This window comes from Calliphora vicina, chromosome 5 (genome assembly GCF_958450345.1).
Source record: "Calliphora vicina chromosome 5, idCalVici1.1, whole genome shotgun sequence".
In the NCBI taxonomy this organism is placed as follows: Eukaryota; Metazoa; Arthropoda; class Insecta; order Diptera; family Calliphoridae; genus Calliphora; species Calliphora vicina.
In genome coordinates, this window is record NC_088784.1 from 92,896,947 (window position 1) to 92,949,079 (window position 52,133).

The window sequence follows — 52,133 nt, forward strand, 5'->3', positions numbered from 1 at the left end:
AAATATTTTATTACAAAAACCGAACTTTTTGATAATTTTCAACTCTAATGTGTAAATTTAATATTTTAACTCACTGTATTAAATATTTACTTAAATCAATTCAATTATAATTTAATTAACACTTTGACAATTCGATCAGTTTTCAGTTGATGATGATGATGTTCAAAATTTGTTTGTGAATTTGGTTTTCATCTCAATCTCATTACGATTTTTATCCAAAAGCAATCAAGTTATGTTTAAGCGAAATAAATAATAAAAAAAAAACTAAAATTAAACGGTTGTAGTAATTAAAAGTGAAATATTTTTCCGGGAATTCTCCATAAATCGTTAAAATGTTACAACCCTTAAGTAACGAAGAGATCAAAGCTCCAAAAATGCTGGGCGTTAGGCATTTACAATGTCTGCTGTTATTTTGGGGACTGGCAGTGGGTTATGCAATGAGAATTAATTTATCGGTGTCTATAATAGCAATGACCGATCCAATGGAGGAAAAACCATTTGCGCAGGTGAGAAGTAATGGTGAATATAGTAAAGAGTGAACAAATTAAATGCAATATTAGGACAAAACGCAATAATAATTTTGTTGAAACAAATAGTTATTTGATTGACTGTCTGGTAAAATACTAAGATATAAGGATTGTCGTGAAACTTTTTAAAATTTCTGAAAACTGTGTATTGTTATGTGACTTTCAGGGTGCTAAAAACAAACACGAAGTTCAGTAGACAAATCTAAATGTATGATTTTGTTAGTCAAACAATGTTTTAAATAACAAATATTGATGCGAATATAAATAAACTGTATTTCAGTTTGCTTTAAATTAAATTAATAACTATTGTCGCAAATTTGCCACATGTAGTAATTATCACCTAATTACTGCTAAGAATTTTGATATTTATATTTCAAATACAATTTGGAATAATGAAAAATAATATGAATTAATATGACAATGATGTTTGCAAAAATTTTAATCAATAATCTTCTGCTTGAACTAAATCTGAAGCATGAAAATAGTTATTGTATTTAAAAAATACTTTTTTTAATTTAGAATGATCTATTTTCGGAGAACTACTAAAGTTAATTTTTGAATTTTGAATATAATAAATATAAATATAAAACAGTCTGGGTGATTAATCCTCTAATAGCGTCGCAGATTTTCAAATTCCATAAGAATTCCGATGGTTTAAAGGTAAATAACAAGCAACTGTAATGTAAACAAATCAGAATTCTCTATTTGACTGGTATCATTATTAAAAAAATGTTGATGTTGTTGTAGTACATCAATCTATTTATACGAAAAACTTTAATTATTTTTTTACGAAGTAGTTTGTTCTAAATTACATGCGTTCCATATTTTGAAAGCCAATGAAGTTCATAAAATTGGAGACGAAACAAATTTTCATAATTATTAGACTGCTCAAGAAACAATTGAGCAACCAATAGAGCGTGACATATACCAACACTGTCAATGTAAAGGTTTTTTTGACCCAGATAAAAATTACGAAAGGGTTAACTGTCAAACGAACTGTCACACCGGGCTTAGTTTTTGATGCTTGAACGCATAATTATCCTAATTTACTTTGAAAATCAGTCATTGATTCCTGCAACATATAGATGACTTCGTGATTTCTATGGCACACATTATCCAACAGAGCAAGCCATCCGCCGAACTTTGGATAAATTTCATACCACATACTCTCTAAATCAGTAGCCCAGCTACAATTTTTTGGAAATTTTAATCAAATTCTAGTCATTTCTGATACTTTAGCGCAATTAAAATGCTGGAATATGCGATCATTTTCTAATCATAAATGATTCTTTTTGAGTAGTTTTTGAGTCGAATCACTTTTTAATCATTAATCATTTTCGAATAATTTTTTAAGCGTGCTACTTATTAATCAGTTTTAGGTCATCACAACTAGTCGAAAAAGACTCAGTTTGGTGATTAGTCATTCAACAATCTTCCAAATGCTAGCTGGGAGTAGGCGAATAGAGGGATTTTTATTTGTGTGCATTAGGGTGGCCCTTAATAAATGAAAGTTGGATTTTGGCCAGTCTCACCCCCAGTTTGGTGAACATTAGTAAAAAATCATCCTAAAAAAATTTTAGGAAAATTTTTGAGATGCATTTACAAGAGGAAAAAGCATTATTTCTAGTTTTTGTAAAAATTTTGCCATTCAAAAATTACTTTTGCAATTTAATTTAAAAGAATGGAAATGTGTACGTAATTATAGTTCTAATAAGACATAAAAAACAGAAATTCGTTAAAAAATGTCAAAGTTATTAAAAATTCCCCAGGCCATTAATGTGTCTCAAGCCACTAGAACAAGAAATGTAGGAACAAAATTAACATATTTTGAGATATACTAAAATAAAAGCCTATTTTTACTTAAAATATATCCATATTTACTTGTGTATTAGTTTTTGTCTTCTTAAGATACCGTTAACCTATTCGCAGGTATAGCCAAACAAAATAAATTTTTTTAACGGCAGTTTCAAAACTCCATTTTCAAATTTTTAAACATTTTGTTAAACAAATTTCAGAATTTATTGATCATCTCATTGGGATTTATTAAGAATACAATAGGGAATAAAAATGTGAAAAAATTATGAAAATATCTCTTATAGTTTTTCCGTACCTCCAATTTAAATTTTGAAATTTTCAAGAAAAATCAATTATTTGGCAATTTTTAGGCCAATGAGCTCTATTTCCTTAATGTTATGAATTTTAAGTAAAACCTATTCAGAATATTATAGTCTAGTTAATTCTAAATATACTCTGAATGTTTTAATAAAATTGGAAAACATTAAACCTTAAATCGTGAAGGTCAAAGGTAAAATTTTTCAATGTTTGGAATTTCTAATTTCAAGATAGCGAAATTTTATTTATTTTTGAGCCGATTTTGATGAAACCTAAGAAAAATATAACATGAAGTCTAGTATTTATAATAACAGTACAAAAATGGAAATTAACCCTTAATGGCACTTGGAGTTAAAATGAACCCCAAATGTAAAAAACAGAAAATATCTATATATATAAAAGAGTAACGTTACTGAATGACTGACTGATTCATCATCCCACAGCCCAAACGACTGAAGCTAGAATCATGAAATGTTAACTGTGGGTTCGTCCCTCCCCAAAACGATCCACTAAGAAGTGATTTTTGGAAATTCGAACGTTTAGGGGGTAAATTCGGTATATCTTAAAAACTAATAAAGATACAAAAAAAAATTTAAATTTTTACTCCTTAAAAAGTAAGCTGACAGGTGTTTCGTACTTTTTCTAAATTCGAACCTTTTAGGAGAGAAAACGGGTAAAAACTTTATTTTGGTACTTTTTTGGCACCCTATGTATCTTTTAAACCAATAAACATAGAAACAAAATTTAGATCGTATTCTTTACTTATCAAAAAATAAAGATTACCAGTTTGGTACTTTTTGGAAATTCGAACCCTTAAGGGATACAAATTGTGTTTATTTTTGGTACTTTTTCATAAAATATGTTTTTCTATAATTTGACATAGACATACGAATATTTTATTTTTAGCTTTATTTGAATAAAATTTTACCACTGCAATGGAGATAAAAAAGATACCAAAAAGGGGATAACATCGGGAAAATACATTTTATTTGAAATTATTAAGTCAATTTTGATTATTTTTTTAACATTGGTTCCTGGATTCACACAAAAATTAACTAACAGGTTGTTATTTGGGCCAAATCCGGGAAAACGGTTTAGTACTTTTTTTAATACATATTTTTTCTTGGGCAGATTAACACAGATTTTAATCTTTTGAGACATGTCTGTTAAATTTTAAACTTATTTCAAGGAGGAAAAGGGAAATTGGTACTTTTCTCCTAATGGTACTTTTTTAATATTTTAAATTATTTCACTTATCGACTGGTACTTTTTCTTTATTCGAATGGTACTTTTTGTAATTTCTTCACCAAAGAACCTAGAAACATGAAATAAAGGATAAATGGACCCGACTGAATGGTAAACCACAAATAGGGGCTTTTTGGTACTTTTTCTATATTCTAATGGTGTTATTTGAATTTTCTTTAATAATGGAAATAGAAAAAATAAATAAATCATTTTTTAATGCTACTATACATATCTGTGAACTTTTGACAAAACAACTTAAGTGGAATTTTCAGGAGAGCGCAAAAACTGTTGAATTTATCGATCAATATTTTATTATTTGTCCTTGAAGAACTTTATAATTTGTCTCAAAGAATTATACAAAGGATAAATAATAAAACAATTATCGATAAATTCAAGAGTTTTTGCGAATTACATTGTTTTGCAAAATACAAATCAACAACAACTCCAAATAAGTTGATTTGTTTTTTTATGATATCTCAGAAACTAATATTCGTAAGAAGAAGCAGGTCAGTGTAAACGGAGCTTTTTGTAAAGTTAGTTTTATTATTAAAAAAAACTAAGATATTTTCTTATCTCGACTTAAGATGTTTTGTCCAAACTCCACAGATATATTCTTGATCGTTATAGATAGCGGAGTCGATATAGCTATGTCCGTTTGTCCGTCTGCATGTTAAAATCAACTTTCCGTAGCACCAAAATATCGGGAATTCTCCCGGCTCAGTTAATATTTAAAATCGAGACAATCGTCCCGCAAATGGCTCAGATATAAGGAATAACCAGGACAACCTCGATTTTACCTATTTTTTATCTATATTGGGATTACTAAGTCATTAATATAGACAATATGGATACCCAATAATAAATATTTCAAAAACCTTTGCAATGGCGTATATAATGCCAAAGTAAGTCGGACCTAAAATGGGACAAAATCAGGAAAAATATTTTTTGCCCCGAATTTTTTTTCAAATTTGTTATAAAATTTTTTCCACTAATAAATTTAAAGAAAAATTAAAAAGAAATTAAAAAAAAAAATTTAAATTTTTTCCAAAATAAATTAAAAAAAATTAAATTTTGTTTACCTAAAAATATTTAAAATTTTTATTTTAAAATATAATTTGGTGAAGTTGTATATAAGATTCTGCACTGCCGAATATACAGCTGCGGTCGAAATAATAGTACCACGACATTCATATTGTTATATTAAAATATTACGTAAAAACTGTTAAATTAATTTTTGTTGTTTTTGTATTAATTTATGCTTTCAAACATTAAAAATAATTTTGAAAATTATAAGCAAATTTTAAAGAAAAACAACATAATATATAACTACTTACGAAATTCATCAGTCAAAAAAATAGCACCAAGATAGAAATCGATTAAAATAAACAAAAATTAACCAGGACAAAATTTAATTTACTTTTTTGGCAAAAAAGAGACCGACCACCCATAAAGATTCTAAAATTTTTAAAATTTTGTATCCAACATGTATGCCAAATATAGTTTTTCATTCCCCAAAATAAATTCTTAAATATTTTTGGTTTCCTTTTACCCTTTTTGTGACTCTTGGCCATCTAGTTTTAATAAAATTATGTTTGGGGATATCGCATCCTGTGCCATGACATTGACCTTTTAGCTTGAAACCCAAATTTATATCAATTTATCATTCCATAGATCATTCCTAGGGTCATAATTTCTTTGATTTATATCTGAGTATGATTTTATCAAACATTTGATCATATAATATTGAATTATTTATTCCACATATTCAATATATTCTTCGAATGTTATAGTAGAAAAACCACGATCAACTTATAATTTTAAAATCTGTGTGTTTTTAAGAAAAGATGAATATATTATCTTAAATTTTAGTTGAAATTGGATTCGGAGGACATTCTATAGAAGTCTGACATCAAACAATATAATTTGTTTAATTATTTGACCAAGAAGTTTTTTGGTACTTGAATGTTGAAAAATGGTAATGCGACTTTGGAAATTTTACCTTTAATAGAGGATGTTATATTGTTATTGATAAAACTTTTCTAGGATTTAAATAACTTAAATTTTGTTTTTGTAATGGTCAGCGCATTAATTGCAACACTAGTCGCCACATTTGACTACCGTGCAGAACATAAATGCCTGATTTTCGAAACGGTGGGCCAAGAGTGTTATGATTAAAAGCGATAAGCGGTTTCGCAACCTGAAACTTATATTTTTATTTCAACGCAATGTTTTTTAAAACTATTTCTAAATATCTATAAATAGTGTTTTTCTGAATTAAGCTAATTGTATGTTCAGAAATCATAATTTTTGAAACTAGAGCTCACATACACCAGTTTTTTTGTTACTAAAAAATTTGAAAAGTAAAATTAATTTTTTTGTTTCAAATTTTATTCATTTCGATATAAATTAATTCAAATTATAATATTATGGCGATTTTTTAAATCGAGAACATAAATATTCTATATTTTTTCGACAATTTCTTACGATGGTGCTATTATTTTGACTGCACAAAATCTGGATACCATATAATTGATTGAAAGGTTAATTTTTCTTAAAGAAAACTTTACTCATAGAAGAAATAGAGATTAATTAACGATATACTATAAATATTTAATTAAAATTACTATGAAAATAAAAATATTTTCCATGTTGATTGCTTTAATGTTCTGTGGTGCTATTATTTTGACCGGCACTTAGCTCTCTTACCAGTTTTGATTAAAATTTACTTTTTTGTGTTATTTTTTTACAATTTTAAGTACTATGGGGCTTAAAAAAAACGTTTTATAACAGTTCACAGTTGGGCCTATAGCAAATTTTGTAGTAAGAAATATGTAACTTAAAAACTACTGGGCAGATTCCTTTGAAATAATTTTCTACATAAAATAGAAAACATTTCTTTACTATCTTATGCATTATGTATTAAGCCCTCTAAAAATTGATTTATATTAAAAAAAGTTAATTTGTATTTATATTTTTTATTTTGCAGATTTTCGATTGGTCAGAGAACATCAAATCTTTGCTGTTGAGCAGTTTTTTCTGCGGCTACGTATGCACACAAATACCCGCTGGTCCCTGGGCCCGGAAGTGGGGAGCTAAAAACTTGTTCTTTTACGCCATTTTAATAAGTTCAATTTTATGTCTCTTCACTCCATATTTAGTGGAAATTGGTGATTGGCCTTTACTGTTTGCCGTGCGCATATTAAAGGGTCTAGCCCAAGGTGTACTCTTTCCCTGCACTCATACTGTGCTGTCAAAATGGTCTCCTGCTCATGAGCGGGCCTCCCTGTGTACTTTCGCCTATGCTGGCACATTTTTCGGTGCCATTCTAATGTTCGGTAGTAGTGGCTGGATAGTGCCCTCTCCATTGGGTTGGACCGGTACATTTTATTTATCCGGTCTGTTGGGTGTCATCTGGTGTATTGTCTGGTATATTTGGGGTGCCAATTCACCCGATCATTACAAGGGCATAACAAATGCTGAAAAATCCATGATTTACAATTCCATGGGCTCTAATCAAAATAATGATTGTGAAGTGGTGAGAAATTTGAAAACCCCCTGGTCGAAAATTGTATGTTCTCTACCATGCTGGGTATTGATGATTGATCATTGTGCTCACAACTGGGGCTTTTGGACTTTATTAACACAGCTGCCTGCGTATATGAAATATGTTTTGGGCATGGACATCAAGAGTAATGCTCTCTATTCGTCTTTACCCTATGCCATAATGTTGTTGCTGAGTTTTCTGTTTTGCTTTGTAGCAAATTTCATAAATAAACATCGTATTTTATCTACGAATTATAGTCGTAAATTATTTAATACTATTGGCCAGGGTGTACCAATGATGGCACTGGTGGCTTTGGGTTTTTGCGATAGCAACAATATATTCATGGCTGTTGTTCTGATTGCCTTAACAGTGGGTTTTAATGCTGCCTCATTTTTGGGCTTTCAGGTGAATCATATAGATTTATCACCCAATTTCGCGGGAGTTTTGATGGGCATTACAAATTGTGCGGCTAATGTAATGAGTATTTTAGCTCCTCTGGTTAAAGGTTTTCTGGTGCAGGATGAGGTAAGATGTTATATTGATTATTATATAATAAAATCTTAATAATTTTTCTTATTTTAGACAAATGTCTTTGAATGGCGCCTTGTGTTTATTATAGCTGGTGGTTTTTATGGCATAGCTAATTTATTGTTTGTAATATTTGGCCAAACTAAGATTCAGCCATGGAATGATCCATTGCCTCAGCCAGCTGAAATGCAACTAATTCGACAACATGCAAATACCGATGCGGATGGAAAAGAGAAGCAGTAAATTTTAATATTTATAATTATTCAGTATTTTTATTATGTTGTCTTGTCTTGTTTTTGATAATTTTAAATGTGAGAATCTTAAATTAATGTATAAAGTGAATTAGTATATATAAAGAAAAAAATAAATTAAATAAAAAAAATATTAATTAAAATCTGATTTAGTTGCAAGAGAAATACTAAAGTTTCTCCCACACTGCACATTGAAATTGCCACACAAGAAACTTCTTGGGAAATTTTGTTCGTTTTCTTTATCCGTATTGTTCTTGAACATTACCTCGTCCATCGGTCACATAAAAAACTTGATCCGGAAGCTGTGAAAAATCTGCCAGTTCATAACTTTCATCCTTCAGACAACAAGTGTATTTATAAAATTATGCATTAATTTTTTCGCTCGTTTTTTTGCTTCTAAGATCATTACCGAATTGCGATATGAAACTTTCTGTAATTTATACGACTTCATCCCAGCATTAGCTTTGGTTGTGCGCACAAACAAATCAGATCATTTAACTTTACGAGCTGCTTTTCTGATAGAAGTGTTCTGTGCTCTTCGAAAGTGTTGTTTCGACCTGTTTTGCGAATATCTTTTAGACCTTTTTTTCTTCCTAATCCAAGCTTCCATACAATGTTCAAGTCTTCCTTATACTGTTTAGGATTAGTAGAAAAATATTGGTGCCATAGCTAGGGGTAATGGCTTTGGAAACAGATTTTCAGATTTTTTTTCCATATTTTTTTACCCTACACATCCATAGTGGGGAGGGTATTATGCGTTTGTGCAGATGTTTGTAACGCCCAAAAATATTAGTCTAACACCCACCTTAAAGTATACCGATCGACTTAGAATCACTTTCTGAGTCGATTAAGCGATGTCCGTCCGTCCGTCCGTCTGGTCGGCTGGCTGTCCATGTAAACCTTGTGCGCAGAGTACAGGTCGCAATTTTGAAGATATTTCGATCAAATTTGGTACATATTATTTTTTCGGCTCAAGGACCAAGCCTATTGAAACTGGCTGAAATCGGTCCACTATTTCACCTAGCCCCCATACAAATGTCCTCCCGAAATTGGACTTTATCGATCATAAATGTTTAATTTATATATATGGGGCATTTCATGTCAAGTGAACCAACTTTTGAAATCGATGTCTTCCGATCGGGATGAAAGGTTAGCTCTATTGGATAGTAACTCAGACACAATTTTTCAACAACATCGGTCGAGAACTCTCTGAGTTATAGGGGGTAAAATTTTGACAATTTGGTCAAACAGGGGTTTTTTCTTATCCATGTAACTTATTACCTATTGTTCTTAGCAAAATGTGTCCCCAATAGTATAGATATCTATTTCTTCGATCTTTCGAAAAAAAATATTTAAAAAAAAAAATAAAAAATTTTTAATATTTTTTTCCCGAAATCAAAAACTTTTTTGATTTTTTTTTAAAATGGTTCCTTTTTTTTTTTTTTTTTTTTTTCTTAAAATAAAGTTTAGATATTTTCCTTGAACACCTACTTGGTCGCTTAGTGGGATGCGAGTGGGATATCTATCAAAATAAATATTTTGTAACTCAAAACATAAAATTTTTGACTTTTTTTGCAAAATCAAAAACTTTGTTGACTTTTTTTTTTCAAAATGGACCCTTTTTTAATCTTTTTTTTTAGGTCAAACAAAAGCTTAGATATTATCCTTGAAGACCCTTTTGGTCGCTTAGTGGGATGCGAGTGGGATATCTATCAAAATAAATATTTTTTAACTCAAGACTTACAATTTTTGACTTTTTTTTTTGCAAATACGATTTTTTTTCCAAATGGGCCCTTTTTTTAATTTTTTTTTTGTAGTCAAAAGAAAGCTTAGGTCCATTCCTTTAAGATATTTTTAGTCCCTTAGTGGGATGCGAGTGGGATATCTATCAAAATAAATATTTTGTAACGCAAGACATACAATTTTTTAATTTTTTTTTGCAAAATCAAAATTTTTTTCCAATATGGGCCCTTTTTTAATTTTTTTTTTTGCTCAAAAGAAAGCCTAGGTCCATTCCTTTAAGATATTTTTAGTCCCTTAGTGGGATGCGAGTGGGATATCTATCAAAATAAATATTTTGTAACAATTTTTTAATTTTTTTTTGCAAAATCGAAATTTTTTTCCAATATGGGACTTTTTTTTAAAAATTTTTTTTTGCTCAAAAGAAAGCTTAGGTCTTTTCCTTTAAGACCTATTTTGTCACTTAGGAAGATGTGAGTAGGATATCTATTAAAATAAAAATGTTGTAACTCAAGACATTCAATTATTGACTTTTTTTTTGCAAATTCGAATTTTTTTTCAAAATGGGCCCTTTTTTAAAAATTTTTTTTTAGTCAAAAGAAAGCTTAGGTCCATTCCTTTAAGATATTTTAGGACCCTTAGTGGGATACGAGTGGGATATCTATCAAAATAAATATTTTGTAACTCAAGATATACAATTTTTGATTTTTTGGCAAAATCAAAAACTTTTTTGACTTTTTTTTAAAATGCGCCCTTTTTGTAATTTTTTTTTTTGCTATAAAGAAAGCTTAGGCCTATTCCTTTAAGATGGTTTTGATCGCTTAGTGGGATGCGATTGGGATATATATCAAAATAAATGTTTTGTAACTCAAGACATACAATTTTTGTGTTAAAACATTTATTTTGATAGATATCCCACTCGCATCCCACTAAGGGACTAAAAATATCTTAAAGGAATGGACCTAGGCTTTCTTTTGAGCAAAAAAAAAAATTAAAAAAGGGCCCATATTGGAAAAAAATTTTGATTTTGCAAAAAAAAATTAAAAAATTGTATGTCTTGCGTTACAAAATATTTATTTTGATAGATATCCCACTCGCATCCCACTAAGCGACCAAGTAGGTGTTCAAGGAAAATATCTAAACTTTATTTTAAGAAAAAAAAAAAAAAAAAAAAAAAAAAAAGAAAAAATTTTAAAAAAAAGTCAAAAAAGTTTTTGATTTCGGAAAAAAATATTAAAAATTTTTTATTTTTTTTTTTTTAATATTTTTTTTTCGAAAGATCGAAGAAATAGCTATCTATACTATTTGGGACACTTTTTGCTAAGAACAATAGGTAATAAGTTACATGGATAAGAAAAAACCCCTGTTTGACCAAATTGTCAAAATTTTACCCCCTATAACTCAGAGAGTTCTCGACCGATGTTGTTGAAAAATTGTGTCTGAGTTACTATCCAATAGAGCTAACCTTGGTGCAAATTTCATCCCGATCGGAAGACATCGATTTCAAAAGTTGGTTCACTTGACATGAAATGCCCCATATATAAATTTAAATAAATTAAATGTTAAATTTAAATGTTTAATTTATATATGTATCTCCACAAATTCCGCTCCGAATAAGTTTTATATACACAAAATTCATGTCACCAAATTTTGTTACGATCGGTCCATAATTAGTCATAGCTCCCATATAGACCCGCTTCCGGAAATCACTTTAACGTGCATAAATCGCTTAAAAATGTTGGTATACACACAAAATTGAACATAGTTAACTTTCATAGTTAACTTTCATTTTGAACCCGAATTTTTTTTTTTTTTAAAAAAAAATTGAAAAATCAAAAAAAAAATTTTTTAAATTTAAAAAAAAAAAATTTTAAATTTAAAAAAAAAAAGTTTTAAATTTAAAAAAATTTTTTTTTTTTAAATTTAAAAAAAAAAATTGAAAATAACAATCGAAAATTTTTTTTTTTTAAAAAATCAAAAAACAACTGGAAAAAAAATATTTAAAATTTTGAAGTATAATTTGGTGAAGGGTATATAAGATTCGGCATAGCCGAATATAGCACTCTTACTTGTTATAGTTTCTTTAGTTTGACGTTTTGACAATTTGAAAATTTATTTTCTACTGAGTGTACCTTATATTGTTGTATCATGATAAAAACTACAAAATTTGTTTGACAGTTTTCGAAATATAAATAATAAATTAATTAGAAATTAAACAAAAATTGTGTACACACACTTAAAAGTAAAATATTAATTAAAATAAATAAAAGTTATCACAACATAGCGCAGTAACACTCGGTCTTATGACGGTAAGTAAGCCATTCGTGGTTAATTTATGAAATATGAATTTCACTTTTTTCACTGCATTTTTTTACAGACGATAGACTAACACAAAATTGGTCAATTTTTGACCTGGGGTAAGGAAGACTTGATCGTACTCCTTCTTGTAAATAATAAATCATCCAGTTCTTCATTAAAGCAGATCGTTATACATACTTCAAGTGCTTCTTCATGTTTTAATGAATGTTAAAGGGGGGTCAGACGGCATGTATTGCTTGTGTTTTGTGCCATGTATTGGGACATTTTGCCATATGTAAACATATACATACCGTGTGATCCATATGAAACTTTGTGTATGTAAAATACATGTGTATTACTCGTGACATTTTTGGCAATTAGAGCATGTTCTATTTTCGTGTGTATAAAAGTGTTGTATTTAGAAATACAGTGCAAAATAAAAAAAAACAAAACAAAAAAGAGTAAAGAAAAATCATAACAAAATAAATTTCATTGCATTAAATATATTTATTGTGATTTAAAAATGTTTAAATAAATATATTGTTAAAAACAACAAACATATAAACTAATAGAGGTTATGTCACATGCAATTACATATGTACGTTTGAACGTGGAAATTATGAATCGTATGTATAATGTGAATTTTGACATACACATGGAATTCCATATGTATCGAATACATGTCCCAATACACAAGCAATACATGTCGTCTGACCCCCCTATTAGGTAAATGTCTGACTGGTTCTCAATAGATGAATGAACGATTAACGGTAAGGAAATTGTGAATTTGCTATAATCCAACTTTTTGTTACAATCATTCACTTATTTAATGATTTAATTATTTTGTAAATTCTATTTAGCATTATCATCAATTATTTCTTTCGTAAAGATCAATATCGTTATGGTACGTCCCATTTGTCGTCAAGCCTCAATGTTGATACGTGGTATAAACTGAATTATTTGGTAATATGTGTACCGGTGCTACATGGATAGCTTTTGAAAATATATATTTTGTTATCAAATTTTTCTGAATTACGACAAAAAGACGAATTTGAACGTCTGTTCATCTCACAGGAATAGTATTTTATAAATTATTGTATATAATTATTTATATTAATGAATGTTACAGAAATTTCAATAAATAAATTATAACATATATTTAGTAATAATAAAAAATATATTTTTTTTCATTGGGCCATTCTAATGTAAGTATATAAAAATTGCAGTAGTCAGAATCGTATTATGTGATAGTACACGCAACCGACAAAATTCGATTTGCGCCACATTCGGTTGTGAATACGAATCTGTTTTCTCTGTGTAGACAATTAATTGACAGACCCACAAAAGTATATATATCCCAGGTCCTTATAAAATTCTATGACGATCTAGCAACATTTGTCCCTAGTCCCCATACAAGGTCCCCCTCAAAAAATGTCTTGATCATTCATAATTGTCTTATAATAATTCATATCGTGATGAAATTGGACATAAACAAGTTTTATATAAACCTAAATCTTTCTACCAACATTTATGAACATCGGTCAATAATTGACAAGAATCGTTACACTCTTACTTATTTATATAGAATTAATTTTTTTTCAGGATTGAAATTCCTAAATCTCTTAATGTTAATTAGGATCATTTCAATAGTCGGTAATGCTAATTTCGATCTGGCTTAAGTGATTAACAAAATTTACAAAAAATATGAAATATATTTAGAAATGATTTAAAGAAGACACAATTAAAAAACTTTTATAAAGTTCTTCTTATAAAAACTGAAAAGTTCGTTTTATTATTTTTTTTTTAATTTTTTTTTAATACATACAATTACAACTAAACTTAAACAAAAATTTGTTAAATATTTTACAAACTACAATTACAATTCAGGCTCAACAATATCAACACAACTAAACATGTTACTGGAGTTATTTAATTATTTCACTAACAATGAAAGTTCACATAAACAGTTCTTAACAAATTACTAATAAACAATTAAAAATTACGACCTGATTAAGTAATAAAAATATTTAGTATCTAAATAGTTAAAACATACAATATACAAACTAATAACAATTAAACTAATGCTGAGACTCTACAAACGTAGAGTTACGCTTTTTCGCCAGTTGCTCTTTTTCAGGATCATTCCAAGATTGTACTTCCGTTTTGCCAAATAAGATGAAACATAAATTGCCAATGAAGTAGAAACCGGCAGCAATGAAGAAAATAATACGCCATTGATTGGCGTCTTTCTGCAAGGGGAAGGAAAATAAAAATAAAGAAAATTATAATGGATTTGAGATTAAGGGGATTGAGTGTTTCAAAACTTACCTCATTGGTTACTATGAAGCCCACAATCAGGGGAGCAATTATGCTCATTATATTAGCAGCACAATTAGTTATACCCATGAGTATGCCAGCAAAGTTGGGTGATAAATCAATGTGATTAACCTGGAAACCCAAATAGGTGGCACCATTTATGCCCACCGTTATGGTGAGTAAAACAATGGCCAAATTCGTTTGATCGGCACCCACATAACCCAGGCCGATTAATGAGATCATGGGTATCCAATGGCCTATGGAATTGAATAGCTTACGACTAACTGACAATGGTATGCATTTACGTTTACTGAGCACTGATTGTATGGCTGAGAACACAAAACTCAATAGAAACATGGCGGCATAGGGTAACGATGAAAGCAGGGCATTACTCTTGATGTCCATATTAAGAATATTTTTCATATACGAAGGAATTTCCGTTAACAAAGTCCAAAAGCCCCAATTGTGGGTGCAATGTGTGAGGGTGAGTACCATGAAAGGCACCGAGGTAAAGAATTTGATCCAGGGTGCTTTGGGCATAGGTTTATTTTCATCCTCCTCATCTTTAGAGCCCAACGAAGTTTCAATAAGTTTCTTTTCTTCAGCGGAAATATTTTTGTAATCACCGGGTGAACTGGCACCCCAGAAAAACCAGGCAGCTGACCATACCAAACCCACACCACCGGATACATAGAATATGCTAGGCCAGCCCATGGAAGATGAAGCCATGACACCACTAGCAGCCAACATCACGACTGTGCCAAATTGTGTACCCGAATAGCAGTAGGTGGTCAGAGAGCCTCTCTCCTCTACGGGAGACCATTTCGAGAGAATTGTATGGGTGGAGGGGAAAAGAAAACCTTGACTTAAGCCCTGTATAACTCTCAGAGCGCACACTAATTGCCAGTCTCCAAGTCTAGCACAAATGGGTGTCAGGACAGTCAATAGCGAGCACACAAATACACCTGTCAGTAACATAACTTTGCCACCAAATTTGCGAGCCAATTGGCCAGCTGGCACTTGAGTGATTACATAGCCCCAGAAGAAGCTGCTCAAGAGTAACGATTTATTTTTCTCGCTCCAGTTAAATGCCTGTAAAGAAAAGTTTTTGATTAATAACATATTTTAGAGCACAAATTTCAGGTTAGCTTACATCAAAATCTGGATTTGTTTCCTTATCCGTCATGGCCACTATAGCCACTGATAGATTTACTCTCAGTGCATAAGCCACCGACAAGCCACAGAAGAGTAAAAAACATTGCAAATGTCTAATGCCAAATATGGATGCTGTAAAAAAGAAGAGAAAAAAGTTTTAAAATGAGTTAATTAAACTGCAATAATATAATTTTAACTGCATTAAACTAACTTAAACTAAATTTTACTCAATTGTAATCAGTAACTACAAGTAAATTACACAACGTCATATAACAGATAACAATTGAGTTCAAATGTGGTATTCACCTCAAGATGAAGTAGTTTAAAAATACATTTTGATTTAAGTTTCAATATTTGTATTGTGTTATTTATTTGCGATTTGCTAATTCACGAATATCTCTACTAAATATGATCTCAATATTAATTTCTATTAAGAATTCATCAAGCATAACACTGTTATACACAAGTTTTGTAAATTTTTCTTTTATTTAGCTTTGTAAAAATAGAATCTTAATCAATTCATTAAATGAAATGTTTGAATCAAATGCAAATAAAGTTTATTCAAATAATCCCTTTCTATATGTTATTAAAAAATTTCGTCTCTTCTTTAATTTAAAATTATAATTAACTAGGCGAGGTTTGTGAGATCTCAGCTAAATTTGTGATTTCATAAAAAATGAAAAGTTGCGCAGGTTGCACACTGGGACCAGGTTACACATTGTTCTATAACTCCCAATTTAAGCTCCACAGTGTCCAGTAGTATAAATGCGATTTACACAATATTTGAAGAATGTCAATATAATATTGGATGTATGACTTAAAAATGCGGGATTTACAATAGATCTTTTGAATGACATTTTTTGAAGGGTACTTATCTGTCATTTATTCTCACTAAGTTATTGAACATTGAAGTTTTGCTTTATTTCTTTAATTTTAAACAAGTAAGACCATATAATACCCTACACCAAGTAAATGAGCAAAAACATTTTTCTTTTAAAACATCAATAATTTATATTCGTGGGTGATTTTCGGAAGTGGGCCTCATATGGGAGCTATGACCAATTATGGGCCGATCACCCTGAAATTAGGTCGTGTGATTTATGTCTATATTAAAGTTAAGTATGTTGAATTTTGTGTGTGTACCAACATTTTTAAGCGATTTATGCACGTTAAAGTGGTCTATATGGGAGCTATGACTAATTATGGACCGATCGTAACAAAATTTGGTGACATGAATTTTGTGTATATAAAACTTATTTGGAGTGGAATTTGTGGAGATACATACATATATAAATTAAACATTTATGACCGATAAAGTCCAATTTCGGGAGGACATTTGTATGGGGGCTAGGTGAAATAGTGGACCGATTTCAGCCAGTTTCAATAGGCTTGAGCCGAAAAAATGATATGTACCAAAATTCATCGAAATATCTTCAAAATTGCGACCTGTACTCTGCACACAAGGTTTACATGGACAGCCAGCCAGCCAGCCGACCAGACGGACGGACATCGTTTAATCGACTCAGAAAGGGATTCTAAGTCGATCGGTATACTTTAAGGTGGGTGTTAGACTAATATTTTTGGGCGTTACAAACATCTGCACAAACGCATTATACCCTCCCCACTATGGTGGTGTAGGGTATAAAAAGGTGTCGCTGAAGCACACCAATTTGGGTATCATACGAATTGAAGCTTACCAAAGATTATGGGGCATGTGGTCCATCTGTTTCAACGTGCGAGAAATGGTTTGTGCGGTTCAGAAGTGGTGATTTTGACATGGAATAGAAAGATCGACTAGGTCAGCCAAAAAAGCTTGAAGACAAAGAATTGGAGGCATTACTCCGTGAAGATTGTTATCCAACTGAACAAGAGCTTGCAAAATCATTGGGAGCTACTCGAGCAGAATTTTAAAATGTTTGCAAGCAGGATGATCCATGCAAAAGCAAGGAAATTAGGTAACGTCTGAATTAAAGCTGAGAGACCTTGACATTTTCATGTCCGAAATTATGCTTGAATGCTATATAAGAAAATCATTATTGAACCGAAGCTTAAGAGATCGATTGTGAAGCATGGCCAACCAGCCGAATCAAACCCCAATATCTATGGCTGTAAGGTATTTCTCTCGATTTGGTTTCTGCAAAGGTGTCCTATCTATTATGAGCTGATTTATTTGAAGCGAGTATTGGCCGAAAAACCCGCAGAATAGGCAGACAGAAATAAAACCGTAATATTATATCATGACATCGCTCGGACTATTAAAACCTTTTTAAAATGAATTTGATTGGGAAGTTTTGCATCCCCCTTTTATAATCGAAACCCACTCACTCTTGGATACGCTTCACTTTGGAACAGAGTATCCTATATTGGCTTGATTCTTCCTCAAAAGATTAGCAATTCTTTTGGCTGGGAATACATACATATGTTGCCAGAAATATGGCAAAAGGTCATTGCTAAAAATGGCCAATATTTGAATAGATTTTCATTGTCTCCAAATTAAAGCTACAAATTTGAAAAAAATACCTCATATTTAACTGATACACCCAATACTCGTATAATTGTAAGAAGGTAAATAAGAAATTTGAAGACTCTCACGAATAACTATTTGCATTGTATGGAAGCTGCCAAAATCAACTTGTATCCCAACTACACAAAATGGCAACAAGATAACTGAAACAAATGTTTAACCCTCCGTTAGTCGCAATCATTTTCAATCGAGACTAGTCGCAATGTATAAAATTGATATCAATAAAAAAGGCGCGTTTGAAAATAATCTCTTCACTTTTTATTTCGAAAACATAAAATCAATATTAAATACAATTCACAATTGGTATTGTAGCGTTGTATCGTTGTATGTCGTAATTTTTTTTATTAATGTTTTGTTTTGTTTCGAAAAATTAGTTTGAAAATTATTTATGACATACAATGCTACAACAATACGACATCAATTGTGAATTGGGCAAATGTATTTAAAAAAAATTTTGTTGTAAAGATATTATTTTCTCAAAAAATAGCTTAAAATTTAGGGTGATTAAAAAAATTTACAATAAAAAAATGTTTGCCTGTATCAACCAGATCAGTTGCGAGTAACGGAGGGTTAAGATTCTCAATATCATGCACCAAGAAAACAGTTTCGGTATTCCAACCGAAAGATCTATAGCCTGTTTCACAATACGGAATGAAAAGTTTTGTTCGCATTCTAAGCGACGGATTGCTTCACATAAATATAAAGTTAGGGAAACCAAAATCAGTTTTCTTTTGCTTGGAATGCGAACGAAATCTTTCATTCGATGTTGTGACACAGGGTATCAGTCTCCATTATTGAATTTCCTGTTTTGGATGCAAACAAATTTAGATGTGGTGTCAAACATTTGGTTGTTTCCATCGTAATTCGTATTTACGAACTTATTTGCTGTTATAATCTATAATCTAAAAAAAAACTAGTAAAAAAGTATATCGGACAAGCTCAATCATATAGTACCCTACATTGAGTAAATGTGCAAAAATTTAATTTCGTGAATAATTTTCAGGTGATTTAATGAACCGATCGCCATGAAATTAGGTTGCGTGATTTATATCTATATGGAACTTCTTTCTGATAAATTATATAAAGTTTATTTGTAAACAAATTTGTGAGGATATCTATATAAATAAAGCATTTATGATCGAGTCCTATTTCGGGAGGATATTTTTATGAAAGCTAGATGAAATAATACGATTTTTAACATACTTGGGTCGAAAATAATACAAAATTTATCAATCGCTGTATTACTGTAATTGCATCAGTTTTGCACTTACAATTTGTAAAAATTTCATTTAAATTGAAAGTCGTCAAACATGTGTATTAACATACATATGTATGTGTACTTGTTATTACATTTGAATTGAAAATATTTATGAATATCAATACATGGTCCTTAGCTCAAAGATCACCTCAAATTCTAAAAATATACAATTAATTTGTTAAGACCACTGATAACAGAAAAAATATTACTTTCACACATATTTATTCATACATAAATATGTCCATAATGATTTATTTGTATTTCTTATGACAACTAGCAAAAATTGGTTATGTTTAGTTTGTCATGGCGTTTGTAACTGGAACTAAATTCGTTTCCTATCGCCAATAACTCATATACATTTCTTTTTTGACATTTGTTTTATATTTAACATCTTGCAAATTTGAGTAATTTTAAACCTTTAAATTCCATTATAATTTTATTAAGGAAGTCTAAAAGAATATAAAGCTAAAATAATTTATGCAATAGATCTCATGCTTAACTGCAACGAATGATTACTTGCCATGTAAAATTTAGACATTACAATAACCCGAAGTGCAAGAGATTGTACGTTAAGCCTGGCTAACCAAGCCAATTCGCACCAAAGCCAAACATCCATGACGCTAAGGTAATTCTCTGCATTTAGTGGGAGCAAAAGAGCTTCTGAAATCTGACCAAACCAAAACAGGGAACTTGTACCGAACGCAACTGATTCGTTTGAAGTAATCATTGGCCAAAAAACGTCCAGAATATGCGGACAGACATGAAACAGTAATATTCCATCATGACAATGCTCTGCCTAACATATGGCTTTCCAAATTCAAACTTTAGAGCCGTTGCGGCAATGATTAACATTATCTGGATTGACTCAACTTCATATAGTTTGGTTTGATACTTAAATAAGCTTAACACAATGAATGCCGGATTTCAGACATCTAATCGGCTTTGAGTACAGACAAGTCGAAGATCAATTTGCCCATACCACCAATGCCAACTAAACTGAGGGTAACGGTAAGGCGGAGCAAGACTTTGCGGTTTAGTGGTCACTTTTCTAACCACCTCTTCTAGTGTCCTTAAACATTTTTTACATTATCTTTCAATTCAAATACTATACTCATTTTTAAGTAAAGTAAGTAATAACCACTGTGACTGAAATAGGTTTTATAAATTTACTAGCTAAAATCCGGTGTGCTTCGCTACCCGTACCGTAAAGATATTTAATTAGTTTCTGTTCATGTGAAAAACATGGATTTTCTAGATTTAGTCCGCAAACTTGCAAAGACTGACCAAACTTGCAAAGACTGATCATTGCAAATACTAAGCAAATAGGATACTGCAATCGATTAAAATCAAATGGCACTTCCGAAGTTATAATTCCCAGTTATAAAGGTCGCTCCGATTAGATTGTTCATTAATTGCCTTACTGTAAATCGAGTGCCATTACAAATACGCAAACAATCATGGTAGTCCGCGCATTTCTGTACTTTCCCTATATATAATTTGTCATTATATTTATGGAAGGTGCCACGCCCACTTTTGCTAGTTTGCCCATTTTTGGCCTAAATATGTAATTCATACAAAGTTTCATTGCTTTACATATCAAAATTATACAGATAGATATGAATTTTAGTATTTAGTTTGTATGGGATGTGCCACGCCCACTATTGATAGTCCGCCCTTTCTTGTCCTAAATATTAATGTTGATGATAGAATAACCGTGCAAAATTTATGGACTCTTATTGTATCCAATATAATAGATTTTTTAATTATCATCATATTGGAGGTGCCACGCCTTCTGTGGCTACTACTCCCATTTTGGCCTCAAATATTTATACAAACGGTGGTATTGCTCATGCAAAATTTGAGGACTATCGCTATTAAGTTTCCAAAATATTTGATATTTAAAACTAAATTTGTATGGGAGGTACCACGCCCACTTGAAGATTCAAAACAAAAAGTATCCTATTGTTCCTTCCAGATATAGAAAAACATACAGTCAAAATTTCAAGCAAATCTGGTTATCCGTTTAGCCGTCTATAGACTTCAAACCAACAAATATACATACATATAAACACACATTCTCTTTTATATACATATATATTATTTTGTAAGGATCCCGCTTGTATTCAATGAAGGAAGAAGAGATTTATGAGAATCAAATTGATATGATGGTGCTCGGAAACATAACTTCGAGGCTTTAATAAAAATTTGATGGTTATTTTGATTCGTATGTTGACATAGTACCTCTATCAAATTTGGCAAATACATATGTTAGTGACTTATCTATCCAAATTGCTGTGGTGGAACCAATATGAGGAACAAATTTCCGGTTGGAAGAGTGGGGTGGTTAGACAGGAGCTGTGGTTATTCCAAATGATATAATAGAATTGGAGACTACACAGCGATTTCGTATGTTTTGGTCAGAAAATTTAGTCAAAATTATTAGTCTTTAAACAAATTTATACGCTGTTATTTTGGCTTCGATTTTTTTACAATAATTATTTTTAATGCGTCATGGTGCACAGTGTTGGTGCACGCGAGTTGTTAAGTTTTCCCTAATTTATTTGACACGTAAAAAACATAAGGTAGACACGTCATATATCAATGGATAGAGGATTTTGTCTACTTTTCAAAAATGTATATAACTTTTGACAATTAAAAAATTCATGGAATACTTTTTTGAAAAATATGACAAAAAATGCTTTTTATTGAATTTTGCATAGATACAAATTTTTCAAATTGAAATAAAATTTTTATTTATGAATATTTTTTAATGAAATTTCACAGTTATGTAGATTTTTCTATTTCAAATGGAAAACTAAAAACAAATTTTGAAATTTGTTATCAAGTATCCCGCAATTCCCAAAAAATCTTGAAAAATCCCAAAAATGTTTTTTTTTCGTTTTTTGGCTATAATATCCATAATAGGGCGGGGTTATCGGAACCCTTTACAAGTTAATTAAGAACTTATTGGGCCATCTAAAATAGGTTACTATATTTTGATGTCGATTATGCGATTAGAGAATTTTTGCCCTACATTTGAATTCTACATAAAAAATAGGCATTTTTTGAATGGACCTGATCACGTCCGTATCAAAAAGTATAAATTTTTTTTCATTTAAAATATTTGGCGTAAAGTTAGCTTTTCAAAGGATACAAATTCATTATACATCCTCTTAGAAAATTTTTAGATAACTTAAAAAGAATAAAAGTACTTTTTTCCCAAAAAAATTGCGAAACATCGCTTTTTTTAATTTTTTTATATTCAAATGCACGTAACTTTGGACTCAGTCATGATTTTTAAACACTTTTTTCTTTATTTGATATATAAATTTATTGTTAATCCTGTAAAAAAAAATGGAGAATATTTGGAACCGCGGTCACCAAAAAACTGGTGTAGGGTGGTTAAAAATGTTGAAAATTAAATTTTCAAATGCTAATATCTCCTAAGCTATAAGAGATATACAAGGTTTTATGTAGTGCTCGACGAGGAGATTCTGTATGTGTAATTTTTTTTAAATCGGAACACAAACGAAGAAATAGGATCATTTTAAAAATTGAACATACCCGAGGTGTCCTACTTTGGGAACCACTGGTTCCGCTCCTGGTGGGGTCATGAGGTAAAAATTCAAAACTTAAACTCGACTACACTTCCTCTTTGCGCATGTGAAATTTTATTCAAATCGGCGTAAGTGTTTAGAAGTTTACATACCACTGTGTGGTGGTTAAAAAACTAACCACCCCATTTTATAAAACCTTTAGCTGTATTTTTATGTTTTCTTATTTTTTATAATAAATTAACTTTAATTAAAGTAAAAATGCAATTGTTTTGATTAAAATGATGTCATTAAATTTGTTTAGATCAGATCATTCTACCACACCCACTATTCATTAGTTATTCCAAAAGTAATAGAAATTATAACGTTTAAAATTCCCACACATTTCTTATTAAATTAATTTACCCTTTAAATTAAACTAATAGGAAAACAATTCAAATAATTGTGCATGCTTACTTTTACCAAAGAAATTATAACATATTTCAAATATCAGTGATCACGTTCTAATAGATAATTATAATGACTAGTTAAATAATAAAATGTGACAAATAATTTATCAGAAAAAAATGCGTAATATTTTATTTAAAAAAACTGTTAACTACTGATCATGTTTGGTGTTAGGTATAAAACATGATTACTTGTCAATTTATACAAGTGATCATTTGTTATAAGATCATCATTGATTTCATGAACTGAGCACGGGTAAGACATTTAAACTTAAGTGAACAATTATTTACAATATCTATGTATATAATTCAATTGAAATCTGACAGATCTAAACTTTAGTGGGAAAAATAAAAATTATTTGTTTAATCAATAGCTAGATTGCAAGAGTCAAAGGTGACCATCTGTCAAAAACAATATTTTTTTTTCACTTTAAAACAAATCTTTTTTCACATAAAACTAAATTAACACTAGTTAATCACTTCTTGTTAAGCATTTAATAATTTGCAGGAAAATTAACACGCAATAAACATTCATGGGAAATAGAATAATAGTTTTACATATAAATTCCAAGTGGTTTTATTAATTAATTCAAAAATTTACAGCGTATTTATTGCACATATAAATAATTAACAATCATCTATTGGTAGTTATTATTCTATTGTTTATTTTTGTATTACTTGTATGTATTTAGTTCTATTGACAATTTTTTTTTTAAATTTTATATGTTACACCTACACAAATATTTACCTTCTTGTTCGAAACGCCTATTTTTAGGCATTTTTAATTAAAATTTGAATATGTGTTTATTTTACTTAATTATTTCTGTAGGTATCTATTTATGTATTTAAGGAAATGTGTTAATTTATTTTGTAATTGTTATAATTTAAATTTTCATTTGCTCTCGTATTTTTTTGTAATTTAAAACGTTACAAGCTTTATTTCTTTTATATGCACTACTTTGCCGGGGCCCGTCTGACACTGGCAAAGTCTGTTCAATAACTGATCAATTATTTTCACTTTGATAATGTTAAATTACGAAAAATAAGTATTATAAAATAAGCATCTTATAATTGAAGTGTTTTATTATTGTTTAAACAACAAAAATTAAATAAAAAAAAACTTTAATTATTTAAAACACATACTAACAACAAAATAATATTTATAATCACAAGTAAATAGAACAAATAAAAGTTATTTGTTGGCAAAAAAAATAAAAACAAAAACTAACATTCTTAAAGACAATTTTTTTTTATTCAAAGAAAAAAAATATATTTAAAATACATGTGATAAGCAGACATTGACAATGCATTTCCTATAATTTCCCAAGATAACTAAAGCACTCAATTTATTTATTTTCAATAAATTTCAATTCAATTGTATTGTATTGACTTAGCAATAACCTATCGATCATGTTTGATTAAATTTAAGCAAAATGTTACATTTTGATAAGTTTTTCAACACTTAAATAATGTGAAATGGGTCAATATCAATCCATGGCATATTTTTTTTTAACCGATTTAATAAATTTTATTTTATTTGCTTTTAAAGATTTGTGTTTAAACAAATGTATTACCTTCTGTTAAACTGTTTAAGTATTTATATGTTTTTTTTTATTGACATTTCTTATCATTTTAATAAAAAATAAATAAAAAAATTTTAATTTAATACATTCATTTCTACGTACATAATTATGTCTGTCTATAATAAAAAATAAAAAAAATTTAATAGCAATTCATCTCAGGCCTGTCAATCAGCGTGTCTATGAAAAAGTTTATTTTATAGAACATTAACAAATTATAGATCTTTAGAAAGAAACAATAACAAATACACAAACTAATGTTATAAATATCGATATTTTTGTTTTAATAATTCTTGATTAAATGATCGCAATAATTAATTTCTGAATTTGTTAATTTTCTTTTAAATTACTCTGGTCACCTTATTTTTGTAGACATTTAAAGTAACGGTTTATTGCAAATTTATATTTAAAGCTTTAGCTAAAGCTTTTTAAGTTTAATATGTGTGATTAGTTACCAGTGTTGCCAGGAGCTGGCGAAAAAAGAAGCTATATTGGCTTCAAAAAAAGGCCAGAAAAAGCTAAACCGCTTTAGAAAAAAAGCCAAAAAAAAGCTAAAATATTATAAATTAAGAATTTTGGTTTATATTTATTTTTAAATAAAAAATTAGAAAATATGTTCATAAAATTCATCTGCTTTACTTAAAGGAAGTACTAAAAAGTTAAATACTAGATTAACCATGTCAGAAAATGGACATTGTTGGTTCTATATTTGTCCATTTGTAGTTTAATATATTCTGCCCCTGAGCCTTAAGCTTCGTAATTTTATTAGCACTTTAATTTTTCACTATCAATATGACATAATATATTTTTTTTGGTTTTACTACTTTATAATTGATTTTGCGTAGAGTTTTCATATGGTAATCTTTGTCGCAATTGCTCAATTAGTTTAATTTGTCGTATTATTTTTGTCATAATCTTCACTAATTAAAACGTTCTTTATTTTATCTCTCATTCATCAAACTAGTATGAAAAATGTGTCAAAAACATTAAACAATTTTCAATTGGCGACGATAATGGATCAAATTCCTTGAATTTTAAATCAGAAAACAGCAAATGATTTATTTACTTTTTGTACTTTGTGCAATACTGGTTTTAAAAAAAGATACCATCGCCAAATTAAATCAGTGTATTAATTACTTAAAAGTTTGGCTTTTTAGAATTGCTGGTTTGACGAAATTAAAACAAAATGGGTTTTAACTCGAAGCATAGATCCACAAGACGTTTAACGGCTATTGATCGCCATCGAGTATCACAAGCCTTCAAGAGTTTGTGGGGCTCTTGTCCATTATATAATGATGAATATAATGTGTAATAACAATTTTGCTAGACATTTAAGCTTTCAGATATAAAATACTCTATTTCATTTTGAACCACTTGATATTGGCAATTGTTATTTGTTCTTTTAATACTGCACAATTCTTGAGTATGTTGAAAAGCTAAATGAAAATCAGTAATGAATTAAAATGAAAATGGTTCACAAATATAAATTTAGCCTTTTTATTTACTCTTTAGTCTCTAAATTTTTAGCCTTTTTTAATTTCAGAAAAGGCTATTTTGAAATTAAGAAAAGGCTAGAAAAAAGCCACGAAGCTAAAACCAAAATTTCGAGGCTAAAGAGTAAATAAAAAGGCTAAATTTAGCCTCAAAAAAGCTAAACTGGCAACACTGTTAGTTACTAAACTTTAGTACAAACTCATTTGCAAACAAACTTTTATATTGGAAAGAACTTTTTTGTTTAAAAGCTTAAAAAAAGCTTTTATACACAAGACAACAGTATAACAATTAAATATTTTTGATATCGCTTAAAGTTAATGTAATATCATTCAAAGTGTTAAATATTTACATGATTTGAAAAAACTTTACATATTAACCCGTTGAGAGCCAAACGTCTTTGGACGAATTGATTTTTATTTTCGTATTCCAAGAACAAATTTACAAATTAAAAGGTGAAGAGTGCCTCTATGAAAACTAATGAAAACGATACAAAAAGTAAGAAAATATGTTTAACTTTCTACGATGGTAATCATAAAAACAATTTTTGGCATTTGACCAGCATAAATGAAGATCGCATTTTTAGCAAACACACAGTGTTTGCGACTTTTTGCATAGTTTTCAAAATCTTTTTCCACTTTTTTTACCTAAACAGATTGGAAAGTGCTCGATATTGTCATAACGGACGTCATTACCAGGATGTTTTGCTCTTTCGCCAAATTTTGTACTTTTTGGCTGTTTATCTTCTTTTGGAGTACCAACTGATCATGAGTGAAGGCGGATAATTTTATCCGCCTGCGATCTCTATCTGCCATTCCTATAATTTTTTTATACAAGGTGTCGCAAAAGTAATCCTCCTATCAGAAAATTCTATAAATTTTGCGATTGGCCGCTAATGTCAGTTCTGTTTTGACATTTGTGTAGTAAACATATGCGAAATACACGTTAATAAACAATGTTACGCTACACGGCTTCAGAACGCGGAATATTGCTGACTATTTATTTGACCAATAATCGGTCGGTGATTTTTCATCAAAAATAATCATGAGTGATGAGGTCCATTTTCATCTTAGCGGGTACGTAAATAAACAAAATTTATGCTTCTGGGGCACTGAAAATCCGCGTGTAACCCACGAAGAGCCATTACACCCGCTCAAAGTCACTGTATGGTGTGCTGTTTTCGCTGGAGGAGTCATCGGACCTTTTTTCTTCGAAGACGTCGCGGGCCAAACGGTTACTGTGAATGGTGAGCGCTACAGAGCAATGATCAACGAGTTCTTTTTGCCGCAACTTGATGACTTGGGATTGGAAAACATGTGATTCCAACAGGACGGTGCAACGGCACACACTGCACGTGCCACAACCGATATGCTGAAGGATGCATTTCCCGGGCGCCTAATCTCCCGTTTTAGCGATTTGCACTGGCCAGCAAGATCGCCTGATTTGACCGCTCGAGACTTCTTTTTGTGGGGCTTTTTGAAGTCGCGGGTTTATGTCAACAAGCCTCAGAATCTTGCAGCTCTTAAAGACAATATCCGTCAAGAATGTGAGGACCTATCGCCGGAAGTTTTGGCCAAAGTGATGGAAAATGGCATAAAAAGGGCTCAAATGACAATCAACTGTGGCGGCGGCCATTTACATGACATCATATTCTCGACTTGATGTAAAAAAAATTAAAAGTCCAAATAAAAACAATCCACAAGAAGAATCAAAGTTTTTCATTTTTTTTTTAATTACAGCCAAAAACCATCGGAAGTATACTTTTGCGCCACCTTGTATAACAAAAAATATGACAAAAATGTAAAAAATTTAGCCGCAACCCGCAACAGTGTCCTGTGGAACTCCTTAGTTTTTGCGTTCTCAACATACTTTTTGTTAATTTTTTAACATTTAAAAATTCATAGAAATGAAAAAAATATGCATGAAAGAAAAAAATATTTCGAATAGATCGGGCAACTAAAAGTTAGTAAAACTTTGACTTAAAAAAAAAATCACAAAAAAAAATTTCACGTGACAGAACGAAAACTAAAAGTCATAATATATTTCGACCTTCGAGGGAAATGTTAACAAATCTGTAACAAAAGTCACCGTTAAATTGAAAAAAAAAACACAAAAATAAAAACTTTTTTAGATAATTGGTGATATTGTTTTTTTAATTTTTTTGGAAAAAGTTTTTTTAAAAACAATTTATAAAAAAAATTTAGCTGTAGTTTATTTCTAAAACACAAAAGTATAATAAATATAATATGAAAGGCATAAGAAATCCGAATATGCAGAATATATTTACTTAGTATTAAAATACTTGTTATTAAATGATCAAATAAACATGTCTTAAAATCAATAAGAAATAAACGATTTGGCAAATTTTTTTCTCAATTCATTCATATGCAAAATTATTCAAATTATAATATTAAACCAGAAATAATAAACAAATATTTCAGTCTGGAGTTAAAGTCATTCCCTGTAAAAAATAAAAATAAAAACAAAAAACAACAACTCTTTCACGAGCAGCTTAGAAGTGAAAATTGGCAAGATATTGTTAAAATTGTATGGTCTTTTAAACAAATACAATATACTTTTATCAATGTTAACAACACTGTGCTACAATTAAAACAGAAAATTTAAATTTTAGTCATGTAGTTTTTAATTAGTAAATAAGAAGAACACTATTTATTGTTGTATGTCTTTCCGGTTCAATAGTTTGAAAAAAACTAATTTTGGATTTTTTTATAAATTAAAAAAATTTTGGAAAATTTTTTTTTAAATTTAAAAAAAAAATTAATTTTATTTTTTAGCTGTAAAAATGTTTTTAGTGAGAAAAAAATTATATGCAAAGAAAATTAGTTTGGTGAAAAAATATTTTTCGTCGGGAAAGGTCTTTTAAATATTTATCATTATATCGTCTATATTAATGACTTTGTAATACAGATATAGATTAAAAAAAAACACCCACTATGGTAGTGTGGGGTACAAATAGGTAAAAAATCGAGGTCATCATGATTTTTCTTATATCCCATTGCCAAATATCTCGATTTTAAATAGCAACCGAACCGGGACCATATCGGATACATGAATCAAGTATGTAAGTTATTTGGGGGATACGGAAATTTGATTTCAACATACAGAAAAACATGGTTATATGGATTCTGCTATCTATAACGATCCAAAATATATATACTTTATGGGGTCGCAAGTAAAAAATATGGAAATTATATCCATGCTACTCATGGTGAAGGGCACACAATTAGATTTATTTATGAGTAAACGCAAATTTTTTTAAATTATAACAATAGACCCTACTCGCCTTGTGTTTAATAAGATATCTATGAATATTTCGAATAAAACATTTCTCACCTAAAATATGGAAACGTGGTATTGGTTGAGTATTTTATTAGAGCATTTTATTTTAAATTGTTCAACTTTGAAAATGTTGTTTGACATGTCCAGTACTTTAATATCTCTTCGGAAAACCCTCAGAAATCTTGAATACGAATTGATCTGAGAAAAATATCTGAGAATATAAAAAAAAATATTTTTTAATCCGAATATTTTAAATAAAACCGATTTTTAAAAAACAATCTGACTCTAATTCACCAAAAATACAGGTCAACAATTTGGGAGGGCAAATAGTGTATAATTTTTTCACATTTCCTTTCTTACATTAAAACTTTTCGGTTTTGGGAGGGGGAATTTCCTTTTTTTACCCCTATGATCCGCTCCTGTTATCGACAATATCATATGAATGATTGTTCAAAGGTCTTTCCAGCGATGTCCGCCATGAAACTTGAAACTGCAATGGAGCAAAAACTGCAATTTATATTCTGAAAAAAGGGAACAAAATTAAAAATATTCACTATTTCGCTACTGACAAAACAATGGAAACTTTTAAGCTTCTGCAAGAAAGAAGTGTAAAACAAAAATAATATTTAAAAGAACGATGTAAAAAGCATCCTGTTTACAGTTATTTTATTTAATTTTTAAATTCTGGTAATTTTTCACAATTTCTTTTTCTAAGTTTTTCGCATAATTGCTTTTTTTCAAAGCTAACGAAAATGGCTAAAGTTAAGATTTGTGAAGACTTAAAAAATAAAATAATTAATGATTTTAAAGCTGGTTTAAAACAAAAAAGTATCTGTGACAAATATTCAACAAATAAATCAGCAGTTTCAAAAATTATAAAGAAATTTCGTGAGACCGGTTCTATAAAAACTTAACATTTAGGTGGAAGACCTCGTAAAACTACTCCTAGACAATATAATTTAATAGCGAGAGAGTTCAAGAAATTCCCAAAAATAACTCCTCGAGAGGTTGTTAATAGCCTAAAATTAGAAATAAGTACCCGGACAGTTAGTCGCAGGGCAAATAAGGTTGGTCTTGGTTGCTATAGTCCTGTGAAAAAACCACTCATTTCTAAAAAATAACCGTTCTGCTCGTCTACAATTTGCCAGGGATCATTTAAACTGGTCGATACAGAAATGGAATACTGTCCTCTTTTCCGACGAATCCAAATACAATTTAAGAGGCAGTGATGGGAGAACATTTGTAAGACGACCAAATGGAAAAAGATTAGATCCAAAGTACACAAATAAGACAGTAAAGTATGGGGATGTTTTTCAGGGCAAGATATGGGCCCAATTCATATTATAAAAGATACCATGACAGTTTGGAGATTCCAACACGACAACGACCCGAAACAACGCGGTACGTGTTTTGAAGTGGCTTGCCCAATCGCCAGATCTCAACCCCATAGAAAATCTATGGGAAATTGTAGATCGTAAAATAAGGACCCAAAATTACACCAGGAAGGAAGATTTATCGGAGGCGGTTATAAGGGAATGGCAAAATATTTCAAAGGAGACCATTGACCCTTTAATTGGTTCAATGTATCGTCGATGTGTAGCAGTTATAAAAAATAAGGGATACCCAACAAAATATTGAGTTATTGCAAAGTTTAGACCATATTTGTTAAAATAATACCTAAGTTTCCATTGTTTTGTCAATGCCGTAATAAAGAAATCTTTTAATTTTGTTTTCTCAATTTTAGAATTTAATTAATTATGTCCTTTGTTTTTCGTTAAATTAAGTTAATAAAAGTATACAAATGAAATACTACAAAAATGTTAAAATTTTTTATTTTTATTTCAGATTTTAGGGCACTAATGAAATATTTGGAAAAGTTTAAATTGTTTTGTCAACCACTGTATATTTCTCACCAAAAAATAATTTTATTTTATCCTAAGATTTTATATAAGATTCGCCAAATATAGCACTGCAACTTGTTGATTTTGTAGCACAGTGTTATTATAAATCATTTAAGATTAGAGTAAAATGAAAGGTAGAACAAATTGCAATATGACGTATATATAGTGTTAATTCTACTTGTTCTTTTAAAAATATTAAAATATATGCTTTATATATTAACAACTAATAAAAGATATAACAAATAAAATTTATTTTAATCGTATGCAAAATTATTCCAATTAAAACATCAAACCAGAAGTCATACTAAAATAAAAATGTATGCAAAACCAGATATTTTTCTTAAATGTTTTGATACGAATGAATAATTGTTTTAAAATTTAATGGCCATTTGCAATGTTGTGACATATTTTCCTTTAATATTTATAAGAAAGTTTTAAATAAGAATTTTTCTTATGAAAATTTTAAATTCTTCCAGGCTTTAAAAATTATAATAAATGAATTTTAATGGCTTTAAATTTATCATTATATTTCATTAAAAATCATATTGTTATGAAGAATTCAAATTAAATTACTAATTAATAAATATTCTTAATACGTTTGTTTTTGTACAAAATTATACAATTTCATAAAACCGTTTTATTTTGATTTTTTATTTGTTTAATTTATTTATGCATTTACATACACAATTTACTGTTTTTGGTTAAAAATTCAATTTCCGTCAAGGAAGTTTATGTGCAAGTGCAAGTTGTAGTGTATTTATTTCTATGTTTGAGCTCTACTATAATTTAGAGAGCAAATTTCGAAAAGTCAGATCGTTTGTTTTGAGTGAGAGAACAGTTTAATATTTGGTATATTGATCATGATACAATAATTATAGAAGGTAGAATCACTAGGGAGAGTTTTCAATATTTAGCCCTATAACGTCAAACTTTAATTTTGATTTTTTTCATATTTTTTTATATTTTCTTTTGTTTGACGTTACAAGAATTGTATAATTGAGAATTTATTTTCTACTGAGTGTACCTTATGTTGTTGTATCATGATATTGATCAAATTAATTCTCTTGTTTAGTAATTTTTCAAAATAGATGGTTAGTTTGTCAGTTCGGTAGGAAGAACTCAATAACATTAATTAGTTCAAAAGTTCGCTGCAACATTTTGATATATTATATTACTTAAGCAAATATCTTTCAATTCTTTAAGAAATTATTAACTTATCGAGGGAGCAATACAATCTGTTGATAGCTTTTGAAATTCATATAGTGTATTCCAAATTCGGCTTTAGCTTATTATCAGTTTTATATACATATATTTTTTTGTATAAAGTGTCACAGTAAAATTATGCTAAAATACCAGTTAGATGAGGTGCATGTTCTACATTATAGACGTGTGTTATAGTTTGTGTTAACGAATAAAGCCAACAGCAGTTTTGAAATTTCAAATACTTAATATGAGTTTGTTTAGTAAAGTTAATAGCTTTCTGTTTAAATAGTTCAAGTAAGTAATTAATTAATTCATATTTGGATGTACGAGGGTCTGCCAATCAAGCGGTAATATTTAATATGAAATTAGAAATGCACATTTTGGATTGTCGAAGCTGTCAAAATTCATGCAAAATGTTAAAAATTTGAGTATCCAACAACAAAATGATGAGGGTTTAGAGGTTGCTCATTTAAATTTAAACGTAGTTTCAAACAAGTAAGAGAGTATGGTCGGTCAAGCCCGACCATATAATACCAAGTAAATGAAAAAAAAAATATTTTTCTTTTAAATTATCAATAATTTATATTCGTGAATGATTTTTGGAAGTGGGCCTTATATGGGAGCTATGACCAATTATGGACCGATCACCATAAAATTAGGTCGTGTGATTTATGTCTATATGAAAGTTATTTATGTTGAATTTTGTGTATATACCAACATTTTTAAGTGATTTAAGCACGTTAAAGTGATTTTCTGAAGCGGGTCTATATGGGAGCTATGACTAATTATGGACCGATCATAACAAAATTTGGTGACATGAATTTTGTATATATAAAACTTATTTGGAGCGAAATTTGTGTAGATACATATATAAATTAAACATTTATGACCGATAAAGTCCAATTTCAAGAGGACACTTGTATGAGGGCTAGGTGAAATAATGGACCGATTTCAGCCAGTTTCAATAGGCTTCGTCCTTGGGCCGAAAAATATTATATGTACCAAATTTTATCGAAATATCTTCAAAATTGCGACCTGTACTCTGCGCACAAGGTTTACATGGACAGCCAACCAGCCAGACGGACGGACGGACATCGTTTAATCCACTCAGAAAGTTATTCTAAGTCGATCGGCATACTTTAAGGTGTTAGACCAATATTTTTGGGCGTTACACACATCTGGACAAACGCATAATACCCTCCCCACTATGGTGGTGTAGGGTATAAAAAATAACAATGGAAATTTTATATGTTGTGTCCAAAGTATAACAAGTAGTACGACATTATATTTTTCAATATTACTAAGTACCAATAAAGACGTTTAGTTTTGATATTATGATGCTCTTTTTATACCCTCTACCATGAGTGAATTTCTACATTTCTCATTTGCGACCGCACAAAGTATATACATATATTATGGATCGCTATAGATAGCAGAGTAGATGTATGTAGCCATGTCCGTCTGACCGTCTGTATGTTGAAATCAACTTACCGTAGTCCCCAAATAACTTACATACATGATTCATACATCAATATATCGGGGATTCTCCCGACTTGGTTGCTATTTAAAATCGATACATTCGGAACACAAATGGCTGAGACAGGGAAAAAACCAACACCTATGTTTGACCTATTTTTTATCTCTATCTGGATTACGAAGTCATTAATGTAGACAATATAGATATCCAATAATAGATATTTCAAATAACTTTATAAGGCCAAAATAAGTCGGACCTACAATGAGTCAAAACCGCGAATTTTTTGTAATACAATTTTTTTCACTAATACATTTAAACAAAAATTTATTTTAAAAATTAAAAAAAATTTTAAATCATAAAGTTTACTTTTCGATTTTTCAATTGTATAAATCTACTTTTAAAAATTTTTCGATTTTTGCAAATTTCGTAAAGTCGCATTTTCCACAAGAAATTAAAAAATATATGTTTTGCAGATTTTTTTAAATTATTTCAAATTATTTCAATATAAATAATAAAATTCGAAGTGAAATAATGTTTGAACATAAGCCGATAGCCTAAGTTGCTAGTGCTTTTAGTTATAAGATTTATTGTAATTTTAATTATAATAAATATCTAAATAAATAAATAAATAAATAATAATGTTTGAACAATCTGAAACAAGATTTTGCATTTTTTCCTATTACAAATGAACTATTTAAAAAATTACTTTTAGATTTAATCACTTGCTGACTGACCCTCGCATGGTGTAGTTTGTCACAAACATGTACTCCCCTTTTGGCGCCATATACTATATATACCAGCATGTTTGTTTTATGAAATCTTGTGCTTTATTTTATTTAATATTCTTAATTGCTAAGATGCATAAATTTCATTAAACTTAAATATTAATTTACACTTGTTGCCATAATAAACATTTTTTATTTATAGACCACTATAAAAATTTAGTAATTTAGTTGTAAACAGGAAATTATGGCAATTAATAAATTAAGAGATTTGTAAGATTAAGTAACACGGTGCTATAAAATAAAAACCAACTGACTTACAGAAATTTAGAATCGACAGATCTACAATAAATTAAGTGACAGAAACAAAGAAATTTTTGACCGTAAAACAGGCCATAAACGATTATAAAACCTACTCTAAACCTCTTGACTAGTGTTTATTTTTTCTGTAGCACCGTGTAGTTATTGCAGAATTTTTCTCGTTTATTTGTTTAATAAAACAAAAGACTTAAGAAGCTAACTTTTTTGTGATAATATTCCCGAAAAGTAGGTTGAAATGCTGAAAATTTTAGAAAAATCGGAAAACGTTTTTTATTTGAAGTTTCGTGTTTTGTGGGTCAAAATAGCAATATTTTCTAAATAAAAATTCAAATTAATAAAAAATTTTGGTGAAATAAATGTTTGTGAAAAATAGGTGATATATTCGAAGTAGTCACTGTTTTTAACTTATATTAAATAGCCAAATAGATGGCCTATAGAGGATTATTGATGTATCAATCATTTATAAAAGTTATTATGAAGTCAACTTTCTGTAGACCCCAACAGAAAGTTGACTTCAACAGACAGAAGGACATGACCCCATAAAGTGTATATTAGTGTGGCCCTAAAATGGAAATTAAGGTTTAATTTCCATTTTAGAGGTGTTATTGTACATACTAGACTTCATATTATATTTTACTGAAGTTCCATCAAAATCGGCCCAAAAATAAATATTATTTCACTATATTTCCATTAGAAAGTCCAAATATTGAAAATTTTGACTTTTGACCTTCACGATTTAAAGTTTAACATTTTCAAATTTTAGTCAAACTTCCAGAGTACATTTAGAATTATCTGAACTATAAGACACTGTATAGGTTTTATTTAAAATTTATAACAGTAAAGAAATTGGTCTAATTCGCCAAAATATGGCCAAAAAAATGTTTCTTCCCGAAAACCCCAAAATTTAATGACATAATTTTTTCATATTTTTATTCTCTATTATGATCTCAATAAATCCTTATGTGATGATCAAAAAATTTTGAAATTTGTTTAACAAACTGTTTTGAAACTGCCGTTAAAAACATATTTTTTTTTGGTCATACCTGCGAATACGTTAACGGTATTCTACAAAGACAAAAACACATATACAAGTAAATATGGATATATGTAACAACAGCTAATTTTTGAAAATTTAAAAATTTTGGGAAATTGATCTTTTCCAGAAGATTTCAACCCAAATATAAAAATACCAAAAAAACAATTTGTAAAAAAATTCGAAAAAGTACCTTTTGTTCTGCGATTCCTCATTTGAAGTAAAAATGAGTTTTTATTTTAATATTTCTCAAAATATGTTAATTTTGTTCCAACATTTCTTGTTCTAGTGGCTTGTTTTTAATAACTTAAACATTTTTTGTACAAATTTCTATTTTTATCTCTCATTAGAACGATAATTACGTACACAGAGAAAATGGATTCGTGATAGCATCCGAATTTGTTGCCAATCGAATGATTCAACCTTAGTGACGGAATTTTACAGTTGTGGCTATAAAAGTTTAGAAGGGGTAACAATAGTTTTGTTGCTGCAATCGAAATTCTTCTTTATCAACTGACTTTCTGTTGATAGAGCCGAAAAATTCTATGTGTGCAACCGAATCATTCGATTGGCAACAAATTCGGTTGCTACTATGAATCTGTTATCTCTGTGTACACATTTCTATTCTTTTAAATTTAATTATAAACTGGAAAGGTGTACCAGGACATGTCCGAATACTTTTTATTGCAAATAAAAGCAGTTTAGTAGTTTAAAATTTGAACAAGTCTTTATTTATTCAAATGTATAACAACAGAATTAAATAGTTACTCAGTGTTCGCAGAAATACATACAATACACACACTTTATAAGTATACACTGATAATGCACTTGATTTTAACTCTAACAGCGCTTATAATAAACTCCTTGACGACTGCAACCTCTGCCACTATTTATTCACACGCCATCTTTCGTGAACCTTCTACAATGACATTAACGGACAACTACTATATTCGAATTCTACAGCTTTCGAAGTTAATGTTCACAGCTTAAACATTTAGTGTTGCCATACTTTGAAACAATGCTAACAACCGCATGCTATTAACATTGTTAACAAGTAGAAGCTTCTGGAAATGTTTATAAACACGATGGATGTTGCTGGCAGTTGCTACCCACCGTTAAATTCAAATCGCTAGTGCAAATTCGTAACAATATTTACTGTACTTATTAGGATGCAATAAATTTCATTTAATTTTTTTGAAATAGATAAAATGTATATAAGACTATTATGAATTTATAATATTATATTGTTTTATTAAACGATGGAAGTCCCCTAACTCCGTGATTACAATTTAAAAAAACTGAATTATCGGGAATTGCATATTGTGGAATTCGGTAAATACCATTTGGCTTCTCTAATAGTTTTATTGATGTAAATATTAATTGGATTGTGATTGTATATAATTAGATGGTCTAATTTATGTAAATCCCACATGTAATAATAATTTTAAACACTTGTTTAATCAGTTATTAGCATTAACTCTTTAAAATTAACACTCTAACGGTCGAAAACAATAAATGAAAATAAACTTGAGAACATTATCAGCCTAAAAGCCTTAAAGTCGTTTTTAAGTCCATAAAGTTGACTATTATTTTAAATTTCGTACCATAAAACAAATTTCAAATATAATTTAAAATGTGTTTTTTTTATTTAAAAAAAAAGCTTTTTATTTTGAACTTTTATGTACATTTTGTTTTTTTAATTTTTTTAAATTTCCTTTTTTATTTACACTCATTGAAAAATATTTTCAATTATTTGAATGTATATGTTGGAAAAAGTTTTGAAGCTTTTTTCAAATAAAAAAAAGTTCTATTTTAAAATAAAGTGGACTTTAACAAAAGTTAACTTTAAAATTTCTTTCATAGTTAGGGTGTATATTTATTATTTCTTCATTGTGAACCAGAATATTACAAAACAAAATTAATAAATTATCAGTTATTATTTTTAAATTTGTCTACCTAGTGATTGGAAACAATAGATGCCAAAACCGTTATAGGATTAAAATTTTTAAATTAACTAAAATGAAAGGCAATTAAGTACGTTTAACAAGAAGTCACAGAACAACAAATCTATATTAATTAATTGAAATTATCATATGCTAATTGTTTTTAGCAATACCGGTATAAATTGCATACAAAAATATTCAATCCAGTTTTTTTTTTGCTTCTAAAATAAGTTGATATTGAAATAAATAAATAAAGTAAAATTGAAATAATTTGATTTTTCGGTCAATGCCAAAGACCATGACAAACAAATACAAAATTACTTTTAGTATATGTTTTATGAGGGTTTTCTTATCTATTAGTTGTAAATGCTAATAGATTTTCAAATATAATGGGGGAAAACTGCAGCGATTAATGCATATCATTTTATTAGTTAAGCTATATATACATACATATTAGGATGGTTCTTATCTAGATGTTTTATATTTTCTATGCTCCCAAGGTCTAAAACTCTTCTCCGTTCTAAAAACTTAATGCTGAAAATTTCAGCTAAATCGGATAACGTCTATAGGTTGAACATATTAGTCGAACTTTCATGTTTTGGGTTCAAATATCACAATTATCCTGCTGCTCGCAAACATTTTGAAATTACTGCTTGAGTAGCTCCCAATGATTTTTCAAGCTCTTGATGAATTTGACAACAATCTTCATGGAGTTATGCCTGCAATTTTTGGTCTTCAAACTTCTTAGGCTGGCCTGGGCGATCTTTGTCTACCGTGTCAAATTCATCACTTCTGAACCGAACAAACCATCTCTAGCACGTTAAAACCGCTGGAACACATTTACCATAAGCTTTGTTGAGCAATCGGTGTGCTTCAGCGGCACTTATTTCAAATTAAAGAAGTTAAGCAAAACTTCCCACATATGACGCTTTGTTGGCACAAAATTAAATATTTTCGAAGCAAAAAAAACTTTGTTGTTTACATTATAATATTCAATAATAATTGAGAATAAATGAATTCCCGCATTTTTAAGCCATACAACCGCTTTTAATACGGAGAAATGCTGCATATAATAAGTGCACATTATTAGATTTCAAGAATTGTTTTTTTTGATAGGTAAGTACATTTTATAATAGTAAATTAATCGGAGATACTAGTATTTAATTACAACTATTTTCGTCGAACTGAAATTACTTCATTTTTTCATTAAATTAGTAGAAAATTAAAAAATTAAATTCTAATTCTGTTTTGTATAATTTCAAATTTTTATCAACCTTTTAAATCTGATGAAACACTTTTTATATCCATTTTTAATAAAATGATAAAAACACAAGTTAGAAAATAGTTAAACTGTTCAACTGAATGATGGTTATATACTATTTTTGAAATTGCTTATAGTTTCTTCAAAAACTAAACTAAGTAATTTTTAAATAAAAATATAAAACTACCTGCTTGTTAAAAACAAGCTGCTTTTTATTGACAATGTGCACTGCATATGTAAAAATAAATGTAATTTTAACAACAGAAATTTCCAATCTGGTATTTCAAAATGGTATTTTTAAAAGAAAATGTTTTTAAAATAAATATAAGTCTAGAAACATATGTAAATGATATGTAATGATCACAATCATATTGTCACAAAGTCCCTGGGTAGCAACTAGTCATGGTGTTCACAGAAAACTTATCTATGTAAACCATACTTTTTTAAGCAAAGCCAAACCAATTAAATTTTGCTTTAAATCTATTTAACATATTATAATATTTTGAAATTTATATCAATTTGGTTTTTATCAAATATGAATTTCTCATTGAAATTTAATATAAGCACAATCCATTATTAATTGTCGTTTCAACAAACCATAAAAAAATCGTAAAATAATACTAATAATTTCCCTATTATATTTCTCAGACCACTTGAAAACGAAAATGCATTAAAATATGTCACTTTTTTTGAGAATTTTATATACCCTTAATTCGACTTAATATGTATATTTTGAATCCTTATGGATGGAAAAGTTTTTTTTTTAACAAACACAAACTGCTAAGAGTTTAGCTTGTCTGCAGATACACCCAGAGTCTCTGATGGGAATCGAATCCGCAACCCTCAGATTAATAGTCCAGCACACTATCGACAGGTCTATCGGGGCACCAAGATATCATTTTTGGATACATCTCCCTTTGCATGTATTATATGCAAAAACGTTAACATTTTTTAAAGAAGGCAAGGTTTGTGGAGGTTCTGAAGAGTAAATATAAGATCTTATATATGTATTTGGTACTGGTGAAATTAAATAATTTTATGAATTTTTCAGACGTCATTTATCTTAAAAATTAAAAAAATTATAATATGTATGGTGACTTTCCTTAAAGAAAAACAAGTAAGAAAGTATGTTCGGGCAAGCCCGACCATATAATACCCTACACTAAGTAAAAGAGCAACAACATTTTTCTTTTAAAATTTCAATAATTTATATTTTTGAGTGATTTTCGGAAGTGGGCCTTATATGGGAGCTATGACCAATTATGGACCGATCACCATAAAATTAGGTCGTGTGATTTATGTCTATATGAAAGTTATTTATGTTGAATTTTGTGTATATACCAACATTTTTAAGTGATTTAAGCAAGTTAAAGTGATTTTCGGAAGCGGGTCTATATGGGAGCTATGACTAATTATGGACCGATCGTAACAAAATTTGAAGACATGAATTTTGTATATATAAAACTTATTTGGAGCGAAATTTGTGTAGATACATATATAAATTAAACATTTATGACCGATAAAGTCCAATTTCGAGAGGACATTTGTATGGGGGCTAGGTGAAATAATGGATCGATTTCAGCCAGTTTCAATAGGCTTGGTCCTTGGGCCGAAAAAATTATATGTACCAAATTTTATCCAAATATCTTCAAAATTGCGACCTGTACTCTGCGCACAAAGTTTATATGGACAGCCAGCCAGCCAGCCAGCCAGCCAGCCAGCCAGCCAGCCAGCCAACCAGCCAGCCAGCCAGCCAGACGGACGGACATCGTTTAATCGACTCAGAAAGTAATTCTAAGTCGTTCGGTATACTTTAAGGTGGGTGTTAGACCAATATTTTTGGGCGTTACACACATCTGCACAAACGCATAATACCCTCCCCACTATGGTGGTGTAGGGTATAAAAAATAATTTTGGCACCGAAGAACAATTTTTACTGAGAACATTTTTTTTGTGAAATAAAATATGGTTGAAAAACAATTTTGTTAAAAAAAAAAAATCGGGGTTAAAACATATTTTTCCCGATTTTCCGGAAATATCTATCATAAGATATCCATAGTGTCTATATTAATGACTTAGTAATCCAGATATAGATCAAATAGTTTTTTGAATATTTCCCAATTTTTGTTAATATAATGAATCAATTTATTGGCGATTTTGATAAAACAGACGAAAAATTTAAACAGAAACAGTCTGTATACAAATTTAAAAACAAACTTATTAATTATATTTAAAACAAAAGATTTTAATTATTTATTATATTACATAATAAAACAATTAAAATCGTTTGTAATCGAATAATTGACAAATGTTCTTGAACTCCAAATGTTAATAAGTAAAATCCACAGTGATCGTATTATTGTGCCAAGGACCCCTATCAGAACTACCAGAGATATTTAAAATGGTAATTTCATTATTAATATTTATTGAGAAATGACTTTTAAATTGCATAGAAATGATAAGTCCCTTACAAATTTATTGCCGACAAAATGTGAGTTAAATGCCATAAAACATAGATATAGATTCTAGAGTTTCCAAAAAAACCGAAGAATTTCAAAAGCGCGGTTTCGGTTTCTATATCAAGTGTTATAGAAACAAAATCAGTTGGTAAAATAGGAAAAGCTAACAAATTTAAAATTCAAACTTGACGGGTGTTCAAGAGAACACAGAAAAAATTATATTTCAATTCAAACATTTATCCCATATTAAACTTGTTTCAATTATTTCATAATTAAATCAAGTATTCATTTGCTCAAAAACTAAATTTCTTGATATTTTCTATTGAATTTTGAGTTTTTAATTTGATTATTTTGACAATTGAATATATTAATTTTCGTTACTGGATGAATTTCAAATACAAAAATTATTGAATAGATAATTTTCGTAATTGAAACACAAAAAATAACAAAAATGTGTTTTCAATTACGAAAATTATCTATTCAATAATTTTTGTATTTGAAATTCAACCAATAACGAAAATTGCATATTCAATTGTCAAAATAATCAAATTCAAAACTCAAAATTCAATAGAAAATATCAAGAAATTTTATTTTTGAGCAAATGAATACTTGATTTAATTATGAAATAATTGAAACCAGTTCAATATGTGACAAATATTTTAATTGAAACGGATTAAGAAATAGTTTTTTCTGTGAATAAAGGAAAATTGTTACATTTTCTTTTAATGCTACTTTTTTAATAAATTTAATTAGTTAGCTTATATACATTAAAGTTGACTAATATGCTTCTCAGTAAAGAAGTAATCAAGAATAAGGGGCTCAATAGTATTATGATTCGAAAAAGGAGAACTAAACCAAACTAAGGAGTAACTTTTCGTTCTTCAAAATTGTACTTTTTGAATTTTCTATAATATTGAACCTATAAATATTATAGGAAATTACTTTGATTTAAAACTTAATGGGGATTTAATTGTGGAAAATTTGTACTTTATCTTCTAATTGTACCTTTTATTATATTAAATTATTTTACTTATGTACATAATAGTTGTCTATAGTACTATTTCTTTATTGTAATAGTACTTTTGGAATATTTTATAATAATAAACCCAAAAATTAGACACACATGATTCTGAATGAGTTAGAATTCGCAAAAGGTAACTTAATGGTACATTTCTTTTGCATTTTCAATAATAATGGGCCCAGAAATATGAAATTGGGCATTCATGATGCAGAGTGGGAATACAAAATGTAGGTATTTATGGTACTTTTTTAATTCTAATAATACGTTTCGAATGAGCTAGAATCCACATTACAATGAAACTAGAGACATGTATCCTGAATTATTATTAATTCACAAAGGGAGACTTAATAGTACTATTTCTTTCTTCTCAATGGGGTGGCGAAGCGCACTGGAACAGCCAGTATTCCATACTTTTGTTGGATATTTCAAAATAACCAAGTCTTTGTTAAAAACACTTTGAATTTTTTTTTTTAAATTAAATAAATAAACAGTCATTTAAATTTTAATTGTCAGTAAATACTTGAATGAATCTTTGGATGAAAAAGTTTGTTTTTCATTTCTAAATTTTTAATTTTTCTACTGAAAATACATTAAAAGTAAAAACCGAAGAATAATTGTCGGTTTCGGTTTCAAAACTTTAATAGATTCTGTGTAAAAATTGTCATTGCCAAGTAATGAGTTACAAGTAATGACTTTTAGACTCATTGATAGTTAGGTCTCGCAGAAGCCGTTATCAATAGGGAAGGTTCTAATGCAAATGACTAGAAACTAAGCAGTGCTAATAAATAAGTCATTATACAACAACATCTAAGTAATACAAACGGTATTTAGTAGTCATTAAAAGTTATGTTATTCAGTAATTACAAGTTATTACCCAGTTTTTGCTGGTTTATTTAATTATACAAAGGCTTACAAAATTAATTTTATAAAAAAAAAATGTTCGTTGCAAACTAATTGATTGATTACTTTAAAAATAATTTATTAATAACGGTGATAATTTTTGCTGACATACATTACATCCGTAATGTTTACAACTTGACAACATATGGCACAAAATAATGCTGACGAAGGCCGTAGCAGGCCTTAAAATGCATTTTCAATATATTATTTAAAATTAGTAACAAAAAATAATATTTTTCTTGATTAAATATTGTTTAATTCATCATCACCGATTTTAATGAAATTTAGCACATACAAACACTGACAAAAATATCACGATTTGAAAATTGAAAAATCTTTAAAAATTTTCAAAAAATAATTACACATAATTACTCATAACTTTGAAACTACTCAAAGACCAGCCTAATAGTTGATTCCATTTTAAAGTCAAGTATATTGTCTATAAAATAGTGCGAATAAAATTGTTTACTTCCAAAAGGATAAAAGTCAATTTTCGGAGTATATATTTTCATGTAAAAACAAGTAAGAAAGTATGGTCGGTCAATCCCGACCATATAATACCCTACACTAAGTAAAAGAGCAAAAACATTTTTCTTTTAATATTTCAATATGGGGGCTATGACCAATTATGGACCAATCACCATGAAATTAGGTCGTGCGATTTATGTCTATATGAAAGTTATTTATGGTGAATTTTGTGTGGATACCAATATTTTTAAGCGATTTATGCACGTTAAACTGATTTTCCGAAGCGTTTCTGTATGGGAGCTATGACTAATTATGGACCGATCGTAACAAAATTTGGTGACATAAATTTTGTATATATAGTACTTATCTGGAGCGCAATTTGTGGAGATACATTTATAAATTAAACATTTATGATCGATAAAGTCCAATTTCGGAAGGACATTTGTATGGGGGCTAGGTGAAATAATGGACCGCTTTCAGCCATTTTCAATAGGCTTAGTCCTTGGGTCGAAAAAATAATATGTACCAAATTTTTTCGAAATATCTTCAAAATTGCGACCTGTACTCTGCGCACAATGTTTACATGAACAGCAAGCCAACCAGACGGACGGACGGACATCGTTTAATCGACTCAGATTCTAAGTCGAACGGTTAGACTAATATTTTTGGGCGTCACAAACATCTGCAAAAACGCATAATACCCTCCCCACTATGGTGATGTAGGGTATAAATATCTAAGTATTATTTTTACATTATTTATTTTGTTTATAAGAAGTTTTCTACATCCTTTTCTAACTTAGCTAAGACACCAACCTTTTTTACTGGACTCTTCACTTGTTATAGCCACATCCTTGGCGCTGGGCGTATTCAATGCCATTGAACCATTTTTGTTTAAAACATTTGGCAGTTTCATTTTGTTTTCTAAAGTTATATTTTTTTATGAGAAACTTTTAACTTTTATTATTACTCGTATTTTAAGGTGATTAGTGTTTTGTTTTGTTATAAAATATTTAATTATTTATATATATAAATAATTTTTCGTTATTATTTTATTGTTTAAACTCAAATTAACTCGAAGTTTTTGTTTAACTTTTTTAGTTTTAATGAAAAGCAATTATTGTTTAGTTTTATAATTTTTCCAACTACACAAAAAATAATAATAATGTTTACAATTTTCGTGTTTTAATTTTAATTGTCATTAAAGATAAACAAAATATTTGACATAAATACATGTTATTGTTATTGTAACAATTTATTTGATTTATTTTTTGTTTTCAACTTAAATTACATTTGTTACTAAATCAGTTTTAATAGAATTTTCTATTTTCATTATTTTTATTTTTTTTTTTTGTTAGAAATTGAAATTTTATTAAATCGTTTGCTATAATAATTATTTACTGCTATTTTTGTAATAGTTATTGCTCTCAGCTAAACATTGTATGTTATATTTTTATTTATTTATTATTATTAATTTATTTATGTTCGTATTTGTATTTATTATTTATTTCTATATTTTTTTTTATTAACTCTCGCCGTGTTTCTCGCGACAATTTCAACTTGACTGAACATTTGTTTAGCGTTACAATTTAATTTATATTTTTCTCCTCTGTTTCAACGTTTTTATTTTTTTTTTGAATTTATTTTTATTCTGTATTTTTCACTTTTTACCTCACACCATCATTCACTGTTAGGCGGTAAGTGTATGCGATTGTATCTGTGTGTGACTGGCGTTGAGTTCGAGTTGTTGTTAGCGAGTTGAACGGCGCTGGTATCTGTGACGTTGAAATTCTGTTTAAGTTGCATTGTTTGGTTTAAAATTCATGTCTGATTCGATTATTAACCACCAAAATGTCTATTAATTTGTGGGAAAAAATGTAAATAGCCTACAATATGTTAATGCAAGTGTTGTAAATATGTTTCAGAATTGTATAAAGCAAACACTTGCCTATATTTAATAATTTGAAAGAGCAGATGTCGATATTATCAGAATAAACAGAAAATACAAGTGCAAGTTCAATTAAGCCTTAACAAATACCCTACACTAGATACGATTATATAGTAAGCAATAAAATAAGTAAAATACAATGTTATATACCCTTCCAAAATATACTTTAATGGAGTTTTATTTTCTGGCATAAATTATTCCCTTATTCTGCCTTTTACTCTTCTTTGTGTTCTTTTCAAATAATGTTGCCCTTAAATCCCGAAAATATGCTACATGTTTTACCCTCAATTTTATCAAAACAGCTGTTCTTGTTTTTGAAAAAAACTTATTTTTTTTAAGTTCGTTTGTGTCAATGAAATAGAACATTATGAGGGTATGAGTAACCTCTTATAAAAAGAAAACGCCATAAGAGTATATTGTAATTATTATAATTATTTTGTAAACAAAATTTATTTTTTTCTTAAAAAAATTTTTATTTTGTGAAAAACTATTTTTTGTTATTAAATATATTTTGGTGAAAAAAATGCTTTTGTTAAAAATTAATTTAAAAAAAAAAATTTGTTGAAATATTTACTCCAAAATTGAGCCATTGTCGGTCTAAAACATTAAGGTATATATTCAAGAGATAGGTCCTTGAAATCAAGTTCATTTGATGTACATGATTCGTGATATAGCTCAACAAATAGAGATAATAATGGATTCTTGCTTATATCTCAGGCGTTCAGGTGCCGATTTTCTTGTTTTATATATTATCTTATATTAGGTGTTGATCTTCCTTCCCCCCAAAACGATTGACCTGGATCCACGCCTGTCATATATTCAAGACAAAGGCTGCTGGGCCGAATCTTATATACCCTTCACCAAATTATACTTAAAAATATTTTTATATCCTACACCACCATAGTAACGCCCAAAAATATTAGTCTAACACCCACCTTAAAGTATACCGATCAACTTAGAATCACTTTCTGAGTCGATTAAACGATGTCCGTCCGTCCGTCTGGTTGGCAGGCTGGCTGTCCATGTAAACCTTGTGCGCAGAGTACAGGTCGCAATTTTGAAGATATTTCGATCAAATTTGGTACATGTTATTTTTTCGGCCCAAGGACGAAGCCTATTAAAACTAGATGAAATCGGTCTATTATTTCACCTAGCCCCCATACAAATGTCCTTCCGAAATTGGAATTTATCGGTCATAAATGTTTAATTTATAAATGTATCGCCACAAATTGCGCCCCAAATAAGTTTTATATATACAAAATTCATGTCACAATATTTTGTTACGATCGGTCCATAATTAGTCATAGCTCCCATATAGACCCGCTTCCGAAAATCACTTTAACGTGCATAAATCGCTAAAAAATGTTGGCATACAATTTCAAATAGATCATAAATCACACGACCTAATTTCATGGTGATCGGTCCATAATTGGTCATAGCCCCCATATAAGGCCCACTTCCGAAAATCACTCAAAAATATAAATTATTGAAATTTTAAAAGAAAAATGTTTTTGCTCTTTTACTTAGTGTAGGGTATTATATGGTCGGGCTTGACCGACCATACTTTCTTACTTGTTTTTTAATATTTTTATTTAAAAAAATTAAAATTTTTTTTTAATATTTTTATTTAAAAAATTTTTTTTTTCTAAATTGTTTTTTGAAAAGTTTTTTCCAAATTTTTTTTTAATTTTTAAAAATGTTTTACTTTGGAAAAAGAATTTATGAAAAAAAAAAATTTTATGACAAAAAAAAAATTTTTATGAAAAAAATTTGGGTTAAAAAATATTTTTCCCGATTTTGACCCATTGTTGGTCCAACTTACTATAGCCTTATATATCGTTGTAATGGACTTTGAAATATCTATCATTAGATATGCATATTGTCTATATTAATGACTTAGTATTCCAGATATAGATAAAAAAAATAGGGCAAAAATCGATGTTGTTCCAGTTTTTTGTTTATATCTCATCCGATTTTGTCGATTTTAAAGTGTAGACAACGTTCTTTTTTTTTATTCATCCATCGGTTTCAAAAAAAGTTTGAAAACTTTTTGGAGGCATTACTTGGAGGCATTACTCCATGAACATTGTTTTAAAACTCAACAAGAGCTTGCAAACAGCAATTTCAAAACGTTTGCGAGCAGCAGGATGCATTCAATAGCAGGGAAATTGGCTTGATTCGTTCTGGCCTCAAAAAATTAGCAGTTCTTTTGGCTCAGGATCCATATGTTGCCAGAAAGATGGGATGGGCCAATACTTTAAATAAATTTATATTGTATAAATACAAAAGGAATGACAAACTTATAATTATACAAAAAGTAAAAAAGTTTGTTTTATTTAAATTTAAAAAAAAACATTTCCATTTTTGTACACTTGAGGTGATTAACTTTCCACATTCCAATTAAGAAACCGATGTTGTAACAGCAGTTATTGCTGAGTTAACAGCCCTTAACCGAGTGAACTGGGGTCATTCGGTGCTTGTTTTCAGAAACGATGAATTTTCACGATGTGTAAACGAGAAACGCAATAATTTCTTTCTTTTCTTTGCATATGTCCTCTTTTAGATCAGCTGAAGTTTATAGATTTTAAACAAATGCGAGAGTTCAAATAGATAGGTCTGAAGCTTTCAACTATATGAATCTGGAGTTAACATGCAAATGATGCAAATGCACCGACAGGATTGCAATATTCCCAAAACCCAATTATAATATTGATAAAAGACAAACTTCAGTAACCAGACAAACTACAGCAATATGTTATTTGTGCTTAAATTAACAAATTTGTCTACAAGTAGAGTGCATATCTCAATATTTACAAAATAAAACTCACAAGCATTCATAACGCTTGTTCTTTCACAAAACTATAAAAAACAAGTAAGAAAGCCCGACCAAATAATACCCTACACCAAAAAAAAAAGTAAATGAGCAAAAACATTTTTCTTTTAAAATATCAATAATTTATATTCGTGAGTGATTTTCAGAAGTGGGCTTTATATGGGAGCTATGACCAATTATGGACCGTTCATCTTGAAATTAGGTCGTGTGATTTATGTCTTAATGAAAGTTATTTATGTTGAATTTTGTGTATACACCAAAATTTTTAGGAGATTTATGGACGTTTAAGTGATTTTCGGAAGCGGGTCTATATGGGAGCTATGACTAATTATGGACCAATCGTAACAAAATTTGGTGACATGAATTTTGTATATATGAGACTTATTTGGAGCGAAATTTGTGTAGATTAATATATAAATTAAACATTTATGACCGATAAAGTCCAATTTCGAGAGGACATTTGTATGGGGACTAGGTGAAATAATGGACCGCTTTCAGCCAGTTTCAATAGGCTTCGTCCTTGGACCGAAAAAATTATATGTACCAAATTTTATCGAAATATCTTCAAAATTGCGAACTGTACTCTGCGCATAAGGTTTACATGGACAGCCAGACGGACGGACGGACATCGTTTAATCGACTCAGAAAGTGATTCTAAGTCGACCAATATTTTTGGGCGTTACAAACATCTGCACAAACGCATTATACCCTCCCCACTATGGTGGTGTAGGGTATAATTATAATTTAAACACAATTTATTGAGAACTACTTAGGTACATATGAATTTAAAAATTTCTATTTAAATAATTTTTTATTTTGAGTTTTTTATTTGAAAACTATTTTGAACAAAGTTATCAAATATAAATAATATAAACAAATAATGTCATTATTACAATTCAATTATTTAGTTCCACTTTAAATTTTATTTGAAAACAAGTAAGAGTGCTAAATTCGGCTGTGCCGAATCTAATATACCCTTCACTTTAAGAAAAATATTAAAAAAGGTTAGTGAAAAGAAAATTTGATACAAAAATGTTTTTGTTAAATGAATTTAAAACTTTTTTTACCAAAAAATTTTTTGCATCAAATTTTTTAATCTGGAAAAAATGTGTTAAAAAAATTTTGTTGAAAATACATTTTTAGTCGAAAACTAATTTTGTTGGAAAAAAATATTTGTTGAAAAAATAATTTGCTTGAAAATTTTTTAAAACAATTCGAGGTAGTCACCGTTTTTTGCTAATGTCTCAGCCATTTGTTTGAAGATTTTAAAGAGCAGTTTAAGTTTGACTATGGCGGATATATTAATGTATCAATCATGTAAGTAAGTTATTTGGTGGCTTCGGAAAGTTGATTTCAGCATACAGACGGACATGTCTATATCATCTCCGCTATATACAGTTTAAATTGCAAAAGGCATGACAAACTTATATGTATATACCCTTGCCACTCATGATGAAGGGTATAATAAATATTTAGTTCACCATTTAACCACCAATGTGCTGCAACTTTTATACAATTTAAGTAGAAAATCAACAAACACTTGAAATTTACTTAAAATCTTTGAAGAAGTTCTATATAAATAAGTATTTAAAACAGTAAACAATGCCACGTTTTTATAAAAAATTAAGAATTTTTTATTTCTATTTAATTATGGATTAAAAAACTAAAAAAAATATTTAAAAAATCCCCAAAAAAAATTATAAATAATTCATATTTATAGGGTGAATCACTTAATAAAATATAAAATATACGATGACATTTCAATTTTTTTTTGGATTCTAAAATATTTAAACAGATGTTTTTTTTTATTTATTAAAGAGCATTCTTGTGCAGTCAAGCGTTTACAATTTTTTTTTAAATTTACAGCAACTTTTATACATAACTATTTATATATTTAATATTAATTATTGTATTTCAACTAAATTATTCATTAACAGTCACAATTCAACTTGTTAAAATAGACTACAAATCTTCTCAACATGCAAACTTTTGCAGTGTAATGTACTTTATAGTTAAGATCTTCTCTTTAAGCTTTTCAAGGTATCAAACCATTTGTATTAGAAATATAAACAATTTATTACTTATCTATATTGGAAGGTGGAACGGTGGAACTTCTAACAATATATGTATACGAAAGTGATAGGTCCACTTTAACATGTCATTAGTCCAGAAAGGATTTATATGAATGGCTTCGGAATTTCAGAGTACTTAGAACTAATTTGTGCAAAATTGTATCAAACAATATTCGGGAGGGACATTTGAATGTAGGATAGTTGAAATCATGGACCGATATTGCCCATTTTCCTTATCAAGGGAAAGTATTAGCGGAACATTTCAGCTAGCTCCTTTCGTATTGGCCATATCATGTTTTCAACAGACGGACAGACTGACGGACATAGCTAAATCGTCCTAGAACATAATACGGACCAAGGATATATATTCGTTTTAGTTATACGACCAATACTTCGATACGTTACAAACGGAATGACAAAATCAGATTCAACACAAAATTAACAGCTAAAATAAAATTAAATAACGTTTAAACAAGTGGACTCAACATATTGTTAAATAATAATAATAATTATTATTAATTAATAATAAATAAAAACCATAATAATGACTTCTGAATTTTTCCAAAAAAAAGCTGATAATACACCATAAGGGATTTGTTGGAAGTCGATTGTGTAAAATAATTTTAGCGTTAATTAGGTTTATTGTTAATTCCTTATTTATTCTGTCATTTTGCATTCAAAACAGGCGATATGCCATTAACTGAT

At 29.1% G+C, this 52,133-nt stretch overlaps 2 protein-coding genes across 3 annotated transcripts; one reads left to right on the plus strand and one right to left on the minus strand.

Moving 5' to 3' along the window:
- Positions 1–284: 284 nt before the first annotated feature.
- LOC135960164 (putative inorganic phosphate cotransporter) lies at positions 285–8,214 on the plus strand. Its single transcript, XM_065511391.1, has 3 exons — positions 285–506; positions 6,871–7,953; positions 8,011–8,214. The coding sequence occupies exons 1-3, from the start codon at positions 333–335 to the stop codon at positions 8,197–8,199; spliced, it is 1,446 nt and encodes a 481-aa protein (XP_065367463.1). The 5' UTR covers positions 285–332; the 3' UTR covers positions 8,200–8,214.
- A 5,791-nt stretch (positions 8,215–14,005) lies between these two features.
- Positions 14,006–46,135, minus strand: LOC135960289 (putative inorganic phosphate cotransporter). Of its 2 annotated transcripts, none has more exons than XM_065511535.1 (4): positions 45,392–46,135; positions 15,715–15,848; positions 14,574–15,653; positions 14,006–14,494 (listed from the first exon to the last, which is right to left on the minus strand). In XM_065511535.1, exons 1-4 carry the CDS (start codon positions 45,489–45,491, stop codon positions 14,324–14,326), a joined length of 1,485 nt encoding a protein of 494 aa, XP_065367607.1. In that variant the 5' UTR covers positions 45,492–46,135; the 3' UTR covers positions 14,006–14,323. The 2 variants fall into 2 exon arrangements, with proteins under 2 accessions (XP_065367607.1, XP_065367608.1); XM_065511536.1 differs by lacking the exon at positions 45,392–46,135 and adding an exon at positions 24,247–24,495.
- Between the last annotated feature and the right edge of the window lie 5,998 nt (positions 46,136–52,133).

Excerpts from the sequence above, each read along its gene's own strand:
- LOC135960164 (XM_065511391.1), top strand. The coding sequence starts at position 333 with ATGTTACAACCCTTAAGTAACGAAGAGATCAAAGCTCCAAAAATGCTG. Across the intron at positions 507-6,870 it reads AGGAAAAACCATTTGCGCAG|ATTTTCGATTGGTCAGAGAA; the intron begins GTGAGAAGTAAT and ends TTTATTTTGCAG. Across the intron at positions 7,954-8,010 it reads GTTTTCTGGTGCAGGATGAG|ACAAATGTCTTTGAATGGCG; the intron begins GTAAGATGTTAT and ends TTCTTATTTTAG.
- LOC135960289 (XM_065511535.1), bottom strand. The coding sequence starts at position 45,491 with ATGAAACTGCCAAATGTTTTAAACAAAAATGGTTCAATGGCATTGAAT. Across the intron at positions 15,849-45,391 it reads TGAAGAGTCCAGTAAAAAAG|CATCCATATTTGGCATTAGA; the intron begins GTTGGTGTCTTA and ends TCTTTTTTACAG. Across the intron at positions 14,495-14,573 it reads GCTTCATAGTAACCAATGAG|AAAGACGCCAATCAATGGCG; the intron begins GTAAGTTTTGAA and ends TTCCCCTTGCAG.